General features: G+C 53.2%; 1 protein-coding gene across 6 annotated transcripts; it reads left to right on the top strand.

Annotated features, from left to right (window-relative positions):
• The first annotated feature begins 412 nt into the window (after positions 1 to 412).
• LOC116956533 (BAR/IMD domain-containing adapter protein 2-like) lies at positions 413 to 59,052 on the top strand. 6 transcript variants are annotated; one of them, XM_032978240.2, is made up of 15 exons: positions 413 to 803; positions 13,500 to 13,575; positions 18,216 to 18,302; positions 29,232 to 29,293; positions 29,912 to 29,983; positions 30,735 to 30,872; positions 35,347 to 35,499; positions 36,058 to 36,303; positions 36,734 to 36,917; positions 38,303 to 38,525; positions 40,109 to 40,174; positions 41,767 to 41,941; positions 48,598 to 48,647; positions 49,485 to 49,548; positions 52,602 to 59,052. In XM_032978240.2, the coding sequence occupies exons 1-14, from the start codon at positions 753 to 755 to the stop codon at positions 49,522 to 49,524; spliced, it is 1,623 nt and encodes a 540-aa protein (XP_032834131.2). In that variant the 5' UTR covers positions 413 to 752; the 3' UTR covers positions 49,525 to 49,548; positions 52,602 to 59,052. The 6 variants fall into 6 exon arrangements, with proteins under 6 accessions (XP_032834131.2, XP_032834124.2, XP_032834138.2 ...); XM_032978233.2 differs by lacking the exon at positions 49,485 to 49,548 and having other exon boundaries at positions 38,306 to 38,525; XM_032978247.2 differs by lacking the exon at positions 41,767 to 41,941.
• Positions 59,053 to 60,948: the final 1,896 nt, after the last annotated feature.

Here is a 60,948-nt window from a genome sequence, read left to right as displayed (position 1 = left end):
CTGAGCCCCCCCCTCGTCTTAACCAATCCCCTCCCCCCGTCTTAACTAACCCCCCCCCCCCGGTCTTTACTAGCCCCCCCCGTCTTAACTAACCTCCCGTCTTAGCTAAGCCTCTCCCCCCCGTCTTAACCAATCCCCTCCCCCCGTCTTAACTAAGCCCCCCCCCCGTCTTAACTAACCCCCCCGTCTTAACTAAGCCCCTCCCCCCGTCTTAACTAAGCCCCTACCCCCCGTCTCACCCCCCCCCCCCTTCTTAACTAAGCTCCTCCTCTCTTAACCAAACCGCTCTTACTTTTAATATAATTCCCCGCCCCCTTATCTACACCAAACTCCTCCCCCCGCACCTCCGAGCCTCCGATGTCTATAAAAGGGGGAGGGCGTCAAGTCGCCCGGTGCCAGTCGCTGCTGTGGCTCGCGGCAGTGGGGAGTGGTGGGATTCGTGCTCTGTGATCGGGGGTGGGGGGGGACGAGCTACGCCTCGACGATTCTCTCTCTCTCTCTCTGTCTCATAGTTTAATTTGTCCCGTGTCCTTGCCTCCTCTGTGTGTGTTGTGTGTGTGTCTCTCTCCTCGGTTAGCCGCTGGTCTTGTCGGCTGTGTCTGCGCACGCGTGCGTGTGTTGCGTGTGTTTGTGTGCTCTTAAGTCTGCCACCCACCGTCTCTCGTCTCCGGGAGTAACTCCACCACCACCACCACCGCCGCCGCCTGTCCCGAGTCCCGAGTCTGTCTCTGTACCCCGGTGTCTCATCCGGCATGGCGCGGCCGGACGAGGAGGTGAACCGCCTGACGGAGAACGCCTACAAGGTGAGAGACACACCCCACACACCCCACACACACCCCACACACACACACCCCACACACACACACACCCCCCACACACACACACCCACCCCACACACACACACCCCCACACACACACCCCCCCACACACATACCCCCCCACACACACACCCCCCCACACACACACCCCACACACACACACACCCCACACACACACACACCCCCCACACACACACACCCCCCACACACACACACCCCGCACCGTGTGTACACAACCCTCGTTGTACAACAGCAACACAAACTACACCCTGAACTACATCAGCACACCGAGCTACAAGACCTCAACCGCCAATCTCTTTTGAGTCGCACCCCCGAACTACTGTACAACATTCTGAAGTGAGTGTACACACACCGACAATTACAGTACACCGTTGAGCCGCCAACAATAGGAACTACACCGAGAATCACACCCTGAACTACAGCACACTGAACTACACCCCCGAATGTACACCCTGTGAGCTACAACACACTGATCTACACCCCGAATGTACACCCTGAACTACAGCACACTGATCTACACCCCGCATGTACACCCTGTGAGCTACAACACACTGATCTACACCCCGAATGTACACCCTGAACTACAGCACACTGATCTCCACCCCGAATGTACACCCTGAACTACACCACACTGATCTACACCCCGAATGTACACCCTGAACTACAGCACACTGATCTACACCCCCGAATGTACACCCTGAACTACACCACACTGATCTACACCCCGAATGTACACCCTGAACTACAGCACACTGAACTACACCCCGAATGTACACCCTGAACTACAGCACACTGAACTACACCCCCGAATGTACACCCTGAACTACACCACACTGAACTACACCCCAAATGTACACCCTGAACTACAGCACACTGATCTACACCCCGAATGTACACCCTGAACTACAGCACACTGATCTACACCCCGAATGTACACCCTGAACTACAGCACACTGATCTACACCCCGAATGTACACCCTGAACTACACCACACTGATCTACACCGAGAATCACAACCTGAACTACAGCACACTGATCTACACCGAGAATCACACCTTGAACTACACCACACTGATCTACACCCCCGAATGTACACCCTGAACTACACCACAGTGATCTACACCCCCGAATGTACACCCTGAACTACACCACACTGATCTACACCCCGAATGTACACCCTGAACTACAGCACACTGAACTACACCCCGAATGTACACCCTGAACTACAGCACACTGATCTACACCCCGAATGTACACCCTGAACTACAGCACACTGATCTACACCCCGAATGTACACCCTGAACTACAGCACACTGATCTACACCCCGAATGTACACCCTGAACTACAGCACACTGAACTACACCCCGAATGTACACCCTGAACTACAGCACACTGAACTACACCCCGAATGTACACCCTGCGAGCTACAACACTCTCGTCTACAACAGTGCGGACTACACCCTGAACTGCAACTGTGATCTTCGCAAACAAAACTACTGTACACCCCAACTTGTACAGCCCCACACGCTACAGCACCCCGAGGCACACCGTGCGGGTGGACTAAAACATCCTGAACCGCACCCTACACTAACAATACAATAATACACCCTTCATAACAACGCTCATCCATGCCGTAATCTTAGAATATTAACTACACCCAATGCACCTCGACTATCTCTCTTTCTCTCGGGTTCATCTCAAGGCGCTCGCAGATTTGTGTCCAACAGCTTAATAAGTCTTTCACTCGGGGTCCTCCCTCGTAGGTAGCCCCCCTCCCATCCCTACCAGGCCCCCCACCACCCCTTCCAGCCCCCCTACCAGCCCCCCATCCCTACCAGCCCCCCCCCCATCCCTACCAGCCCCCCTACCAGCCCCCCATCCCTACCAGCCCCCCCCATCCCTACCAGCCCTCCCCCCATCCCTACCAGCCCCCCATCCCTTCCAGCCCCCCTACCAGCCCCCCCCATCCCTACCAGCCCCCCTATCCCTACCAGGCCCCCCATCCCTACCAGCCCCCCCCATCCCTACCAGCCCCCCCTTCCCTACCAGCCCCCCCCATCCCTACCAGCCCCCCCATCCCTACCAGCCCCCCCCCCCATCCCTACCAGCCCCCGCCCCTACCATGCACCCCCCCCCCCCCCCCCCATCTCTCCATCCCTCTCAATTCCCCCCAAGATGTGTGTAGGTACACACCGAGAGAATCGAGGCGCTTTATGTTATTGTATGTTGAACTTCTTTCGCACCGTACGTGGCCAACCGCGCGAATCGGAGGTGCCCTTGTTAGGGAAATGTAACCTCAAAGATTGAGGAACTTGGGAGGCGTGCGGGCGGATGTGGATGGAATGTTGTCCGTGGTTGGGGTTGGTTTGGTCGTTTTCCACGAGTGTGTTGTGGTCACACAGATGTGCGGTCAGTCACAGGTGCAGCAGCAGCAGACACGTGTGCCGTCAGATGGGTTCAGAGACAAACGGGTGTCATCATGAATATAAAAGTGTGTGTGTGTGTGGGCATGCAGCTGTTTGGGTTCTTAGACAATGAATGAGCAAATAGGAGTCGTCAGATTTTCTGTTGTCCAGAGTTACGGTCTTACGTGTGTGCGGTCACACTCACACACACACAGATGTGCAAGTAAGATGGACTACGTGTGCCGTCAGAGGTATGGTGACGAAAGGTGGTGAGAGGACAAAACAGATGTTGCTGGCTGATAGACAGACCAGGTGTGGCTGGATCCCGTCTCGCCCACCAACCCTTTGTCATGCGCCCTGCCGGCTTTCATCGTCCGTGTAAATCCCAATCCAGGTGACGGTCAACAGATTCCCGTGTCCTCTGGCAAGGGGGAAGAGAGACCTGGTTTCCTGCCGTCCTTGCTCTCGGGGTACTTTGATGTGTGAGAGTTTTACATTTGGGGGGGGGCGGGGGGGGGGGAGTAGTGACGCAATAGTTAGCGCACTGAGCTAGGAATCCGGCGACATGGCCATCCGTCAAGTTGTGACGAGCGGTCCCAGGGCCCTCCCCGCGCCGTGCGTAAAACGTCGGCACTTGGGGGAGACAAAGGCGCGCGGGCCGACCTTGCCGGATAGGCGCTCGCTATTATGTGCAGCAGCACCCTTTGCCCCAACGACACGGGGTTGAGAGGGTGAGCGGAGAGGCCCGTTTGTTGTGTCCCTTGCGATTTTAATTTTGAAAATAGAAACGTTCCCATCCGTGCATTTTACGCCGTGGAACGCAGTGGCCTAAATTGGCGACGCTGACGACGCCACGGGGCAATTAACAAGCGGCGTTATAGAGCAATGCAATAATCCCTTGGGAGTAATTGCTGTAATAATTACCCAATTTATCAACATGGCTTGCAACCCTGTTCGTCTGCAGCGGTGCACGTGGTCCGGGTGTATTCACTTGTATGGGCGTCATCACCTGCACACGTGACCACGTGTTCACTTGTATCTGTGTTCAGGTGTGAATATCACCTCGACGCCTGTACAATTCGTTTGTTTCTCAGTCCGCTTGTCCTGGTGAGGGTCGCGGCGACAGCGTGTTGAGTAGTGGCGGTCCACACCTCCCTCTCCCTGGCGACAGCACTACATTACTATACACTACTACACTATACACTACTACACTATACACTACTACACTACACTACTACACTACACACTACTACACTACATTACTACACACTACTACACTATACACTCCTCTACACTACATTACTATACACTACTACACTATACACTCCTCTACACTACATTACTATACACTACTACACTATACACTACTCTGCACTACATTACTATACACTACTACACTATACACTACATTTCTACACACTACTACACTATACGACCCTCTACACTACATTACTATACACTACATTACTACACACTACTACACTATACACTCCTCTACACTACATTACTACACACTACTACACTATACACTTCTCTACACTACATTACTATACACTACTACACTATACACTACTACACTACATTACTACACACTACTACACTATACACTCCTCTACACTACATTACTATACACTACTACACTATACACTCCTCTACACTACATTACTATACACTACTACACTACATTACTATACACTACTACACTATACACTACTACACTATACACTCCTCTACACTACATTACTATACACTACTACACTATATACTCCTCCACTACATTACTATACACTATACACTCCTCTACACTACATTACTACACACTACTACACTATACACTCCTACACTATAAACTACTATACACTCCTACACTATAAATTACTATACACTATATTCTTGGGTCTTTCGTAAAGTCACGTAAACTACTATACACTACTATTCACTTACTACAATATGAACTACTGTACACTATAAACTACTATGCACTACTACACTATAAACTACTACACTATGAACTACTATACACTACTACACTATAAACTACTACACTATGAACTACTATACACTACTACACTATACACTACTACACTATGAACTACTATACACTACACTACTATTCACTTACTACAATATGAACTACTGTACACTATAAACTGCTGTACATTACTATAGACTACTATACACTACTAAACTATAAACTAATATACACTATAAACTACTATACACTACTACACTATAAACTACTATACACTACTACACTATAAACTACTATACACTACTACACTATAAACTACTATACACTACTACACTATAAACTACTATACACTATTACACTATAAACTACTATACACTGCACTACTATACACAGACTCGAACTCTTCCTCGGGAATTCCCAGGCGTTCCCAGGCCAGCCGAGCGACACCGCCAGCAGCAGCAGCAGCAGAGTAGTCCTGGGCCGGCCCCGGGGTCTTAGCCCAGCGGGACGTTGCTGCTGCCCGGTAGAGATTCAGGGGGAGTCTCCCGGGGGGGGGGGCATCCTTACCGGGTGCCAGAACCACCTCAAATGACCCCTCTCGATCCGGAGGAGCAGCGCCTTGACTCCGAGGCTCTCCCAGATTGCTGAGCTCCTCACCCCATCACGGAGAGTGGTGAGCCCGGCAGCCCTGCGGAGAAATACCTAATTTCGGCCCCGTGTACCTGCGATCTCATCCTTTCGGTCATTCCCCAAAGCTCGTGACCATCGGTGAGGGTGGGAACGTAGATCGACCTGTAAACCGCGAGCTTTGTTCGAGAACTCGGCTCCCGCTTCACTACTACGGAACGGTACAGCCTATACAATGATACACCTGAACTCCTATACAGGTGCGCATGTGATCAGGTGCACACCTGTGGAGGTCATCACCTGCACACCTGAACTCCTATACAGGTGTGCATGTGATCAGGTGCACAGCTGTGAAGGTCATCACCTGCACACCTGAACTCCTATACAGGTGTGCATGTGATCAGGTGCACAGCTGTGAAGATCATCACCTGCACACCTGAACTCTTATACAGGTGTGCATGTGATCAGGTGCACAGCTGTGAAGGTCATCACCTGCACACCTGAACTCCTATACAGGTGTGAATGTTGATTTAAAGCTTTCGTGACTGCAGTAATTCATATTCTAAGAATATAGGTGTGCATGTGATCAGGTGCACACCTGTGAAGGTCATCACCTGCACACCTGAACTCCTGTACAGGTGTGCATGTGATCAGGTGCACACCTGTGGAGGTCATCACCTGCACACCTGAACACCTGAACTCCTATACAGGTGTTTATGTGATCAGGTGCACAGCTGTGAAGGTCATCACCTGCACACCTGAACTCTTATACAGGTGTGCATGTGATCAGGTGCACACCTGTGAAGGTCATCACCTGCACACTTGACCTGCTATACAGGAGGAGTTCGAGATCTCTGCTTCCGCTTCACTGCCACGCAACGGTTACAATCCTCGCCTATTATTTGCAGTTTCGGTGTAGAGGGTATGGCGGCGTTCACATCAGATGTGCACACCTCCAGGAATGGCCGAAGCACGTGGAATGCGATCAGTCTCGGGCACCTTCACTGTGTGTGTGTATAACTGTGAGATTGTGAAGGCGGTGTCTGTGTGTGTGTACAGTACTGTGTATAAGTGACGATCCGAACCGATCCTGGGCCTCCCCTAGGTTGACTCGGCATACAATGAGTACCTGGTAACAAAGGCGGCCGGGCGTGGTGCTGGCCACCCACCCCCCTCGTGCGCTATTCTGGCTCGCTAACAGCACTTGCCCCAGCAGTCTATTAAGCCTATACTGGAGGGGGTGGGGAATCTTTGTCTTTGTTTCTACACCGCATATAAAATGGAAGTATTTACCGTGCAGGCATTTACAGTTTGCTGTGAATGTCAACAACGTCGGTGGATCTTATGCTAACTTTATCCCGCGGCCTGAACTGTGGGCCCTCGCTGGAACACAAACACACACTCACACAAAGCACGACTTGAGCTCACGCCACGTGTGACCCCGTGCGATCGCCACACACTCTCGCCTAGCTGCTGCATGCAGACACTCGTGCTATGCGGTATGAAGGACGGAGGCTCTAAGGGGCCGTCCATAAATGACGTCACGCAGCTGGTGGGGGGGGGGGTGTCAGACATTTGTGACGATGTGTGACGAGGGGGGGGGGTGTTTGAGAAATGTGACGTCACGTAAAACGCGCAACTTTAAATAAATATATAATTTTGATTTAAAGCTTTCGTGACTGCGGTAATTCATATTCTTATTTCTTTCGGTAAAGTCACGTTGAAAGGAAACAACAAAAGAATAGAATATATATAAAACAATAAAAATTCTCACGACGTTTCGACCATAACACAAACGGTCGTCTTCAGGTGTGTCGGTTTGCGACAATTATTATTTTGTTGTTTCCTTTCAACATGACTTTACCGAAAGAACTAAGAATATGAAATATATAATTGTTATAACAACACAGATTGTTATAACAGCACTCCTACAACGTCGGAGTGCAGCGCCACATTAAATACGCACTACAATGACAAAAGTTTAAAGCGATTTGAAGCATGTTTTATTTTCAAAATGGAAATATGGTTTTGGGGGGGGCGGGGCAGAGCTTCGTGACGTCATATTTGAGGGGGGGGTGGGGTCTGACTTTTTGTGACGTCGTGTGACGAGGTGGGGGATCAAAAGTCGCGTGACGTCATTTATGGACGGCCCCTAACACGAACACAGTGCAGCAACTTCGTGTGGTCTTTACTTAATGCGCCAATATCACAAGTATGAAAAATAAAGAATCAGGCGTTTACTCCTTTATGGCAATAAATACAGCGGTTGTGCTAAGATGTTCAAACATCAAATCGACTGAACCTTTGTTGTTGTTGTTGCAAGGAAATCAACTCGCTGCCGTTAACCACGTGCACGGTGCCTCGTGTTGAACGTGCAAAAACAAACATGCTCCTGAGTCCTGATGATATAATTGTATGACGCATTAACTTTGAAACTGATTGGCCTACACCAGAGAGAGGCAGCCTTATTTATTTCTTTATGGCCTTGTCTCACCAATGTCAGACCAGAGAAGGCAAAAATGCGTACAGTACAGTTGCAAAATGTATGTGTTTGGTGTTTTGACATCTTAACACTGTATATTCTTGGTTCTTTCGGTAAAGTCACGTCGAATTTTATTGTTTTATATTTTTATTATTTTATTGTTTCCCTTCTACGTGGTGACTTTACCGAAATAACCAAGAATATGAATCTCTGCAGTCACGAAAGCTTTACATCAAAATCTTAACACTGGTTTTATTGCCAGAAAGGGTAAAATCTGTTATTGTTTTTCATACAGTGCAGTCATTGTATCTTATTCTTGGTTCTTTCGGTAAAGTCACGTAGAAGGGAAACAATGAAATAATAAAAATATAAAACAATAAAATTCGCACGACGTTTCGACTGCAACACAAGCAATCATCATCAAGTGTGAAAACCACAAGAAAATTTGAAAAAAGTGACGGTTTTTTTACGTTTTCACACCTGATGAAACGTCGTGAGAATTTTATTGTTTTATATTTTTATTATTTTATTGTTTCCCTTCTACGTGGTGACTTTACCGAAAGAACCAAGAATATGAGTCACTGCAGTTACGAAAGCTTTAAATCAAAATTTAATTGTATCTTATTACTCCGATCTTAAACCCATAACTCTGTGCCCGATGCAAAACACGAGTTTTCTAACACCTTTTAATAATTCGCACCGTAATGATAGTTTCCCACGATGCTACTTGGTACTAAAACTATCTCTACTAACCATGAGCCTATCTCTAGCGTTAACACTATCGCTATCTCTATCCCATACTAACCCTGGCTCTACGACTGTGTAAGCCGAATCTTGTCACCTAAGGGGGAGCACAAACTCTCGCCTGAACGTTCACACGTCCACCATCACCAGTACTCGCCCCAAACCCTTGCCCGTCATCGCAGCTGAATCGTCAACGCCAGTCACCAAATCCCTAGTCTCCATCACACTCGCCTTACCTTTCTATCAGCATAATCAGCCAGGGTCAATCCACTGCTGGATTAAGGCCTTTCCCACTTGCGCACAAACTGATTTTCATCACGGCGTCATCTTGTGTGGGCGCGTCCCCATTCCTTGGCTGCTCCCACTCCCCCTTATTCGTCTTGACCCTAACACTTAGAAGCTCTGTCGATGATACTGTAGGCCCCCAACCATAGCTATGGTCTCCAATACTAGACCAGAAACCAGCCCAAAACAGCCATCCAATCGTTCAATGGAACCCAGTCTTTTTTTAGACTTCAGTACCATTGCCAGGGCTGGCGAGTTGCCATAGGAGGGCCAAAAGTTGACTTTGAAACATATTGTGGGTCAATCCACGCAACTGTATTATTTTGTGCTTGTGTGCAGTAACTGTGTCATAGGCTATGGACTGCTTGCTTAATGACAATTTGACTGTTTTTACGATTTGTTTTATTGGACGAGGTAAGGCCCACTCAACGAAGTGGCTTATCACGTGGACATTTATAGCAGCCAAATTGTCTAAACGCACGTTGATTCTAAATGTGGAGGGGGGAAAAAACCGATAGACCTGGAGAAAAATCCACGCAAACTCCGAATATATAACAGACGTCAGTGTCGGGATCGAACCCACGACCTCCTGTACACCAGGCGAGGTAGTTAACACCTTGTTACCGTGGTGCCAAATTATTATTTTCTGGTACAGTATTGTTTATTAGGGTGGTCTTTTCCATTGTTTGTTTATGATTTGAGTTGGAGCCGATTGAGGACTGATTCGCTTGGTGATGATGATGATGCTGCTGCTAGCTGCTTTGGCACAGCCAGTAAAATACAAATACGTGCATCAATAGCAACACCGTGTGGCCTTGTAATCATAAATCACATACGAGGTGATGTTTCATGAAGGTTAAATGCCCCTCATTCGTATTCGGTGTATGCTATGAAGAAGGGCCATCGCCCGAAACGTCGCTTATTATTGTTTGCTCCTTTTTAAAACCACGCACACACTGTTATTGACGAATGTGTGGAATTTTTCCCGATATAGAGTAGTACAGTATTTGGTACACGTACAGTATATTTTTGTATCTTGAATCCAAGGCCCCTTGAGATTTCCTTTCACGTGTACAGTACGTGAAATTGATCCCCTCCGCCTTGCAGACTTTTAAGTTTGTAAATGTGTGTGTTTTTTTAAAAACATTCTTACCAACCTGCTGCTTCGCATCCCCGATGCTTTGTGTGTGCGGCGCATTCCACTGGCCCTGTCGTACCCTTTGTGCCGGTTGTGTACCCTGGTAAATATGTGCAGTAACGTCCTTGCCGTTCGGAACTTGAGCACGTAACAATTATAGGAATCACTGCAGTCACGAAATCTTTAAATCAAACATTTTTTCACGTAATTCTTTTTGTTTGATGGTGGTGGGGTTTTTTTTTGTCGTCGCTGTCATGAACCAGGCTTCTAATCGTGTAACCAGGTCCCCATCGAAGGTGCGCAATTTATTGCCCGATGGGATTTTTACTTTTGCCAAATAAAAATGCAATATATGCTCGTCGAGCTGCTTAAGATCCCTGAAGCTTTTGCTTATTCCTGGCACCGCCACTGCTCCGATTGACGACAATGACGATGGCGAAGGCGAGGAGGAGGAGGATGTCTCGAACGCAGGGGGTTAAGTTTTTCATCCCCTTCTCAGAGCCGTGGCCATGGTTAAGTGCGGGTTTTATGACAGCCGCACTTCAGGCCCATCAGAGCACAAAGAGGAACTGTCACCCTCAAGTCCTCTCCGTGTTGTGCGAGTGTTTGTGCGGAGCGGTGGCGTGGCGGTCGGCGCCCTGCGCTGCGAACCCGGCGCCTCAAGAGTTCGATTCCAGCTCGGGGCCACCAACACCAGTGAAGATTGTCTGGACCGATCCTGGCGCCTCCCCTAGGTCGACTCAGCCTTAAATGAGTACCTGGTGGCGGTGTGTGAACATCGCCACTAAAGGAGACAAAGATGGCCGGGCGTGCTGCCGGCCACCCACCCCCTCGTGTGCCGTGCCGGCCTTCATAGGTGCTCACTAACAGCACTTGCCCCAACAGTCTGTTACAGGATATACGGGGTATCTTTGTCTTTTATGTGGATGGATGTGTACATAGTCATGCGTCAGAATCACAATCTTGATTTGTAAGTGGTGTATGGGTGCACAGGGTTTGTGATTCTGTAAAAGTCGGGGTGCTATTGTGAGTACGGGTGAGCATTGCTGGCATGTATGGGTGTGTCATTGCGTACGTGTGTACTTTGGTGTGTACAGCTAGATTCGTGTGTGTGTGTAGACTCTGAGCACGTGTCACTGCGATGACAGCTTGTGTGAGCCTCATTTCAGAATTCCGCCGGCTCTTGTGAATTCCCATCTGTTGGTTTTCGCTCGGCGATGTTTAAGAGCATCAGAGCCACTGCGGGGCAATGGCTGTCTCCTACACACAGCTCCCGCATTACACAAACACACACGCACATCTCTACGTATCCATGTGCGTGTAAAACTATGCATAGCTGCGTGTGTGCGCATGCGGGCGTGCGTGGGAGCGCCGGTATATTGGGTAACGCAACTATGCAAGTCCCACCCAGACTGGTTGCATGCCTGGCCCTGACTATGCACACCCCATCCCCAGTGGCACATGGTATCCGAACCTGGCTCGGGCCTCCTGTAGGTCAACTCGGCCATAAATCCGTGCCCGATGTGGTGTGTGGACATCAACAGCGGGAGACGTCACCATCGTCTCGTGCACTGCCTTATTAACTCCTTCCCGTTCTGATGACGTACGTGTATGCCATCAGTTTTTGTTCCGGTTACGTTCCTATATCATGATCGGAATGGATTTGGTTCCGAACGGAATCGAATAAGTTTCCGAACAGAATCTGAAGTTAAAGGCCATGCGGAGGAGGGCGTGTGGCACAGCTTGCCAACGGCTATCGTAGAGTGTGCGGTTGTGTCACTACACTTCTCTGTGGTGAGTACAGTACGACGTCTTTTAAAAACCGGAGCGCTACTCCGCAAATAAAACTAACGCCGAACCGCTCGCGTTTTCGGAGATTCGGCGGTGAACGCGACCCACCCCTGCAACTCGCAGACGTCTCTGAAGGGGAAAGGGTTTCCAAAGCTCCTAACGGCACTCGCCCCCCCCCCCCCCCGCAGTGTTCAAGGCCGATCATTGTAGAATCCTTGATTCAGATCTTCATCGAAAAAGAGGATCGCTGGCACCCGATGGGTGTTTTTAAATTAGAACGTAACTTGCAGCCGTTTTGTAAATCCGCCGCTTGGTCGAAGGCCTCTTCCCCCCCCCCCCCATGCCGTGCTGTTCGCGGGCTGTTTTGACAACGCTTACCCTTGCTGGTCGGCGTGGGTTGGTGAAGGCATGGGTGGGTCACCTGGACCGGTTGCAGACGTCACTCAGCCATGGCTAACAGCCGTGGCTGAGAATCGAATTCCGGTTTCTGAGTTCACAGTGCATCGCTATTACCGCTGAGCCACCATTCCCCCCAACCCATGTGTGTTTAGCTGCTCATAATCTTCATACAGGTAAACTACAAAATAGACGAGCTTGGGGCCGGACACGTGGCTCGAAGGGATTGATGACCGATGGTCAAGAATGCTAACAGAGTGGCAGCCAAGGAATGGCATGTGACCAGGAGGACATCTCACGGAGGAGATGGAGCGTTGAAATTAGTTTGCACGAAGTTGCTTGGTGGATTTATTGCATCGCTAGACCTTGAAGTTGGATGCGGTTTGTTATAGGCCTTCATCCAGCAGGGGATTGACCATGGATGATGATCATGATGAAAGGTTGTCGTCGATGTTTGTCTCTCTCTGTGTGTGTGCGCGTGCATGGGGGTGGTGGTGTAGCGGTTCGCGCGCTGCACCATGAACCCGTACACCCGAGTTGGATTCCTGCTCACGGCCAACACCAGTGACGTTTATTTGAAACGGTCCTGGGTCTCCCCTAGGTCGACTCGGCCTCAAATGAGTACCTGGTGTGGCGTGTAAGCATTGCCACTAGGGAGACAAAGGCGGTCGGGCGTGGTGCTGGCCATCCATCCCCTCGTGTACCGTTCTGGCCTTCGTAGGTACTCGCTAACAGCACTTGCCCCAGCGGTCTGAGGCTATGCGTGTAATATCCGTCTGCATCTTTTGTGCGCTGCCATGACCCCCCCCCACCTCGCAGGCCATCTCGGACCAGTTCAACCCAAGCCTGAGGAACCTCATCACAACAGGGAAAAACTACGAAAAGTCTCTGTCCAGTGAGTACGGGGCCGGGCCCGCATAGACTCATGTTATCCAGCAGCAGTGTTTGAATAAAAACTTCTAGTAATAGTAAGTACCGTAGGTTCATAATGCGTCTCGCAATCATTTAGGCAGCCACTGACAAAGTTGGAAGGCAGCAGCCCAGGCGGTGAACCGACGCCACAAAAAATGGGCCAAGCTCTGCAGTCCTCTATCTAGATTTGTTTTCCTTCAGCGGCCAATTAATGAGCGTATACTGCGCTGAAGGGAGAGTCCTTCTTCGCTGTAGCGTCGGGCAGCCCTGCGGCAATTGTTAGAGGCCAACAAGGGTGCTGACGAGACCCAAAAGCAAGGTTATGGAATGATTTGCAATTTTACTGCATGTTCGCACCGTAAAACAGACCTTTGTCTATTATGTAATTTTACAACTCCCAGTTTACCAAAACAGCATAATAAATAAAATAAAATCGCAGCACACCTCTCTTTTACTTCCAAGTTTAAATCCGCCTTGTATATACTGTACTAGCTGGACTACCCGGCTTCGCCCAGGACTTGGATTCACTACGCCCAGCCGCCTTTGTCCCCCCAGTGGCGATGTTGACACACCACAGCAGTTATTCGTTTTGAGGCTGAGTCGACCTAGGGGAGGCCCAGGACCAGTTGTAATAATCGTCACCGGTGTTGGCCGTGAGTGGGAATCGAACTCGGGTTGCCGGGTTCATAGCGCAGCGTAGCGCTAACCACTACACTACCGCTCCCCCCACACAAAGCCAAAGATCCCCCGTATAGACTGTAGGGGCAAGTGCTGTTAGCGAGGACCTATGAAGGCCGGAACGGTATCCGAGGGGGGTGGGTGGCTAGCACCACGCCTGACCGCCTTTGTCTCCCCAGTGGCGATGTTCACACACCACACTACTTACTCGTTTGAGGCTGAGTCGACCTAGGGGAGGCCTAGGAGCGGTTAAAATAATCATCACCGGTGGTGGCAGCGGGAATCGAACTCGATTCGTCTGGTTCGTAACGCTGGGCGCTAACCACTACACTACAATGCGTTTCGCTTCCACATGCGAGGGTCACGTGACAGATTTGACGTCACAGCTCACTTGCCGTGCAAAAAAAAACAAAAGTATATTTTTATAATTTTTGCATGGTGTACAGTCTGGAAAGTACCCACATGGCCAATTTCCAGTTTGTTGCATGTCGGGAAGTAGGCTAAACATTTTGAACAGACACACATTCACAACTTTGCCTTTTATGTATATGGAGATATGCATTCGAAGGCCACAATGAAAGTAATCTTTTACTATAATGTGATTATGTTGATTCAACTTCTTTGGTTCTTTCGGTAAAGTCACGTAGAATGAGAATGAAATAATAAATTAATAAAATAACACAATAAAATTCTCACGACGTTTCGGCCACAACACAAGTGGCCTTCATCAGGTGAAGGGACGAGACTGTCTGGAGGACAATAAAAATGTATTATTTTATTCTCATTCTATGTGACTTTACCGAAAGAACCAAAGAAGATGAATCCTTGCAGTCACGAAAGCTTTAAATCGAAATTTACGTTGATTCAGGTTCCGGAGATGCTCGTGAATAGCAAATTTTGCGGCTCGTGTTATTGGCCTACGAATAACCTTCAACAAATACGTAATTAAATATACGAAAATGATCTCGTCACTCTATCTCTCGTCATGATGCGATTCGTGGACAGCCAAAATCACGGAGAGGCAATCTTGCGAACAATGAGGGAATTACCGTAATGGGTAAATCGGAGAGCGATTCTTTTTTTAGCGAGTCATTCTGCAGCAGACCACTGATCGCCGACCCCGCCCGGCTCTTGACGGTCCAAACGGCACTAGCGTCACGGACCGGTTCACACTTTGCACCCCCGCCCCCACCAAGTTACGATAGCCAAAAGATCCCACGGCGGTCAAGGGTCAGAAGTCAAAGGCGTTCCTCCCTGGCCGAGCCCTGGGCCCTGTGGGGGGATAGTCCGCATGCCTACGGCAAGGCACAGCATTGCATGCTGTGCAAGTAGTGCTGTGGGATGAGAGTAAATATTGACTTGGCCGCCTTTGGTGTGTGCCCGGACGTTGGACGACGGCGACGGCCTGCGCCCAAATAATGTGGAACGCGCGCCCCCCGTTCCCGCGAGGGCCCCCCCCCCGCCCCCGATCCCGCGAGAGCACCCCCCCCCCCCCCCCCGATCCCGTGAGATCTCGAGGTTAAGCCTGGACTGTGGCGTGGATGGGTGGCCACCAAACGAAGACAAAGACCCGCGAATGGATGATTGGTTAGGACCGCCGATCCATTGTGATTGGCCAATGTTTAAATGTCAGCACTGGAGATGGCACCACCACTGTAGGGGGGGGTATACAAAGACAGAGCCCTTGTGTAGCCTTAACAGACTGTTGGGGCAAGTGCTGTTAGTGAGCACCTATGAAGGCCGGCACGGTACACAAAAGGGGTGGTTTGGCCAACACCATGCCCGGCCGCCTTTGTCTCCCCAGTGGCGATGTTTACACACCACAGCATGTACTCATTTGAGGCGGAGACGACCTAGGGGAGGCCCCGGACCGGTTCAGATAATCGTCACTGGTGTTGGCTGTAAGCGGGAATCGAACCCGGGTCACCGGATTCATAGAGCAGCGCGCTAACCACGACACTACCACTAATAAGGGTGACCACCATGCACACACACACACACTGGTTGCCATAGGGATTTCAGGTATGCAGTGAGGGAAAAAAGTATTTGGTCCCCTGCTGAGTTTGTACGTTTGCCCACTTACAAAGAAATGATCAGTCTATAATTTTAATGGTAGGTTTATTTGAACAGTGAGAGACAGAATAACAACAACAAAATCCAGAAAAACGCATGTCAAAAATGTTATAACTTGATTTTCATTTTAATGAGGGAAATAAGTATTTGACCCCCTCTCAATCAGATTTCTGGCTCCCAGGTGTCTTTTATACACGTAACGAGCTGAGATTAGGAGCACACTTAAAGGGAGTGCTTCTAATCTCAGCTTGTTACCTGTATAAAAGACACCTGTCCACAGAAGCAATCAATCAATCAGATTCCAAACTCTCCACCATGGCCAAGACCAAAGAGCTATCCAAAGATATCAGGGACAAGATTGTAGACCTACACAATGCTGAAATGGGCTACAAGACCATTGCCAAGCAGCTTGGTGAGAAGGTGACAACAGTTGCTGCGATTATTCGCAAATGGAAGAAACACAAAAGAACTGTCAGTCTCCCTCGGCCTGGGGCTCCATGCAAGATCTCACCTCGTGGAGTTGCAATGATCATGAGAACGGTGAGGAATCAGCCCAGAACTACACGGGAGGATCTTGTCAATGATGTCAAGGCAGCTGGGACCATAGTCACCAAGAAAACAATTGGTAACACTACGCCGTGAAGGACTGAAATCCTGCAGCACCCGCAAGGTCCCCTGCTCAAGAAAGCACATATACATGCCCGTCTGAGGTTTGCCAATGAACATCTGAATGATTCAGAGGACAACTGGATGAAAGTGTTGTGGTCAGATGAGACCAAAATGGAGCTCTTTGGCATCAACTTAACTCGCCGTGTTTGGATGAGGAGGAATGCTGCCTATGACCCCAAGAACACCATCTCCATCGTCAAACATGGAGGTGGAAACATTATGCTTTGGGGATGTTTTTCTGCTAAGGGGACAGGACAACTTCACCGCATCAAAGGGACGATGGACAGGGCCATGTACCGTCAAATCTTGGGTGAGAACCTCCTTCCCTCAGCCAGGGCATTGAAAATGGGTCGTGGATGGGTATTCCAGCATGACAATGACCCAAAACACACGGCCAAGGCAACAAAGGAGTGGCTCAAGAAGAAGCACATTAAGGTCCTGGAGTCGCCTAGCCAGTCCCCAGACCTTAATCCCACCCATAGAAAATCTGTGGAGGGAGCTGAAGGTTCGAGTTGCCAAATGTCAGCCTCGAAACCTTAATGACTTGGAGAAGATCTGCAAAGAGGAGTGGGACAAAATCCCTCCTGAGATGTGTGCAAACCTGGTGGCCAACTACAAGAAACATCTGACCAGCCTCGAAACCTTAATGAATGGGAGAAGATCTGCAAAGAGGAGTGGGACAAAATCCCTCCTGAGATGTGTGCAAACCTGGTGGCGAACTACAAGAAACGTCTGACCTCAGTGATTGCCAACAAGGGTTTTGCCACCAAGTACTAAGTCATGTTTTGCAGAGGGGTCAAATACTTATTTCCCTCATTAAAATGAAAATCAATTTATACCATTTTGACATGCGTTTTTCTGGATTTTTTTGTTGCTATTCTGTGTCTCACTGTTCAAATAAACCTACCATTAAAATTATAGACTGATCATTTCTTTGTCAGTGGGCAAACGTACAAAATCAGCAGGGGATGAAATACTTTTTTCCCTCACTGTACGTGGTGGGCAGAGCAACAAATATATGTTGTTGCATTGTACTTTTATATTTCCATAACGATGCCCCGCACCCCACCATCACCAAGCCGCATTGATCCAGTGTGGTGACGTATGATCATGTATCCACCAAGTGATAACCTACGGTGGCGGTTATAAGAACGGTGATTGTAACAACGATAATGATGGCACCGATGATGGTGACGCTCACAGGTGTCACGAACTCTGCCAAGAGTTACTTTGAAGCGCTGATGAAGATGGGGGAACTCGCAGGGTCCAGCCACGCGTCCAAGGGCATGAGTGAGTACCGCAAGACACCGCACCACTCGTCACGGTGCTCCCCACACACTGCACCACCTGTTGCCGCAGGGCACTCCCCACACACTGCACAGGACCACCACCCGTACTGGGCGATTGGGTCGTCACCCCTACGCTTGGTGCGCTAAAATGGCCATCGCCGAGCGAGACCCGTGCAATCATTCTCCCCACCACACCGCTCCTCCCCAACCACCACCGCGAATCGCCAGAATGTGCCGGGACTCGTTGTGCACGGAGTTGCCCTGTGGGGCGTGTGGCCCAGCAAGTTAGGTCATTTTTCCCGGCCCGGAGAGTGGACGCTGGATTTGCGGTTTGCGGTTGGCATTTGACGCGGTTGGCAAGGCGGGGTTTGTGAAACACGAGGGGTTTTAATTTCGCCTGGGTTTTAAGCCTGGGTGGGCGAGCCAGGAATATTTTTTTCCGTTCCCCCGGCACGCCACGTCCAGTACCGTGCGTCTCGCCGAGGCCGTGGCTGCCACTGTTCGCTTGCTAACCGGCGATTTCCCCCCTCCCCACCCTTCACCTGAATATATTCGGTAGGAAACGACGCTACGGTCGACAACATCTAGGGCCCCGCGCTCGCTCACTGCGGGTCAGGGCTGTGTTGAGATGTGAAGAGCAACGTTGTCAGACAAGGCACGGGCGCGTGCCCGCGCAGACACCAAGATAGGCGGTGGTGACCTTTTTGAAGTTTATTTATGATTGTCTCCGAGGTCCCTTTGAGGCCAGGAGTGTTGTCGTGTTCAAGGGAGGCTCGGTGGGAATAGATTGACAGTTGTTTATATTACACATCACGGTGGGGGGCTGGTGGGAGGGGGGGGCTGGTGAGAGGGGGGGGCTGGTGGGAGGGGGGGGCTGGTGGGAGGGGGGGGCTGGTGGGAGGGGGGGGCTGGTGGGAGGGGGGGGGCTGGTGGGAGGGGGAGGCTGGTGGGAGGGGGGGGCTGGTGGGAGGGGGGGGGCTGGTGGGAGGGGGGGGGCTGGTGGGAGGGGGTGGCTGGTGATGGATAGAGGGACGCAGAGACGGATGTGACCTTTGTAACTAGGTAAGGACCCGTTGACACCAGGAAGCTGTCTTTCTTTTAAAAGGAAGAACTGTGTTTTAGTTTAGCACAGTAAAACGCAGCTTCCTATGGAGACTAATATGTTTAAATAGATAACCCCTCCCTCGATTTGCAAAATGACCCATGTAGACTAAATGCACAGACTTGCATTGGATCAAGCTGTAGCCCAGTGGTGAACAATACGGCCTCATGAACCTGCAAAATTAAGTTTGATTCCCGGCCATGGCTAACATCAGTGGCGAGCGATGTCCGAAATAGCCGGTCCTGGGTGACCTCTCCCCATCTTCCCACCTCTCCACCCCCTCGCCAACGGGCACTAACCAGCGTGGTGAAGTATGGTCACAACCTCGCTGCGATCGGCACGGCGTGGGGAGGCCCTCATCCAGCAGTGGATTGCAAAGGGTTGTAAGTCTTGATGGTTAATTTCATATAATATACCGGTTCGCCTTATAAGTGGCTTTGAAATCATAAAATCGCCGAACAATGTGACCTTAACGGCAAACGTAAATTTCGGCTCATAATTGATTTTTGGGTTGGGCCACGATCGGATTATTAATGGGGCCTAACCCAAAACTAATTTGGGAGTGGTGAGATGTTAACTACTTCGCCTGGTATACAGGAGGTGGTCGGTTCGATCCCAACCCTTGACTCCTGTATATTTGTCTTTCCCAGTGGTTGCGTGGATTTTTCTCCGGGTTTTCCCTCCACATTTAGAATCAACATGCATTTAGAGTATTTTAGCTAAAATACATTTCCACGTGATAAGCCGCTTCGTTGAGCTATCGTTTGTGGCTAGGTCTTACCTGGTAAAATAAAAACAGTTTATAGTTTTGTCTCAAAGGAGTGTGGGCGCAATACCTTCCCGTGCGAGGGTTGTTATGTGTGCGTACGTACGTTGAACTTCTTTCGCACCCTACGTAGCCAGCCATGAAAGTCGGAGGTTGCGGGGGAAGGGACAACATCTAAACGCAAAAAGCAGCTCAAAGCGAAATGAGTTTTAAATCTAGATTTAAAAGTGCATGACTCCATTGGCTTCTGGATATCGGAAGGTAGATCCTAAGAGGGGGGGTATATTTAGCCATATCTTAGTGCCGACGTATGCATGAGTGTGCCATACAATTTTATTTATTTTCCCTCCCCCTGCTATAAAGTAAAGTGGACATCGACGAAAAGAGATGGAACGAGAAGCGGTGCGCTAAGTAGCGTGGTGAGAATCGGAAGTTTTTTTTTCTTCCACCGAGTAAAACCCCATTCGAGCTTAGAAGAAGGTCTTTGTACAAGGGTGACCTTCGGGCCGGCAGACAACCTAGGAGTAGGAGGCGTAAGCGTGCGTGGAGTTACTCCGGCAGACAAACGGTGGAACACGCTGACCGGAGGACGTCCAAACGTCGGCGAGCGAAGACGACGCCAAGTGAACCGTTGAGAGAATCCCAGTTTAGTGGCCTTGGGCCATGGGTGCCGCCATCGCGGGAAGGCAGCGGCCCTGCGGGGGGGGTAAGCGGGGGGGGTGGCGGGGGGGGCGGCACTCGCGCCAGAGAGGCGGCAGCCAAATTCGGGGGAAACGTGCCACAAGATTACGTCCAGAATGGGAATAGGATTTATTAACTTATTTATCCTGGAGGAATCCGAAGAGCTTATTAAGCTATACAGTATATATATTCTTTAAAGGGTGTCCAGGATTTTCACCGATGTCCAGTACCGTGGAGGTGGCGCGGCTTCAAATCGATGGATTTTCGCGTCATTGCGGGTTCGCGAGAGATGGCAACAGCGGCTTGTGGAGGCGGTGGGGTGGGGGAGACGGAGACGTTCATCCAGCAGTGGATTGATAATCGCTGCTGCTGATGCTGATGATGAAATTGTGGCGCACAGTTGTACGTTTCGATCTCACGAGTCCACACGGGGGACGCCGCCCCCTGCACGTGTCCAGACAGGCGCGGGGTGGAGGGAGATAGCAGGAATACCGCCTTGCTCTGCCTCTCCACCGCCACCCGTGCCCCCCCCCTCCCCCTCCCGTCCTCTCCACCCCCCCGCCTCTATCCCCGGGTTTATTTTTCCGGACTCGATGTGCCGTACTGTACGTCAAGTTGTCGCAATGGTGCCAAAAGCGATGGTTAAAATGCTATGACGTTGTTTGTATTGGAAACACACACCGCACCACAGCTGTGCAGAACAGGGAGGACGGGAAGATACGCTAATGGCAGTCAGATGATCGTAATCAATCGGTCACATTCGATCCTGAGTGATCATGAGCGTCATCATCGCCACGTACTTCATAGTCATCATCGCCGTCGTCAATTTCCCAGTGGTTGTGGAAAGTCGTGAAGCGAGTGTTGATGGAACAGACTGTGGCCAGCTCTCCCACCATAGGAACGTGAAATTTCCCCTGCCGGCTCAGGGCCCGAGATGAGACACGGGAATGCGCTCGGGACGAGAGCCGGCTGACTCGTTTGACTTTGGCTCCTGTTTAGTTAATTTGTACGGAAGCGCACGCGCAAGTATTGACAAACCCGGCTGGGAATTATACAGTAGCCATGATGTCAACCTCGCCTCGAGATCACCACTCGCTATGGTAACAGCCACCGTGACCTGGAGCTATCCTCCAGCCTCGTGTACAAAGGAAAAGATCCCCCGTGTAGCCGTCAGCAAACAGTTGGGATAAGTGTTGTTGACGAGTAGCACCTGAGAAGTCCGGCATGGCACCCGAGGTGTTGGTGTTGGCAGCACCACGCCGTGCCGCCTTTGTCTTCCCAGTGGTGATGTTTACACATAGCACCAGAGTGTTGACAGTTGGGGAGAGGCGCAGGACCTGTTCAAATATTCGTCGCCGCTGTTGGCCGTCAGTGGGAATCAAACTCGGATTGCCGGCTTTGTAGGGTAGTGCGCTAGCCATTGTGCCACCGGTCCCAAGTACACAAGACAAATATCCCCCGTATAGCCTCGGCATACATTTGGGGCAAGTGCTGTTAGCGAGCACCTATGAAAGCCAGCACGGCACACGAGGTGGTGGGTGGCCAATACTGTGCCCGGCCGCCTTTGTCTCTCCAGTGCCGATGTTTACACACCGGGTACTCATTTGAGGCGGACGCTGAGGACCGGCTCAAATTATCGTCATCGGTGTTGGTGTCCGTGAACGGGAATCGAACTCGGGTTCGCCAGACTCGTAGCTCAGCGCGCTTGCCACTGCGCCACCACTCCCCACAAATACACTCGCACCACGCATGCACCGGTGCGCTCTCACGGGCGCGCACCGTCCTGGCAAGGTCATTGTCGGTTCCGGTGCAGATTGTGCAAAAGGATGCCCCGGTGAAGCGCGCGCGTCACGGTGTGAGAATGTGGCCGCCTCTGTCCCCCTCGGCGAGTCTCTCACGTGCCCCCCCCCACCCCTCACCGTGCCTCCTCGCTCGCGATGCCCAGTTCTTTATGGGGTCGATCCACCTTCATTAGAAAGGGCCGTGTGTGTGGGTGTGCGCGCCCGGAGCGTGTGTGTGAGTGTGTGTGTGCGAGTGTGTGTGAGTGTGTGTGTGTGTGCAGTGTGGGTGTGAGTGTGTGTGAGTGTGAGCGTGTGTGAGTGAGTGAGTGTGAGTGTGTGAGTGTTTGTCTTTGAGGGGGAGCAGAGGCGCAGTTGCTAGTAAGAACCCGGCGACCCGAGTTCGATTCGCACTCGTGGCTAACAGCTGTGACGATTATCTGAACCGGTCCTTGGCCTCCCCTAGGTTGACTCGGCCTCAAGTGAGTACCTGGTGCGGTGTGTAGTGAACACCGCCACTGGGGAGACAAAGACGGTCGGGCGTGCCGCCGGCCACCCACCCCCTCGTGTGCCGTTCCGACCTTCATAGGTGCTCGCTAACAGCACTTTGCTCCAACAGTCTGTTAAAGGCTACATGGAGGGTCTTTGTGGCTTTGTTTTCGCATATATATAGGTGTGTGTGTGTGAGTCATATCAGTCGGTTATCTCGTAACACCTCGGTCTGTTCCGTGACCTTCTGCCAGCAGTGAGCGTTCGTCACTTCACACAATGGCCTCCGAGTACACCTAGCCTGGCACGAGCACCGTGGCGACGCCACCGCCACTTAGTGCTCGATGGTGGCGGTTGTTGCTGTTGCCGCCTTTTGTATGGGTGCGTGCGAGCGGTGGCACGGCGATTTGCACGCTCTGCTACGAAAGCGGCTGCCCACCTCGGTTCGATTCCCTGTCGTGTTTAGCTTCATCGGAGGGTGGAATCTGCCTAAGGTCTTTGGGACACTCCCCAAGGTTGACTCGACCCAACGCTCGAGCACGAGGTGTGAAACCGTTTAGCGCTGGGGAGACAAAGGCGGCCGGGCGTGGCGATGACCGCACGGCTCCCTTCGTGCGCCGTGCCGCCCCTCGCTCACAACACTTGCCCCCCTCCCCCCCCCCCCCCCCCCCGACGGCCTGCGTAGGCTCCACGGGGGGGGAGGGGGGGGGTATTTTATGTTTGGGTCATGCGTTGTGGTTGCCGTTGCGTCCGGCAGTCCCAGAGTCCGTCCCCTCGCCGTGCCGTCTCCGTGACCTTGGGTATGAGTTATGAGGCCCACGCGAACGCATCCACGCGAGACAGACACAGCCATCCTGCCTGGCCGGTTTCCACCCACCCACCCACCCACCACCCCTTCCCTTTCAACCCCCCCACCTCTACCTCCCGAGCAATTACCAAGCCCACCTGAGCCCCTCCCCACCCTGCCCCCCAACCCATTCCCCACGTCATCATCACCACCACCCTTCCTAACCCCCCCCCACCCACTACTCCACCGCCATCACCCCACTCAACTTCTACTCCATCATCCCTCTTTCGCTCACCCTCTCCACTAGTCTCCAAGTCAATCCGCACTCGTCCCCGCGAGCGCACGCGTGTCAGCATGCCCTGGTCACGGTATCCGTGGGGGCGAGCGTGTGTGCGTGTGTGTGTAAAGGGAGCGGTGGCACAGCGGTTGGCCCACTGCGTCTACGAACCCGCCGACATGAGTTCGATTTCACGCTCACGGCGGCCATCACCAGTGGCGATTACCTGAAGCCGGTCATGGGCCTCCCTTAGGTCGACTCGGCCTCAAATGAGTACCTGGCGCGGTGTGTAAACATCGACCACTGGGGAGACAAAGGCGGCCGGGCATGGTGCTGTGGCCACCCACCCCACCCCCCCTCGTGTGCCTTGCCAGCCTTCATAGGTGCTCGGTAACAGCACTTGGCCAAGCAGTCTGTTGAAGGCTATACGGGGGATCTTTGTCTCTGTATGCGGTGTGGATTGTGCTGGGCTTGCCCGTGGGGTTGGCAGCTTACCGTTTACTCTCTAAGCCGATGGGTGTGGAGAATTTTCAGCGTTGCAGGCCAAATAGGATTTTCGAACGTCTCTCTCCGAGACACTGATCACGCTCGGGCTGCCCAGCACCGATCGCCGCGCGCTCGAAGGAACTTGAAAGGCGACCAGTTGGACCCGCCGGCACTCAACTCGGTCAGCGCTGTTGCTTGCAGGGTCATCAAAAAATTGTTGCCCGCGGGTACCCGATTAGCCGCGGCCCTTAGATGCTTGTGCGGTGACACGGATTAACGTGGTTATTTTAGCGGGCGCCATTTCAAAGTGGCGGCATTCTCGTGCGACTGGGGGCCCTATGAAATGAGGTAATGGGTCCATATCCGGGCTGTGGGGGGCTCTTGGGTTCTACACCCAGGGACCTACGCCCAAAGGGGTGGGAGGTGCTGCCTCTGATACATAGTCTACCAACGCGCGCCAGTGGGCTTGCCCAAACGCGCTATGACACATTTGCAGGTGGATATATATAATGTACGGATAAAAAAAACGTGCAGTAATTAAGAAATGTAAATAGCAGCCGTTTTGTAAATCCGCTGCTGGATGTTGAAGGCATCCCCCCCCCCTCCCCCAAGGCGTTGTCGGTCGTGGCGGCTGTTTGGACACGCTTGATCATACGCCACTTCGCTGGCCCGGCCCGATTAAGATCTCGGTCGTTGCCAGGAATACAACTTTGTGTCCCTAAGTTCATGGTGCAGTGCGCTAACCGCTGTACCACTACTCCACCCTATTAGAAAAAAAACTGTAGCCATGGCAGGGACTTTGTTCTGATGGCTTGATTTTGTTCTGATTTCTATTTGCTTCACTGCTTGTACCCTATTCTTAGTTTTTTCGGTAAAGTCACGTTTTATTGTTTTATATATATTTTATTATTTTGTTGTTTCTCTTCAACGTGACTTTACAGAAAAAAAAAACTAAGAATATGAATTACTGCAGTCACGAAAGCTTTAAATCAAAATTTAATTGCTTGTACCCTATTATATTTTCTTGCTTTTGTCGTATATTGGTGGCCCATGTCACTCTTGGAAATGAAACTCGATCCTGGTCTCTTTGAGTTTGCGCCTCCCTTTGTGAAATAAAATGAACGTTCTTGGCCTGCGCTCGTACATCCTCCGTGTGCAGGATGAATGCCCCCACCCCCCACCGTAGATATCCACAACCTCTCCGTTAGAACCCCACACACGGCGGTCAGGGTTTAACGGATGACAACTGCCGCCGCCACTTTCAAAGGAACCTGGTCTAATTATTAATTACGAACGCAGCGGGGGTGGGGGGGTCCTGAAAAGTTAAATTCAAATCCTTGACCTTTGACCCGTCAGACGAGTACCCCCCCCCCTCCTCCCAGTGGTTAGGCCAAGGGACCGCTTTGTTTGGGGAGGGTGGCGGTTTATTCCTACGATGCCCAGGAAAGTGTTCAATCTACCCGTCCGTCTGTCCGTCCTCCCACGCAAAGGACTCCGTCACTTGCGTGGTCAGAGCGAGAGCTTGACGCGACGTATCGTCGGCTGTGACCGCGTCGGCCGGAATGCGTCCCCTCCCGTTCGACCTCGGGTCCTCGGCACGGTTGTGGAGGCCCGGGAGATCATGTTCTTGGGTGGGCGATGGCACAAAAGGTGTCGCGGCCTGCGGGTCCGCGCGGTTGGCAACGGACGGCGCTGCAGCCGAAACCGTCGCGTGGTGCACAGATGGACTCTTGTGAGATGAACCGCAGACAGGTGGACAGAGATGGACATTTGGTCTGCACGTTCACTGACAGACTGAGATTAGACACGCCCACAGGCTAGCCGCAGACTATAGACACAGGCGACACAAACTCCACACACACTGATAATGGGCACAAGCAAACTAGATACAGATACTCACGTAGACACTACGTACACACAGGCTATGGACACTTGCACACTGTAGCCACGACAAAGATCCCCCTTAACAGACTGTTGGGGCAAGTGCTTTTGGCGAGCACCTATGAAGGCCGCCGGCACGGCACACGAGATTGTGGGTGGCCAACACCGCACCCGGCCGCCTTTGTCTCTCCAGTGGCGATGTTTACACACCACAGCATGTACTCATTTGAGGCTGAGTCGACCTAGGGGCGACCCAGGACCGGTTCAGATAATCGTCACCGGTGTTGGTGGTCGTGAAACGCGAAATCTAACTCGGGTTCATGGCGTGGCGGGCAATCCCCACACTCTACGCACAGTCTATAGACACAGACTGCACACACACAGGATATAGACGTACACTCAAGTAAAGTTGTAAATAAGAAGCCGCTAAGCGACAGCCCCCACTCATGACAGCTGACTCCCCCTCTCGTTCGTGTGACCCTTGGGGAGACTCTGCGGGGGCCTTCTCGCGTTATCCAGGCGCTCGTTTGCACGCGAGAGAGTCTCGTGACTTTCATTCGGTGAGCGTCTCGTCGTTGCCCAACGCGTGACCCGATACACCCCCCCCCCCTCGCAGACAAAGACCCCCCCCCCCCCCCCCGTATAGCCTAAACGGACTTTTTGGGGCAAGTGCCCCAAAAGTCTGGCGATGTCTCCCGTTGTTCATGTCCACGCACACCACATCGGGTACGGATTTATGGCCGAGTTGACCTACAGTAGGCCCGAGCCAGATTTCGATACCATGTGCCACTGGGAATGGGGAGTGCATCACTAGGGCCAGGCATGGAGCCTGTGTTGGTGGGACTTGCGGTACCCAATATACCGCCGCTTCCGCACGTGCGTGCGCACACACACACAGCTATGCATGGTTTTACACACACGTGGATAATCATATGTAGAGATGTGCGTGTGTGTTTGTGTAATGCGGGAGCTGTGTATAGGAGACAGCCATTGCCCCGCAGTGGCTCTGATGCTCTTAAAACATCGCCGAGCGAAAACCGGCAGATGGGAATTCACAAGAGCCCGCGGAATTCTGAAATGAGGCTCGCACAAGTTGTCATCGCAGTGACACGTGCTCGCACTGTCTGCAGCCACACTAAGACAAAGATCCCCCGAATAACCTCACTGTTGGGGAAAGTGCTGCTAGCGAACAGCGCCATGCCCCTTGACAGCCTTTGTCTCCCCAGTGCTGTTGTTTTTTTTCTTCCCACAATGCACCAGGTCCTCATTTGAGGCTGAGGTGTCACAGGGGTAGATCCAGTACAAGTTGATATATTCGCCACTGATGTTGATCGTGAGTTGTAATTTGAACTCGGGTCACCAGGTTCGAAGCACAGCGCGCTGATCGCTGCACTACACACATAAACACACGCGGGTTAAAAAACAGGGAGACAAAGGCGGCCGGGGGGGGGGGTGCTGGTTACCCACCCCCTCGTGTGCCGTGCCGACCTTCATAGGTGCCGCTACTCGCTTCCAGCACTTGTCCCAACAGACTGTTAAGGCTATACGGTGGGGGGGGGGGGGTCTTTGTTCATGTGTTCGAGTGCATGTGTGTGTGGAAGGCTGTTTATGTTCACAACATCGAGCGGAGCGTCGCGCGGATGGCACTGAAATTTGGCACAGCGTGGGGGGTAGCGTGGCGGTTACAGGTGGTGCGTCTGCCAGCCATCTTAGTCGGTCAAACCCATGGCACCTGGGTCTGTCCCGTGACCTCCTGCCAGCAGAGAGAGCCCGCCACGCTTCACCTGATAGCCCTAAAGTGCACATGGCCTCGCGCAAGCACAGTGGGGGGAGGGGGGGTGTGACATCATCGCCACTTAGTGGGGAATGGCGGTGGTCGTTGTAGTGTTGTGGGTGTGGACCGTGCTGGCATTCAAGGGATGCACGCTAACACCACGTGCCCGGTATTGTCCGTGAGGCTGGGGGGGGGCATCTTTGTGTTTGCGTGTCCATTGTCTGTCCGGTTTTATAAGCATCTCAGAATAGCAGCTGCTTCAACAGTCTATTCGCCTAAATTGTGCGCAATATAGGAGGCCCATTGCGAAAACGTCGCCTATTATACGGTAATCTCACCGCGGTGGCGCGGCGGTAACTACCTCGCCTGGTATACAGGAAGTCGTGGGTTCGACCCCGACACCTGCTGCTGTATATTTAGAGTTTTCGTGAAATCGAACTCGGATTGTTGGGCTCGTAGCGCAGCGCGCTAACCGCTACACTACCACTCCCCACCACACACACACACACAAAGTATTTGGCTGCTATAAATTTTCGCACAATAAGCCACTTCATTGAGCTATCATTTGTGGCCAGGTTGCTTCTGAAACAGCTATATAGCTCAGTGGGCCTTGGTTAACTTCACTGTATTCCTTTTGAAGGCTACAGTATTGTTGACAGATGTGAGTTGTTATTTGGCTGCGAGTGAGATTGGTGAGTTGTGAGTTGAGTGGTGGTGTTTGCCAGTCAGTCAACCCAATAAGACCTGGGTCTGTCCGTTGACCGCCTTCTAGCGAGTCTTTGATACCTCCACATGGCCTCGGAGTGCACCTAGTCTGGCACGAGAACCGTGGTGAGTGGAGCGACTGCAGTTGTGGCTGCGGGATGATTGTAACTCCCCCCCCCCCGTGTTGCCATTTCTTCTCCGCAGGCGACACGATCACGCAGATGGCATTGACTCAAAAGCAGATCCTGCATTTGTTGGAGGAAACGGTGAGAAGGAGAGATCTGGGGAGATCTGGGAAAGTCCTGGGGAGATTCTGGGCGAAAGGGGAAAATGAAACGATCCATTTGCTTCCTCCCGAGTGTATGACCCCAGTTGGGCTGTCTAGACGCTCATTGTTATGAGACGATGACATTGTGTTTAGTTTTATGTACTTTCCCCTCGCCTCCGATTCGCACGACGGTTGGCTACGTACGGTGCGAAAGAGAGTTCAACATGCATACAGCAAGCAGCGTTAATGTCAATGATGACCGATTGTGACAGTGATCGAGATGATTGTGCCAGTAGTTGATTTAAGATGATGGCAGTGATTACGATGCTTAATACCGATAATTACGATGATGACAACGATTGTGAAGATGATCAGTCTCATGGCGATGATGGTGACAATGATGATATAACTGATGACAACGGTGATCAATGATTGGGGTTGATCAACATCCCTGTTCACAAGGAGTCTTAGAACTTGGTGAAGCTTACCGGGATATAATAAAAGCCATTGCCATCGGACGATGATCATGACAAGACGATGACCATGATTATGGTAATGATGACATTGACAATGTTGACGATGGTGTTGGTGATGATGATCTGGTTGTCCTGTCCAGCTCAAGTCATTCCGGACAGACATTCTCTCCGACATGGAGCAGAAGCTCGAGTCTGACATCAAATTTTTGCCGGTCAGTATTGCCCTTACGACCTCCCGTTACCTCGTGACCCACCTTGCTCACATGTTGACCCGTGCAGCCGTTTACTTGGCCCCCCAGCTCGCCCTCACACCTTTTTGCCCGCCCACCCACTTGCTCGCTCACCGACTCACTCGCTTGCCCACCAGTTATTTCCTTCAGCCACTCGCTCGCACACCTAATCGAATGTTTCCCCAAACTGCTCGCCTGGTCACTCGCAATATTTCTGTTAGTCGTGCGCTCACATAATACATTCCCTTGCCCACCCACCCACTCACCGAAAGACAAAGCTCCCCGTTTCACCTTAACAGACTGTTTGGCCAAGTGCTGTTAGCGAGCACGGCACAAGAGTCGGTGGGTGGCCAGCACCACGCTCGGCCACCTTTGTCTCCCCAGTGGCGATGTTTACACACCGCACCAGGTACTTATTTGAGGCTGAGTCGACCTAGGGGAGGCCCAGAACCGATTCAGATAATCGTCACTGGTGTTTGGCTTTGAGCGGGAATCTAACTCGTGTAGATGGGTTTGTAGTGCAGGGTGCCCCACCGCTCCCCATCCACTCACTTGCTCATCCACCTGGTTATCTCCCCACTGTTGATCACTTGATTTGCTCGCCCAGCTTTTCATACGCTCGCACACTCGCTCGTCCATTCGCCCATCCGTTCCAACGCTCGCCCACTCGTCGCTCCTCCACCCGCCCGTCCGTTAAAACAGCCCGCGTGCCCCGCTCCCTCTCGCCCTGCAGTCGGCCCTGCGCAAGTACCAGGGGGAGCACAAGGCGAAGTGTGACGTCCTCGACAGGAACACGACGGAGCTGAAGAAGCTGCGCAGGAAGAGCCAGGGCTCCAAGAACCCGGGCAAGTACAACGAGAAGGAGGCGCAGGTGAGCGGGGGCCGGAGGAGCGAGCGAACGACCCCCACCCTACCCCCACCCTCTTCCTGACTCCTAACCCCGCGGGCTGTGTAATCCCCATATTTGATAATAAAAAAACCTTCTTGTAAGTGGCCCGGCAATGGGAAGTGGGAGCAGCGTCAAGGATGTTACGAATGGGAAACGGAGAACGGAATGGGGAAGGGATGCCGGGACAGAAGTCCCCTTTTTTTTTACAAACCAGCTAAGGCCTCGCTGAGCTGCATAGCTCTTTTTCAGAAGCGACCTGGTCATCACAAATGATAGCTCAGCGAAACGGCTTATCGTGCGGCAATGCACAGCAGCCAAATACTCTGAACGCGTGATGATTTTTAAATGTGGATGGGAAAAATGGGAGGACCCGGAGAAAAATCCACTCGACCACGGAGCGAGAGAGACACGCAAACTATTTATTAGAAAACGTCTCGCCTCTCCTCCCACGTGTGCCGCTGGACGGGAAGTGACGGGCAGGGCTTTGCGACGTCGTCTGGCGTCGTCGGCAACCTCGTGACTGGTAGCTGCGGGGGGGGCGGGGGGGGAGGTTTGCAGGGGATTTGTCTGGGGGGGGCTTTCCCGCCTTCGGGGCGACAGGATGGGGAGGCAGGCGGCTGCCGTTTTTATAGGGGCCCAATTAATCGACCGCGGAATAAAAATTGGTCTTTTCATTGATTATGAGATTGTTAATGAACCTAGACGACTCGTGTCCCCTTACTTATTAGGACGACCACTGTCGATGTCCCGACAAGGTGTGTTTCGTCTACACCTGACTGAAAGGGGCTGGGTTGGTGGGCAGTGTGGGGGGGACTGGCAGGGAGGGGTACGGGGCGGTTGTGGGGGGGGGGGTGGGCAGCGTGTGGGGGAAGCGGTGGGGAGGGGGGGGTGGCGGCAAGAAGGCTGGCGGCGAGTTGAGTTGAATTATTAATCGAGTGACAGGGCCGAGCCTCCACAGCCCACGGGTTCACGCTGCTGCTGCTGCTGCTGCTCACGTGGGTTGTGAGCTGGCGGGGAGACGGACAGTAGCAGCGGCGGTAGCGGTAGTAATCAAGATTCCACTGCTGGTTGAGGCCTTCATTCAGCAGTGGATCGATCACGGCGAAGATGATGATGCTGCATGCATGCCGTTGAAATTCTTTCACACCGTACGTAGCCAATCGCGCTAATCGGAGGTGCGGCGGAAGGACGACAAACTAAACACCAAAACGGTTCGAAAGAAGTGACTTTTCAACCTAGATGATTCCTAATATCGGAATGGAGTGTTCCAGACGGCCGCAGAAGCACATCTGAAAGCGTGCGACGCGGTGACCGACTTCGTTTCGATGGCCAACCAAAAGCCGACGCGAGGATGACCGGAGTCCGCATGATGATTTAATAATTATGACGATGACGATGACGACGACGACGACGTTTAAGGTGTGTCCCTGGAGTGGTTGAAGTGGCCGCACACTAGGTGCGGTCCTGCGACACCGTCTTGTGTGCACAGGGGTGGTGCGCCGCTAGCTGCGGATGTCCGAAGTAAAAAATGTTTTCCCATTATCTCGCGACGGGCGTGGCGCTCAAGATGGGCGCTCGCTCCAGTGGGAGGGCCTTCTACCAGCAGTGGCGAGAGCCAGGCAATTGCGGGGGCCGCGCCTTTACCCACCACCCCTTTTACCCACGGCAGTCGTTCTTCACCGATTTTCAGAGGGGGAGCATCGGGTGAAAGTGACCCGATGAAACATCATCGGTGTGTGTGAGGGCCGCCACACGTTTTAAACCATTGGGGGTTTGACAGCACGACAATGGGGTTAGTATCGTTGGGGGGGGCACACTAAAGGCCAGCAGGGGGCCGCCAGTAACCCCATGCGCGCAGGCTTTGCAATGAAGGACACTGAACCTAATGGCGTGATGCAAGTAGCAATTGGTTGACATTGGCAAGAAGTGCAGAAAAGAACGAGTCTTTAAACCTCCCCGTAGAAACCCAAAGGGAGTTGGGTGATCTGCTGCACCTTTGTCAGTTGAAAGGATGGGGGGGGCGGCGTGAGGGACAGTGGAGGGGGAGGGTGAGGGACAGTGGAGGGGGGGGGCAAGGGCCTGTTACCCGTGTTGGGGTTCCACCCTTTGCACAGTGCTTACGCAGGGGGGACCGTGCTTGAGACACCGTGGGTGTGCTTTCTGAATGATGGTGGTGGAGTGGTTTTTGGCCGTACAGACAAACCCCTTGAACTTTTATTGTCCGTGTGGAGGTGACGAATTAGCCCCCGTACGGGCTCACGGTGGTGGTGGTGACGACGACGATGACTCGGGGTTTGCTGTTTGACCCTAGCGATGATGTGGGCAGCGTGGGTTTGTATGGCCGCGAAAAACAAACGTTCCTTCATGGGCAGGGAATCCGTGGGGGGAATCCGTGGGTGGAACCCTCCACTCTCAGCGCTAATGGTAAAGGTGCAGCCCTAGTTCTCACCCCCCCCATCCCCCCCACTGGACTAAAACTATGAACTATTTTTTATTTTACCCAGGTAAGGCACGGACTGAGTTACGTAGCTCTTTTTCAGAAGTGAACCCGGCCACACAAGATGGCTCAACGAACATGGCTTATCATCATGTGGAAATTTATTGCAGCCAAATGATCTAAACGCGTGACGTTGATTCCAAATGTGGAGGGAAAAACTGGAGGACCTGGAGAAGAATCCACGCGACCACGGGGAGGGAGAAATCGCAAACTCCGAATATACAGCAGCAGGTGTCGGGGTTGGGATCGAACCCATGACCACCTACATAACCAGGCGAGGTGGCTCACGTCTTGCCACAGTGGCGGAAGGTGCCTTGCGACTAGGCGGAAGCTGTAGCGAAGCTTCCCCCTCCCTAGAGGGAATTTTTGGCCTCCTCTTCCATGCTGGCCTGACGTTTTGGAAGAGGCGGGGGGGGGTGAGTAACCCATGCTTTACCCCACCGCACACGTGGCAACTTCCGGTCGACTTCACCGCGGTGAACCTGTTTCAACTGCCGGGTGGACAGAGGCGGGGGAGGGGGCAGGTAGTTGGGCGCGGTTTAAGAAACGTGCCCGCAGGCCGCCTGAACAATCTGTGGTTGTGACTCCGGATATGTATCTCTGTACACGACAATGACAGTACTCTCCTTTCGAATTTTTTTTTAAAATCCGTTTATTTATTACTCATAATCCTCGATGCCGGCACGTAGCGAGCGTGTTTAATCTGGTATCACTGGAGGAAACCCCCCCCCCCCCCCGCTCCTGGCTGAGGCGTGCCGGTGGGGCGCGCTGCGTCGCCGTTCTATTGTCTCGGCAATCGCCGATCGCTTTCCAACGCTAAATATTTCCTGGCGGTGCCATCGCCTCCTCTTACTCGCCGGCAATGGGGGCGCGCTAATCCAGCCTTTGTGTGCCTGGGGCTGAGACAAGGAGCCACGTGGACGTGCGGGCGCGCCTAAGCATGCGTTCTCGTGCCAACGTGGCGCTGGCTAGAGAAGAGATGGGACTTGCCAATGACTGCTACCGGCGGTGTCAAGATTGGCCTCCTTGGAGGAGGCTCGTGAAGGATGCTAACTGGGTGGTTCTATGTTGAACTTCTTTCGCAGCGTACGAAGCCAACCGTGCTAATCGGAGGTGCAGGGGGGAAGGACAACAAACTCAACACAAAAAGAAAGTTATTAAGAAGTTAGCTATAGGAATAGGTTTTACCCTTTTAACTGGCACAAAAACTGACACCTTTATTCAAGGCATCATGTTTGCAATAACCACAATACAAGCAGTCAAAATGCAAACAAAAAAGACAACTCTGATAATAATATGCACTGTCCTTGAATTTGATTGGTCCACACCCGAGACAGCTTTTCTTAGAGCCTAGTCTCCATTGGTGTTGGACCAGAAGACGCCAAAAGGCGTACAACTCAAAAACAGCGCACTATCAGAGTATTGAGGGCTCGGAGTGAGCATTAACATTATGAGACCTCCTTTGCCAGAAACAGGATATAGGAATAGGTTTTACCCTTTTAACTGCCACAAAAACTGACACCTTTATTCAAGGCATCATGTTTGCAATAAACACAACACAAGCAGTCAAAATGCAAACAAAAAAGACAACTCTGATAATAATATGCACTGTCCTTGAATTTGATTGGTTCACACCCGAGACAGCTTTTCTTAGAACCTAGTCTCCATTGGTGTTGGACCAGAAGACGCCAAAAGGCATACAACTCAGAAGTTAGCTTTCAGCAAAGGCGGAGGGCGGAGGAGCGACGCTCGCAGCAACGAGCGAAGCGCCGGGCGGCTAAGACGCAGTGAGTTGGCACGGTGGGGAGCGCAAGTGGTGCAAATCCGCCAGTCATCTCGGTTGGTCAACCCCCCCCCATGGCACCTGGGTCTGTCCCGTTGACCTGCGGGCAGCGAGCCTTTGCCACTTCAGCCGATGGCCTCAAAGCGGGGGGGGGGGCTTTGCCTCTTTGCGCACAGGTGGCGGACCTGGTGGCGGCAAAGCAGCAGGAGGTCAACAGCCTCGTGGCGGACGGCTACCGCTCCGTGCTGCTGGAGGAGCGGCGCCGCTACTCCTACTTTATCGAGCGCCAATGCCTCATGGCACAAGCGCTCACCACCTACCACAGCAAGGTGCCCGCTAGGCTTTTGTTCGTTCTCACGCTCGCTCGCTCGTTTCATTCACTCGGTCGCCTGTTTCACTCGGTCATTTGAGCATTCAGTCACTGCTTCATTCAATGATTTCCCCACATGCATTCGCCGATTCACCCTTTTCGGTTATTTGCACACTCACCGACTTAACTCATTCACACAGCCATCCACTTCCTTATCCACACGCAAAGACAAAGACCCCCCCCCCTGTATAGCCTCAACAGACTGTTGGGGCGAGTGCTGTTCGCGAGCACCTCGTGAAGGCCAGCACGGTACATGGTATCTACACTCCCTTGCACTCACTGCTGTGCATCTCCTTTTGACATCATGGTGTGCCTCTCCTCGCGATGACTTTCTCCATCTCACCAGAACATTCTGCACAGGCACATCGTGACGGTGTGCCTGTGCTGATGTCACCTCTTCGTCACCCCTTTGCCCCTTAATCCCCTTGTGTCCCCCGTGCCCACGTGTCTCCGTGCCAACGTGTACCCCGTGTCCCCATCTCCCCCCCGCCCCCGTGCCTCCCGTCTCCCCGCGCAGGCGTCCGATCTGATCTCGCAGAAGCTGCCGATGTGGCTGGAGGTGGGCAGTGACGTGATGCTGATCCCCGACGCGGCGCTGGCGCCGGTCTCCGCGCTGGACGCCAGCGCCCTGCGCGCCGGCGGCCTCGGCGGCGGCGGCGGTGGAAACGACTACATCTCCAACCCCGTGCCCACACAGAACACCCTGCACATCCCCCCCGAGCTCGCGGCGCTCAAGGGCATCGGCCGATCACAGCATGAGGTGGTGAGCGTGCGTGTGGTGTGCGTGCGTGTGGTGTAAGAGGGTGGTGAGCGTGCGTGGTGTAAGAGGGTGGTGAGCGTGCGTGGTGAGCGTGCGTGGTGAGCGTGCGTGGTGAGCGTGCGTGGTGAGCGTGCGTGGTGAGCGTGCGTGGTGAGCGTGCGTGGTGAGCGTGCGTGGTGAGCAAGGCATCTTGCCATCAGTGAGCCGTCGACACGTCACGTGACAGCCTCAAAGTTCACCTATCCTGGCACAAGCGCCGTGGAGTGCCGAACGGTGGCTGTTGTTGTTGTAGTGTGAGGTGAGTGTAGTCGAACGGAAGTGTCGTGGTTAACGCGCTGCGTGACGAACCCGGCAATCCGAGATCGATTCCCGCTCGCGACCAGCACTCGCCCCAACAGTCATCCTCCTTGTCCTCCTGCCTGTGCCGCATCAGATAAAGCTAGAGCCGCTAAAACTGGACGGGCCGGGCGGTCCGGCGCCATTCGGCGGCGATGGTGGATTCTACGGCACGGAGCAAAAACCCCGCTCGCCGCTCAGCAAACCGCCGCCCGACTTCTACGCCAACACTCTCCCGTCGCGCAAGAACGTCACTGAGCGCCCCAGCGTGCTCACCACTGGTGAGGAGGGGTGGGGAGTGGGGATGAGGGGGCGAGGGGGTGATTGAGTGAAGAGAGTGAGCTTTGTGGGATAGTGAAGCTTTGATTGACCTTGAGGCGGTTACTTCTGCTGAAGATGAAAGTTGTCGTCTGTGCTGTGGTTGAGTGGTGAGTTTGTGAATGGGTGGGTTGGTGCGTGAGTGAATACTTACTGGGGTTGTTGTATGAGCGACTGAGTGAGTGGGTGCGTGGGTTGTTTGGCGAGTGCTTTGGTTCCGGAATGATTGAGTGGTTCCGTGGCTGCATTTGTGAGTGGGTGAGTGGATCGGTGTGGGTGAGTGCTTGGGTTACCGAGTGAGTGAGCAGGTTGGTGGTTTACCGAGTGGTGGGTGAGGTGGGTTTTTGGGTTACTGAGTGGGTTGGTGGGTGAAGTGAGTGGTTGAGTGGGTTGGTGGGGGAGGTGCGTGGGTGCGCTGTGTGTGTAAGTGGGTACATCTAATCGGCTTAAAAATCCACACAAATCAAAATTAATAAGGAGAGCAGCTCTGAGCCCCTCCCTGCGGCCTGTGTCAATAACGTGTTTAATTATCAGCTCTCGGTGGAGCCCTCGTAACTCAAGACTCATTAAAATATCCTCCCTCCCACTGAATCCTTCCCTCCCTCCTTCTGAATCCTTCCCTTCCCCACTGACGCCCATCTCACTTATTGCTTGCACCCCTCCCTCCTGTTAATTCCTTCCTCACTGCCTCCAATTCACTCACCGCTTCTTTCTTTCGACTTTCTCCATTCTTTAATCTCTTCCTTGAATTCTCCTCCCCCTTCTTTCCTTCCATTCATTTAATTCATCCCCTATTCATTCATCACTCCTCTTTCCTCATTCATTTATCCCTCCCTCAATTACTTGATTCCTTCCTTCCATTGAGTCATTCACGCCCGCATTCAAACATGTTTCTTGTTCATGTTTTTGTTTGTTGCGGTTGCACCCGAGTCAAGAGCCGCATGGCTCACAGGGTTATCTATATATATAAAAGGGAAATTTGTGAATGTGTGTCTGTTCGAAATGTTTAGCATACTTCCCAACAGGCAACAAGCTTGAAATTTGGCATGTGGGTAGCTTCCAGACTGTGCACAATGCACAAAGTATAAAAAAATACACTTTTGTATTTATAATGGATATATATTTTGCACGGCAAGTGAGCGGTGACGTCACGTCCGTGATGTCACCCGCATGCGGGGCAGCGTCACGCGGTGTGCCGCCGTGTATTCATCCAAGACAAGAATCCAAGTCTCGGGCGACGCCGGGCCGGGTAGTAAAGCTTGCACCTAATAAACGTAACTGAAATTAAAAAACTTAAACCAAGTACGTATCCATTCCTCCCCACTTCTCCCCCCCCTCCCCCCCCCAGCAGACCCTTCGTCGGGTCCGTTCCCACGCACGACGTCCATGTCGACGGGGCTGAACCGCGTGACGGCGGCGCCGGGACAGCGCCCGCGCGTCGTGGCGGCGTTTGCGCACGACTCCCGGGGCGACGCCTCGCTGCTCTCGTTCCAAGCGGGCGACAACATCGCGCTGCTGGTGCCCGCGGCGCGCGACGGCTGGCACTACGGCGTCAACGAGCGCACGGCACAGTGAGAGACGCGCGCACGCACGCACGCACGCACGCACAAATGCAAAGTTCCCCCGTGTGGCTTTAACAGGCCGTCGGGGCAAGTGCTTTTAGCGAGCAGCACCTACGGAGGCCGGCACGGCGCACGAAGGGGGTGGGTGGCCGGCACCACGCCCGGCCGCCTTTGTCTCCCCAGTGGCGATGTTTACCCTACTCCGCTCCAGGTCCTCATTTTGAGGTGACCTCGGGGAGGCCGGGATCGCAGCGCACACACACATACACGCACGTACACACACATACAAACACGCGCGTACACGCGCGTAAACATACATATATATGCCCTAGTGGAATAATGGGCCGAGCCGAACCTTGACCCGGACTTGAAACTCGCGCGTTCCAAGTCAAGCGGCCGGCCTAATGACAGCGTCACCGGGCCTGACGGCCTATTAATCACCAGCTGGCGTTGCAACTGAAGTACGTGCCCAAAAACCATCAGTGTTAGGCCGTGATGAGCGTCGGAATCTGCATCAAATTGTTGTGCCAGGGTTGGCTGTGGCTTTGCAATGGTTTTTTTTTTATGGCTACACCGTGGTTTATTGCTTAGCAATGAGATTATTGTTTGGGTGGGTGGAGGGGTGGTGGGCAATGTGTGTTGGGGGCTCTTCAAAGTTTGGAGATGGATTAGGACAAAAATCCCCCGTATAGCCTTATCAAGGCAGTCCGTGGCAAGTGCTGTTAGCGAGCATAAATGACCGCGCAGACGCCAGCACCGTGCCCAACCACTTTTTTGCCTCCAGTGGCGATGTTTATGCTCGTTACTAGGTACTAATTTGAGGCCGAGTCGACCTAGCGGAGGATCGGTACCGGTGCAGATATTTGTCGTTGGCCGTGAGTGGGAATCGATCTCTGGTCGCCGGGTTCGTAGCGCAGCGCGCTAGCCACTGCACCACTGTTTCCCACTCGCATGCACCGACGCACGCACACACACAAACGTTCACATACCTGTATACGGACACACAGACACACACACAGGCGCCACACCTTGCGCTGGAGGCTGTGTGAGTGGCGTGGTGGTTGTGGGTTTATCTCAGGGTCGCCCTCTCCCTAGTAACGTTCACAAACAGCACCACGCACACAAACATGCGCGTCACAGGCTCGTGTGCAAAAGACAAAGTTAACCCATGTAGCCTCTGCAGACTGCTGGGGCAGGTGCCGTGAGCGAGCCTGACCGCCTTTGGTCTCCCCAGTGTTGATGTGCCATGCACCGCACGAGTTACTCATTTAAGGCTGAGTCGACCTCGGGGGAGGCCCAGTAGACAGGGAGATTTGGGCGAGTGGTTTGGGATGGGCTGGTGAGTCATAACGGTGACAGATGCAGCGTGGGGTATCGTCTCCTGGAGTGTTGAGAGGCAAAGGGAATCTCCTGTCTGTTGGCCAGCACCGCTAACGTGCGTCTCCCCATGTTTCTGTTCTCTGCGTCTGTCCGTGTCTCCGTCTACTCGTGTCTCTCTGTTTCCCTGTGTCTCTGTTTCTCCCTGTGTGTCCCCCCCCACACCCTCCCCATGTTTCTCTATCTATGTGTCCCCTCCCCCCGTGACTCTGCAGGAAGGGCTGGTTCCCCTACTCCTACACTCGCGCCATGGAGAGCTCCACGGAGGACGACAAGCAGAGGTGAGGGGGGGGGGGGGGACGGCTTGGATCCTGCGGCGCGATTTCCGGACGCGGCGCCGCGTGGGTCTCCTCACGACGACCGTTAAATGACGGCCGGGCGACCGCTGGGGCGGTTGTCAGAAGCGGCCGCCAGCTCGGAACGTCCGGATCCAATCCGGTGACCGATTCCGCTGGGATTTCGGTGACGAAGGGGGGGGGGGGGGGCCCATTGGTGCACACGCACACACACACACGTGCACGTGCGCGCGCGGGCGTACAAACATCACCGTGTGCTTGCGACGACGCGCCCTCGTTTCTCAGTGAAACGTGGCCCAGGCGCAGCCCTGCAACCGCTTGCTTGCTCGCTTGCTCGCTCGCTCGCTCGCTGGCTGGCACCGTTGCTGGAGGGAGGTCAAGAACGTCGGATTTGGTCTCTTCAGACATTTTAATTTATACTTGGGGGCTTAACCGGTTTTTACCGGTTTCTTTTTCATCGCGTTTAGCGGTAACCGATTTGAACGAGCGTAAATTTACACGCCCCGAATTCAACCGCATCTCAAGATGCTGCTGCTGTCCTAATTATTAGGGGGGAGCGGGGGACACAGGCAGGCGCTTGTAGATCTCTATGCTAGTCTGTGGCTCTTTTATACGAGTGTGGGATAGAGACAGACAGTCGTAGGTCTCTGTGCGAGCCCATGGGTCTCTGGTCTAGTGTACGAGAGAGGGGCAGTCAGGTCACAATCAGTAAAGAGCAGGTGGCTCCCGAGCCTGGATTTGAACGGTGGCAGGGAGTCGACGGCACGGATGGCTGGGGTGGGCGGGGGGTGGGGGAAGGAAGTTGATCGCGGCCTCCGTCGGGCTTCCACGAGCCGGTTCGGAACCGCCGCAGCCCAGCGGGCACGCCACCTCGTGCGAAGAGCACGCGCGGGGCAAGGTGTGACTCACTAGGTGACCGCACTGCAGCGAGACCGGTTGGTCCGCCCCTAGTCGGGGACGGCACCGTCTGTACCGCTCGGCGCTGAGCGTGTCCGCGGCGCGCCCGCCAAACCGATTGTGTGGATTCTCGGAGAGCTGGAATTTCGCCAAACTCGGCCAAAAGTTGGTGCGAGCCTCTCCTCGAGCGAGCCATCGGCTCTCGTGATGCCGCTCGTCGCCATCGCGAGCAGCGGAGACTCTCGTCCGAACCCAGAGTCCCAGCAGTGCCCGGCCGGCTCTGTGCGTGTCCGACACGGCCATTGTGAACATTATGAATCGGCCCCCTGAGCGAGATCCCCTTGGGGTTAGGGGAAGTGGGGGGTGGATCCTGGGTGAAGGGGGGGGGGGGGTCGTCTTGCTCTCCCACCCCCTGCTGACATCGCTCCCTTGCGCCCCCCCCCTGCACCTCCTGCATGCCGGCCGTGCCCCCCCCCTACAATAACCCCCTCGTGACCCCCCCCCCCTCCGTATCCCCCGCATGCTCTCCCGTGCCCCCCCAACATCCCTCGCACGTTCCCACGTCGTGTACCCCGCATGCCGCCCGTGCCCCCCCCCCCATGTCCCCCCGCATGCTCCCCGCCCGTACCTCTTGCATGGCCACCCCCCCTGCCTCCCCCAACACCCCCCGTGCCCCCCAGCTCTCGCCTGGTGCGCAGCGTGAGCATGGGGAATCTGCTGGAGAAGGAGGGGGGGGCGGGCCTCGTGCTGCCGCCCCCCGACTACGACTCGGTGTACTCGCACCCGGACGGGAGGGCCGCCCTCCCCCCGCCCCCCATGCACGTCTCCCAGCCCCCGACTCCCGACTACGGGCAGGTGGGAGTTGCGTTCGCGTGTGGGTGTGGGTGTGTGTGTGCGTGTCTGTACGTGTGTGTACGTGTGTGTACGTGTGTGTATGTGTGTGTGTATGTGTGTGTGTATGTGTGTGTGTATGTGTGTGTGTATGTGTGTGTGTATGTGTGTGTGTGTGGCGTTCCTCGCTAACGGCGCTTGTAGAGGTTTGCGCGCTGCACTCTGAACACCGGCGACCCGAGTTCGATGCCCGCTCACGGCCAACACCCAGTGATGATTATCGAACAGGTCCTCGGACTCCCCTTGGTCAACTCGGCCTCAAATGAGTACCTGATGCGGTGTTTAAACATCGCCACTGGGGATACAAAGGTCACCTGCCACCTCGTGCGCCGTGCCCGCCGTCATAGGTGCTCGCTAACAGCACTTGCTCCAAAAGTCTGTTAGGACTATATCGGTTATCGTGCTGTGCTATGAACCAGGACGATTTGAGTTCGATTCCCGCTCATCGTCGTTGGTGATTATCTTGAACCAGTACTGGGCCTCTCTTAGGTCGACTTGAGTCGCTGGTGCGGTGTGTCGGGATCACCACTGGGGAGACAAAGGCGGCCGGGCGTGGTGCTGGCCACCCACCCCCTCGTGTGCCGTGCCGGCCTTATTTATTCACGATGTACTTACAAAAAAATCCGCAGACTACCTGCTGGATCTCCTCTCTGTTTCAAAGAACAAATTTGACCTCAAGTCTTCGCTCATTTATCAGCTTCACATTCCCTATTGCCGTACAAAAACTGGAGGAAGGGCCTTTGCTATTGATGCCCCCAGGGTCTGGAATGCTATTGCCAATAAACTGCAACTTGAATCGCTAGCAAAGAGATCTTCTCTCAAAACTGCCCTAGAGGAGTTGTACACCCCTAGCTGCCACTGCTATTTATTGGTGTAAATTAAAATAAAATGTTTTGTTCCGGATGACGCTGCAAAGTATTATCTGTATTTTGATTTAGCGTGCTGATCTTAGAGGTGCATTGAAAAATGTTATACTCCGACTGATGCTTCTGTTGTTGTGGAGTAACTCATGCAGCCAGCTATGGCTCTAGGATTTGGTATTACATGTTATTTATGTAGTTTATTGTAAAAATTCGGTCACAGTCCCTGTGTTCACTGTTATGGCTTTATTTTTTGGTGATTTCGAAAAGTTTTTTTGGTTTGGACATGTTTGTTTTGTTGTAGTACGGAGTTAGACTGATGGCCTTAATCTAAGTTTTCTTGTGGTTGTTGTTGTTTGACTTGCATCCCACTGGGATTTTTTTGCACACAGCGTTGGTGTACGGTGCTTTTTTCAGGAATATTTAGCTGTTTTTTTCATGGATTTTTTGTTTGCACAGTCACATAGTCACTTTAAGATGTTTTTCTTGTTCGTGTTTTTGTTTTTTTGTTTGTTGTGGTTGCACCCGATTCAAGAGCCGGATGGCTCACAGGGCTATACCAAAATAAATAAACTGAAACTGAAAACTGAAACTGAAGATAACAGCACTCTCCCCAACAGCCTGTTAAGGCTATACGGCGCATCTTTGTCTTTGTGCCACTGGATTGAGATCATCTACATCCTCCAGGAGAGAACCCAGGTCAATCATAGGGCGACTGAAATCTTGGTTTTATCGCAGGATCTGAGCGGTGCCAGTGTACCGTAGTCATTCCGATGGCCACTGTGCGTCCCCTGAGTCATCCGGCCACTATCATATTGGTTGAGTGGATGGGTGATTGAATTTTGAGTGAGTGATCGAGTGCATGAGAAGGGTAATTTAATTAATTGAGTGGTTTAGTGACTTGAGCGTATGGGTGAGCGAGCAAGTGAGTGGTTAAACGATTTGGTGAGTGGGTGTGCGAGCGATCGGGTAGATGGTAAGTCAAGTTGGTGTTTAAATAAACGCACAAGCGGGTGAGTGAATGAGCAGATAGTTGAGTAGTGGTTTAGTAAGTGAGTAGGTGCGGCATGAGTGGGAGAGTGAGGTGGTCTAAGTCGGCGGGCGAGTGAGTTGGTGAATGAGCGAGCGAATTGTTGAGTCGGTGAGTGAATTGTTAAATTGATGGGCGAGTGTGTGACTCGGTTAATAAGTGAGTGAATTGTTGAGTTGGTGGGCGAGCGAGTGAGTGAGTGAACGGGCGGGCGAGCAAGCTGGGCGTGTCTGGAGCTCTGGGCGACCTTGATCTGGTTATTTCTGCCTAAAATTGAAGGTAGCCGCCCGTGCTTTGTTCCGTTTGTGTTTTGTCGATTGTTTACGTCTCCTTGTTGTGGCTGCTTCCTGCTTGTGCTGCCTCCCCATCCCCGCTTCCCCTCCACGCCCTCGCTGGGAATCGTGTGGACGCACGCACGCACTGCGCCATACATACACGCTAACCCCACGATGCACACACACGCCGCACCACACATCCACGCTAACCCCACGATGCACACACACGTTGCACCATACATCCACGCTAACTCCACGATACACACGCACACACATGCTGCACCATACATAAACGCTAACCCCACGATGCACACGCACGCATGCACTGCGACATACATACACGCTAACCCCACGATGCACACACGCCGCACCACGCATCCACGCTAACCCCACGATACACACGCACACACACGCTGCACCATACATAAACGCTAACCCCACGATGCACACGCACACACACGCACTGCGCCATACATCCACGCTAACCCCACAATATACACGCACACACACGCTACACCATACATACATACACACTAACCTCACTTTCCACACACACACTTGCATGCACACTCATTCTCGTACACGTCCGTACGCACACATCCCCATGCACACACGCGCGCCCCTGTACGCGCACGTGACCCCGTCCGGTGCGGACAGCCGATGTCGTTCATCTCGTTCACCTCGGCGCTGGTTTGCGCCCCGGCGTTCTGGTGGCTGCGGGAGGATTCCAGCACTTAGCGTCACCACCGCGCTCGCTCGCGGCTCCCAGTAAACGCTCGCCATGCACTGCCACACGCGCGGCCGCACACGGACTCGGCCGCAGCCTCGCGCAGCCACACGCAACCCGGGCGCAACCACATGCACAGCCTGCATACAGCCACACGCATAGACGAGCGCAGCCGCACACAGCCGCACACAGCCGCACACAGCCGCACACAGCCGCACACAGCCACACTCACAGCTGCACACAGCCACACGCACAGCCCGCGTGTGGCACCCCACGTGCCCGCCGTGCCTCTTGCTGCTGCAGCTGCACACTTGCCACTGCTGTTTTCTTCTGCGGGCGCACTTCTGACGGTCGCTTTGGCAAAAACAATTCACGATTGGAGCTTCTCGTGTGCAGTGTCCCCTTGTGCAGTGTCCCGTCCTCCCACTTGCAGTGTCTCGCTTGCAGTGTCCTGTGTGCGTTTGCAGTGTCCTGTGTCCCACGTGCAGTGCCCCGTGTGCCGTTTCCTACGTCCCATGTCCTATGTCTCGCTTGCAGTGTTCCGTGTGAACCCTTTGCTCACGAGGACGCGGTGGTTATTGACGAGGCCTGCCGTGTGTTGCACGATCCTGGACTGGATGTACACCAGCGTGCGTGCGCGTCTTTGTGCGTGCGTGCGTTTCAAAGGTGTCCGCTCACCGCATTTGCTCCTAAACAGCCTGTGTAGGCTGTACGAGGCATCTTTGCGTGTTATTTTGGCGTGCCCTCCGGAGTGCCGTGCTGTGCCAGACGGGCAGTGACTCCTCCGTGGAGGCTGCTTACCGTAATGCTTCGTTATCGTAAGCAGTGTGGTGTAGACTGGGTACGGCCAGTGGCGTCGTAACGACATCATCAGCTCGGGGGAGGGGGGGGGGGGTGTGGCAATGGGTCAGGTGGGGCCCCCAATATTTGATTCGTATCGCAAGGTCGCACCTCGGCTATTACATATTGCGGCTGCTCTTGCTTGATCACATAATTACGTAAGTGTTTTGTTCTTTTACAATGTTGTTCAAAACATGCCTCATGGTGGTTGCCAAGGGGGGCCCCCCCAACTCGTAGCTTTGGCTACCGGGACAGGGGGGGTGGGGGCAAGGAACCTCCTGCCCCCACGCTAGTTAATGCAACTGTTTAGAGCCAGGGCTATGATTATAGCTCGGGGTAGGCTTGGGGAGCTTTAGAGGCAGAGTTAGGGGGTTATGGTCAGGGTTCTAGTAAGGGGGTGTAGGCGTAGAGCGATGATCAGAGCCAGAGCTCTGGTTAGGTTCTGCAGTTATGGTTAGAGTTGGGGTTAGGCTGAGAGCTAAGGCTTATGGGTTGGGGTTTATGGGTAGAGTTTGGGTTCCGGTGATTTTAAAACTGCGGGTTATAACTGTGCATTGTAGGCCTTGGGTTAACACTGAGGCTAATGCTCAGGTGACAGTCAGAGCCAATGTTACGGACGAACTTTTAAAGTTGGGATCAGAGCTTAAGGTCAGGGATAGCGGTTCTTTCGGACTAATAATTAGCTCCGTTGAACGGTGGCCGTTCTGCGGATAGTCCGGATCACCCCTCCACGGTAATGTGGAATGTCCACCGCTTGGCCTGTGGCCGGCAATGGAGAGCAGCGGTATGCTACCTTTGGCGGGGAAACGGCCTCGCGCGGACGCTGTGCCAACTGCGACCCATCGTGCAATGGTGAGGGGAAGGGGTGGGGGGGTGGGGGGTGGGGTGGGGATGACTCCATAGCCACGTGCCACTTGTCCCACGGTGCATCCTTTGCCGTCATGTGCAATGTCTACGACCTTCGACCCCCCCCCCCCAACGCTCCATTTAACACGGAGCTGCGGATCTGGTCTGCGTTGGTTGTTGGTGGCGCCCCCCCGTGTTACGGGTCGCCTTGAGCCACACGGGGTTGGTGGGGCTGGTGGGATTGGGGCACGTGGACCGGTTTGTGCCGGACCCGCTCCGTCACACGGAAGGTGACATTGAAGCGTACACATTCGAGGTAATAACTAAAAAAAGCTCTGATCGCACGTGCAATTTCCCCACACAGACCGGGGCACCGTCCCTAGGGAATGAACCGGCCCACCGGGCATGTGCCCTACGAACTGCCCGTGGCCTATGGCCAGTCCGGGCCTGGCCGTGCGCACAGCCCTAAGGCCCTGTGACAACAGTCGACGAACCCTCAACTTAGCAGGGAACATGACGCATAACTAAGTTGAGGCATGCAAAATATAACAATAGGGTTTTATCCTTCGTGGCAATAAAACAGTTTGCGTAACGATGTTCAAGCACCAAATAGATTCATTTTGCAAGGAATTGAGTACCGCAAGGAATCGAGTACCGCATTAAACCACGCAGTGAAACTGTTGGACTACACCTGAGACGGCAGCCGCCTTCTTTGCAGCCCCGGTCTCGCCAGTGTCGGACCAGAGAACGACGCCAAAAAGCGAAACGGCACGAAGGCGTGACAGTACAGAATCCTTGCGAGAGGGGTATCCGTTTGGTGTTTGATCATCTTAACGCACACTGTTGTTATTGCCAAAAAAAAGGGGGTTGAAAACGTGCTCTTTACTTTTGCATCACTTTTGATGCTGGCAAAAATGGTTCCATTGACGAGGTCTGGGAGAAACCTGCTTGCTGTACTGCCTCCTGCCGGCAGCCCGGCAGTACCGTACGGGGAGTGTTGGCCGCTCGTGTCGCGGTTGCCGTGCGTAGCTAATGATAATCATAATGACATCGCGATTTAGTAATAGGTTTTACCCTTTTAACTGGCACAAAAACTGACACCTTTATTCAAGGCGTCATGTTTGCAATAACCACAACACAAGCATTTTGACTGCTTGTGTTGTGGTTATTGCAAACATGATGCCTTGAATAAATGCGTCAGTTTTTGTGCCAGTTAAAAGGGTAAAACCTATTACTATATCTTGTTACTGGCAAAGGAGGTCTCATAATGACATCGCGATTTTTTAATACGTAATCTCTTTCTCACGAGTTAATAATAGGGTTGATGTCCAAAAGTCTAAATTGTCTCCCGGCTTAAAGGACGAGCATCAGGGGACGACACTCGTCTCGATTTGGGACCCCCCCCCCCTTCACATTCCTCTGACGGGGGGGGGGGGGGGGTTGGGGGCAGTCATGCCATAGGCCAACAACCTTGTCACTGTGTCACGCTGTTGTTGTTGTGGTTGTTGTGGTTGTTGTGGTTGTTGGAGTTGCGGTGCTTTGTGCTGTGTTCGCGTGTGCCTGACACTACAACCCTCGTAATGTAGCGGTTAGCGTGCGCTGCGCTACGGACCTGGCTACCCGAGTTCGATTCCGGCTCACGGTCCACCACCAGTGACGGTCATCTCGTCGGGTCCTCAGCCTCCCCTAGGTCGACTCGGCCTCAAAAACGAGTACCTGGTGCGGTGTGTAGTAAACAGCGCCACTGGGGAGACGAAGGCGGTCGGGCGTGGTGCTGGCCACCCGCCCCCTCGTGTGCCGTTCCGGCCTTCATAGGTGCTCGCTAACAGCACTTGCCCCAACGGTCTGTTAAAGGCTACACGGGGGATCTTTGTCTTTGTGCCCGACCATCGGTTATTTGGGTTTAACGAGCGACGTGGAACGACGCACATCGATGTTTTTCGTTTCACGTCCTCGTCGGCGACACGCGGGAGATCATTTAGTTCCTTGCCTGTCTTGAAGAAGTTCCTTACCTGTCTTTTGTGGGTGTTTTTTCATCGCAGAATAACAACACAGTCCGGAACAGCAACGGCATGGCTCTCATCCTCAGCAGGTACGGTGATCGCACGGCCGCAAACGCACGTCCCCCGTGCAGTATTCGCCGACCCTATAACTGCAATCGGCGGTAGTGCAAGGGCTGCCCATTACCTTAATCCCCCCTCGCCGCGGAGCGACGGTTCACAGCTGACCGGGAGGGCGGTGGCGCGGACCGCAGGCGGCAAGTAGGCCGCTCGTTGCGGAGGTTTGTCCTTTGGAGATGTATGCGTTCACACGTTCGCACGTGCACAAAAACGCGTGTGCACACGTGTATGCTAGCCACACTGACTTCCCAAGTACAAGCTCGTGCGCGTGCATACGCACACAACGGGGCACACGCACGCACGCACACACGCACACACGCACACACGCACACTTGCGCCCCCGTGGTGGGGCCGTTGAGTTGTGTAAGAAAAACTTTTGTGTAAACCATTGAACTAAACCTTTTATTTTACCAGGTATAAAGCCACACACTGATATTTTTCTGAAGCGACCTGGCCACAAATGATAGCGCAACCAAGTGGCCTATCGCGTGGGAATTTGTTGCGGCCAAACACTCTGAACGCGTGACGTTGATTCTGAATGTGGAGGGAAAAACCGGGGGTACCCGGAGAAAAATCCACGCGACCACGCGGGGACAGACAACATGCAAATTCCAAATATACAGTAGGCTTCATGGTCGGGATCAAACCCACGAACTCTTGTATACCAGGCGTGGCGGTTCACATCTCGCCTGCGTGCGAGAGACGAGAGATAATGAATGAAGGCGTCTTTGTCCGCTCATCTATTTTGTAGCATCACCACGTGTCTCCCATCCCCTCCCTCCCTCCTTATCCCTCCCCCACCCCTCCAGCCCCCTTGCCGATGTCGATTTACCCACAGCCAGGTTTTGATAAGAGTTCCGCAGGCGTGTGAGGGTAGGTTCCCCGGCTCGCTGAGCACATGTCGGACCGGGCCGCGTGGCCGCGGTTGGAGGTTAGGGGGGGCGACGGGCAGGTCCACCCCGATTAACATCCACGCTTCGGCAGGGTACACCGCGTTGCGGAAACCGTGCGGGCACCGGTCAGAGGGCCCGGGGTCTGGGTTTGAATCCCTGTACCCCCCCCCCCCACCACCACCACTCCCCCTCCCGGGGGAACCCACCGCGAGGTTGTTAGCCAGAGTGTTGGCGAATTTGGTGACGGGACCGCGCCGTGCCAGAAAATAAGTAAGCGTCAAATTACATTTGCGTTTCTTTTCGCCTCAATTTTCCTTTGGCCTCCTTGCGAGAGTGGTCCTTAGCGAGATGGCGGTCACGTGGCAAAGGGTCGTGGATGGGAAGGAGCAACGTTTGGTGTCCCTTGTAGGAGACCGGTAAATGTTGGAACTACATTCGGCCTTATTTGGGCCAGCGGTTCCGACGACCATGCCAACGTTGGGCCATCGTTATAATCATCTTCATTATTATCATGGACATGGCCGTCATCCTTGTGATCATCGTGCGGTGGTGAAGTCGCCTCGTGGCACGAGTGAGGGGGGGGGGCATCTGTGGTCTCGAGTGAGAGAGCCATTGGGTGGGCACCGCGAGCTCCTCCCCGGGGTTATCAATCGTCGCCATCGTCATGAGATTCACCGTCGCGTCGTCGTCATCCTCGTTTTCATTGCCGTCATTATCGCCACAGTTGCCAGTCGGCGTCAAGCGCCTCCATCATGATCATCGCCGTCGGCATCATCATCGCGACTCTAGTCGTCGCCTTCGATTAGCACGGTTGGCTACTTGCGGTGCCAAAGAAGTTCAACATACGTACATAAATTATCACCACAATCGTCATCGTCGTTATCTGAGATCGCTCCCCGCTGGGGTTGGTAGAGGGAGGGAATGGGGGGAGGGGGGATGATGGGGGGGGAGGCTTTGTGTAGGGGACCCCCTCTTTGCCACGTGAGCCGACTCCGCTAGCACGACCGGAGCCAGTCGCACCCAGCGACGAGGTGCACACTACGTACGACCCGAAAACCAAACATCGGTGAAAGCGATGCCCGTGGCGATGCTGCGATCCACGTGGTGACGGTGACGGTGGTGGTGGGTGTGTGGGTCTTCGGGTTTCCACGGCGACTATCTTCGCACTAACCGGGCCAAACCACAGGACACGGAGTACTCGCACAACCGCACTGCACCGCGCACTGCAAGTTGAGGCCTCGGAACCACCGTGCTGCATTTTGCATCCCGAAGAGGGTTTTCCCTGATGGTGCTGCTGCTGCTGATGATAGTGATGCTCTGGCGAAAAGTGTCAGGATGTGGAACATGTGGCGGCAAGAGCGGCGGAGGGCAGCTCCGGTCTGTCCTGGAATGTTGAGGCGTTTGATCATGTGACTGCGAGCTGCCAATCAGGTGTATGCCGAGGTGAATGCAAATGCAGCCTGGATTTAAAATCTCTGGTGTCGTCAACAAAGCAAAACAAAATAAAACAGCTTCCAGCACCCAAATTGATTCTTTGGAGGCCATTTTTTTAAATTCTAGGGTGCAGCAGAGGAAACAGGATTCTGGCTGCAAACGTATGCCAGTGTGCCGGGGTCCGTAGGGACGCATGCGGCTTTGCATCCAGAAGGATGTTTCCCTGCAGCTTGCTGATGCTTTTGTGGAGTCGGAGCAGAATTTTGCATTTTTGGATGATCTTGTTTTCATAAAGTGAGGTTTTGAAATCCAGGCGTTGTTTTCTGATTGGCTATTCTCTTGGTCACATTATCATGCACCTACATCTCCTGATCTGATATTGACCGCTTACATTTTCCTTTGTTTTGAGCAAATGAGTGGCCCCTCTTGAATTAATTGGCTAAGCAGTAAATTGGCCAATTAATCAATTATTTAATCTGCTGCCTGCTCTGGCCGTAGCCTTGTCGCTTTTGTTGTTGTTGCTACTCAGCTGCAGAACAACGCGCTTCCAGATGCAAATAGCGTGCAGTGCGGTGTTGAGAGGTGCTGGACGCGACGCACAAGAGCACAGTCCCTTGCCTGTCTTCTCACCCCCCCCACCCCTCCTAACTAATGAATGGAATGGTCCAGGAGCCTGTACACACACAACTCCCCCACCCCCCTAACTAATGAATGGAATGTGCCAGTTGCCTGCATGTGCCAAGCTCTACTAACTGTGAACAATCCTGCACGGGTCTAAGACCGGCGCTGTTTGTCTTTTGTTTTTCATTTATTCCGCGTTGTTATAGTTGCTAATTGTTGGCCCAAATGCCTAAAAGTATACATTGTCCATTTTGACCTATTTTCTTTTTTTTAATGATCAGGCTCCTCCTTTTTTAAAAGTTAATGTTAATTAATACTGTATATATTTATCTTTTTTTTAAGTTTATTTATTAATCGGGAAAACCAGATTCTCAAGAGGCATATGCGGGAGGGTCACGCCATGGAATCTTTTTTGGTAAATTTTATCCGTGTATCAATGTGAGCTCAAACGAGTAAAATGGGGTTGACACCCATTGCTCACCGGTGGCTCTGAACCAGGAGTGGGGAAAATTACGCATATCCGTGGCAGGGTCACTATGCTAAATTGGATGTCTCGCTCGGCTGGCAATCCAGCCATCCGCGTCATTCTATGCATCTACGTTGAACTTCTTTCGCACCACCGTACGTACGCAACCGTGCTAATTGGAGGTGCAGGGGATGGAAATAAACAAAAAAGAGCATTTCTAAAGCAATGAGTTTATGATTTAAAAGTGCACAGCTCCAGTGGCTTCCTAATATCAGAAGGAAGAGCGTTCCAGACGGGCGCAGAAGCGCATCTGAAAGCGCGCGATGCGGTGACCGTCTTGTTCGATAGCCAGCCACGCTAGTTTTTGTTTGTTTGTTATTTTACGGACTGGAATGGCGTGCGCGCGCGTAGGGCATGTGGCGGTGATGGTGGTGTGATGGTGGTGTGATGGTGGTGTGATGTTGGTGTGATGTTGGTGTGACGCGCCGCCTCCTACTCCTCGTGCTTTGCAGCGGAAACCCATTTGCGAGCGTCAAGCTGAAACCCACGGTCACCAACGATCGCTCGGGACCCATGGTCAAGTGAGGCCGCCGATGACCCTGGGGCCCACGGACCTCCTCCCCAAGACCAAGACCACCTCGCGGAGCTCCGCCATGGTTCCTCGCACGCCCTCTACCCCCAATTTTTTTTTCTCAAACCCCTCGTTGGTTGGCTTCCTCTTCCTCGCCCGCCGGGCCCAGCTGGGCCCCACCGGGCCCCACCGGGCCCCACCGGGCCCCACCGGGCCCCACCGGGCCTCACCGGGCCCCACCGGGCCCCACCAGCCATTGTTGTCTGTCTGTAACGCCGCTGCGCTTGTTAGATGAATAATAATAACTTATCTTGATTTTTCGTTCATTTTTTCCCGACGTTTAAATTTCCCATCCCTCTGGGTGAGGGGCACACGCAGCAGTTCCTGGTCTCCTCCCGACTCCTACCTCCACGCTGGCGGGACTCGAACCCGGACTTTGCGCACGCGTGCGCGCATTAAATTCCGTGTCGGGTTTTTGATTTTTTTTGTTTACTTTGTTAAGCTTTTTTCAGTCATCGTTTATGGAATGTGCGCGAGTTTTTCTGGGTGTTTTTGTAATTACACACTACACCTGATTGCGTTGCTATTTTGTGGGGTGGGTGGCGGCACTGTCAACATCAACGTTCCCGCGATGTCGTCCGTGCGCGCGCAATAGCTGTCGGGCCCGCGTTCGACTCCCGGTCATGCGGGCGCAGAGATCCACCAATTAACTCGGCGTTAAATAAACGTGGGCTGCGTCCGGGCGGCGATAGCGCGGCCATCGCTCGGCTTCGAGTTTGAGATGACGACGGCGGTCGGGCTTGTGCGGGGCGCGTGGCGCCGGTACCGAACCGCCGCGACGTTGGCACATGGCACGTGCACCCACGCTGGTACCAACAGGTCCTCTCTTGCTGAAACTCGCCCAAGGCTGCCCCCCCCCCCCCCCCCGTGTCTTTGTACAAGCATAGGAGGAGGAGGAGGGGTGTGGCATCGTTAGCGTGTGGCGTCGGCTATGGCTTGGGATAGCGGTGGTGCGGTTAGACTCGACGGTAGGGTTGTGGTTGGCGCCACTGGCGGAGCCGGGGTGGCGGGGGGGGGGGGGATGGCAGTGCCCCCCCCCCAATGATCCGATCGAAATCCCTAATTTCGATCGGATCATTGGGTTTATTAGTAATAAATCGTTATTTTGCGACCCCCACTGCCACTGTGTAGCATATTATTATGTGCCAGGGACTCTATGAGATGATAGGACAATAGTCTGAGTCCATAATTGGCAATAAGTAACGGCAAAGCAGTTATAAGTGACTCACAGAATTGTGCGCAGTTGCGTATTCAGTACACGACTTCCCTGAAGGCATCAACACCTTCAGCGAGCGCGATGCCGATCACACAACGCGGTTCGAATTCGACCCTCGATCGATGGCTGCGCCATCGCCGCACACGCGTCGAATAAAAAGCAAGGGACAAGTCCTTACTTAGGAACAACTCCTCTATCATTTTTCATTGCTGGAGGGGTTGCCCCCCCCCCACCTGAAAAGCTTGGCTCTGCCATTGCTTGGCGCTTACGTTGGGGGTAAGGATGAGGTTTGGGGGGAAGGGTTAGGATTTCTACTCGGGATAGTACTATTATTGTTAGGGGGTAATGTTCAAGCATACTACTGGAGTTAAGCTGCGGTGGTGAGATGTTAACTGTCTCGCCTGGTATACAGGAGGCCGTGGGTTCTTCCCTGACCCTGACGCCTGTTGTATATTTCGAGTTTGCATGTGTCTCTCCCTGTGGTCGCGCAAATTTTTCTCTCTGGGCCCTCCGGCTTTTCCCTCTTTAGAATCACCGTGCGCTTAGAGTATTTGGCTACTGCTATCAATTTCCATGTGATGAGAAGCCACTTCGTTGAGCTATCATGTGTGACCAGGTCGCGTCTGAATAAGAGCTCAGTAGGCATTGCCTGGTTAAGTAAAAAATATATATTTAATAGTTTTAAGCCGAGTGCCCGAGTTTATGGGTTAGGGTATAGGATCTGGCTACGTTTTTGGGGATTTACGTTCAGGTTGGTGTTATGCTTGTGGTCAGGGTCAGAGTTGCAGCTCTACGGTTTGGGGTAAAAGCTGGACTTCTCTTTAGGAAACAGGCCTATGTTAGGGTGCTCGGGTTCGAGATGGACCATCCGCTTCATGAATCGTCGCTACACTTGCCATCGGTGAGTTGTGTCAAAACACCCCAAGTGCATTTCGTTTGTGTTCGCATACTCAGATCAATTTGCACGAAAAAATTTGGACGGGGGGGGGGGGGGGATGAGGGAGGGGGGGTGGGCAGGCTACCGGCACAGCTGTCGCGCACGCTGAGCGTCGCTTCGGAACGGACCGACGCGTCAACGGAATTGGATGATCATCCGGACAAAAAAAAAACGGGGACGGAAGTCACGTGCGTGCATCCCGACCAAATCGGGAAAAAATCGGAAAACACGGAACCAAGACACCCCGAACTGGGTTCGACACACTCGAGGTCGCGTGCAGTCATTCGGCTTCGTCCAGCTTGCATACAGACAGACAGACGCACGCACGTGCACATGCAGACACACGCATGTATACGCTTGCGTTCATGCGCGCAAATTTGCACAATGGCGCACGCACGTGTGTACCCGTGCGCAAGCAGATAGGCACACCGGCACGCGCGCACACCCAGGGGCACGCGTGCGTGCAAGCGCGCGCGCACGCACGCACGCACGGCAGCCGTGCACACTAAAGGTGACGAGTATATTTTTGCACTAGACATAGCAGGTTCTTTAGCAGCAGCTGACGGCGAGGATGATGACGACGATAACGACAACGACGGTTACTGCGCCTACGACTGTACAATTATTATTCACTGGCGCTCTGTGTGGGGGTGGCAATGGCTGCGTCTCCTAAGTCCCTCTGAGGCCATCTCGTGGTGTACAGTTACGTTCAAAGGCTTCTTCGCTTCGTGGTGAATGCGTATTTATGTGTTGGTGTGCGTGCGTTCGACATGTCTTTTTTTTGGTGCACGTGATGTGTGCGAGTGGGGGGGGGGTGTGGTGGTTGTTGTTGTGGTTAGCGCGCTGCTCTGCAAACCTGGCAGCCCAAGTTCCATTCCCACTCGCGGCCAACATCGGTGACGATTTATCTGAATCTGTCCCGGACATCCCCTAGGTCGACTCGGCCTTAAACGAGTCCCGAGTGCGGCGCGTAAAGCATCGGCATCGGTGAGACAAAGGCGGCCGAGCGTGGTGTTGGTGTTACTGGCCCCACCCTCCCCCCTCGCGTGCTTACCGGCCTGCATAGGGGCTCACAAACAGCACTTGCCCCCAACCGTCTGTGCTAAAGGCTTTGTGTGACTGTGTCCAGTTGTCAAAAGTCAACCGGGCGTGGTGCTAACCACCACCCCATCGTCACCAAATTCTGGGCTTGAATAATAGGTGCTCCTCTCGAAGAGCACTTGCCCCAAAAGTCTGTTCAGGCTATGTGGGGGGGGGGGGGGTGGGAATCTTTGTGTGTGTGTGGCCGTGCGTGCGTGTGAACGCGTCTGTGTCTGTGTGTGCGTGTGTCGTTAGTGTTATCGATTGCGAGACCGATCTCAAAAGTCCATCTCCGTGTTGTCTCTCCACGCGCGCTCATGACGATGTTTGTCTTATTAAACAAATCAAACGCCAGAGGCAGAGCGTGCGACGCGGGAGTTTTGCGGGCTCAAAGGTTTCCATTTGGGCAAAAGACGGGAAACCACGACGCTCCAACCGAGCGGCAGGAGAGGCTTCTCACTTTTCGCCATCCCGGTCTCGTGGTGGGAGATTCCACGTTCGTATGGCGGGGTCACGGTCTCGTTAACTTAAAAACCACCGCTTGCCACCCACCACCACCACCGTTGGTTTCTCAATAATTAGTGGCAATTCCACATTTCCTGTGGTAGGTACCGACCGCCTTGACGTAATTAATGAAACGGTCGCACGTCACTGACCGTCAACACATGGTACTCGTCATATTGCTGTCCGCCGGCGGTGTCACGATTGGTGGTGGCTATGATGTGACCAAGTTGGCCGGGACTTGAACCTGGCGATCATTTTAGACCAGGATTTTTGTTGTTGCTACCGTTGCTGCTTTTGACTGATTTTAAGGGTATATAATTTGTCGTCTTGCTGGTTAATTGCCCCCCCCCACCACACAAACAAACAACACACACTCTTATGTTGTATGAGCACAAATTATGACTTATGGTTTTTTTTACGCGTAAATTCTCGCCAGTGCGGCGTCCGTGCCTTAGTAGTCGTCGGGAGTTCAAACTCACGCGAAATGCTTTTCTCTTCTAATAAAAACGCACGCAGACCGTCTCACCGGGTAGCTTGAATCGGTAACCGAGGACAGTCAAAACGTTCTGAGAGCAATAATCTAAAACCATAATGCCCCCCCCCTCCCCCATCCCACCCCGGGGACTCGTCAACGCCGTGCATCGTCACAAGGGGGTCGCGCATCACGCCGGATTCCCCGGATTGTTAAAGACGCACTTTTCCCTTCCCCGACATCTCAAAGCGGTGCTCTCCGTTGCAAGGCCCACGGGCCACTGGTGGCCTTTAGTGTGGCCCCCTGACGTGCGTACACCCCCCCCACCTCCTCCACAATCTCCCATCATTGCCGTGCTGTCAAACCCCCGATGGGTTTCAAATGTGTGGCGGCTCTTGTCACATCTAATCATGTCTTATCGGCGAAAGTGGCCTCCTCCTCCTCCCCCCCGCCACCCCCCTCTGAAAGTGAGTGGATAAACTACTGTCGTCTTAAAGATGAGGCGAGGGTGGGGGAACGGTGCATCTTACAATCCGGTAGGTGTGTTGTGAGAGAGAGAGGAGACGCCGGACTTGTATAAATGTGTTGACACCGGGAATGCAACGTCTTGGGGGGAGGGGGGGAGGTGCGTCCTACTTTGTAAACGGAGCGGCCTTACAATCCGCCACTTGTCACGCACTCGTGTGGTGGTGGTGGTGGACTTGGAGTGAATTCCACATTCCCGTGACCAGTCCCATTTACGAGTTTTACTCACTGGTTGCAGGCGCCGCTGTTGCAGCGTCTTCTTCTCGACCAGGGTGGGGGTCGTCTCTGGAGCCGCATGCGGGAATGCTTCGTCACCGTCATGTCTACATATGGGTGTCTGTATTCGCACGCATCGGCGGCTCTTGAAAATTTGAGTTCTGTTACCGAATTGGGAACGAAACAAAAGGCTGCTCTTCTTGGTGTTTTGGTTTCCCACCCCTGGCTCGAGATGAAGCAATTATGACGACGACGATGATGATTTATGAAATGTGTTTTTCTAAGGCAACTCCATCGCTGTTGGGTCTAACTGCATGGGGGTTTGGACAAGATTAGCCAAAAATATATATTTTGCGTTTAAGCCGCGACGCAGTAAACGTGAAACTTTGGGGCCAGCGTTGCCACGTTTCGCCAGGAGGTCGCGACACTGTAAAACCTGGAACGTTGGGCCAACGTTTTCAACCTCCTGTCAAAATTGGCCCAAAGTTGCACGTTTCACCGTGGGGAGTGTTGTCATACAGCAAAAGGGAAGGTGGCTCGTTGTACATATATATTTTTGATTCACGGACGTCGGTATCCGTCGTTGTCGTATTTGTGTCCATTAAACACCCCCCACCGCCTGCCTCCCCAACGACGACATGTGCGTCTCGAGGGGAAGAGGCTTCGTCACGACGCGCGTCTGCAACCGCCTCCGACCCGACCCGCGTGTGACTTTCCGTCGTCCTCCCCCGCTCGGACGCGCAGCGTTGGCCACGTGCGCTGGCCCAGCGTTGGTCACGTGCGCTGGACCAGCGTTGGTCACGTGCGCTGGACCAGCGTTGGTCACGTGCGCTGGACCAGCGTTGGTCACGTGCGCTGGACCAGCATTGGCCACGTGCGCTGGACCAGCGTTGGTTCGGCTCCTCAACGATCGATCACGTGTTTTTTTTTTGCCGCCCGCCTGTCACCTCGCCAACACCGTGATGGTGTAGCACTTCGATTTGTGGGGCGGGTGGTGGTAGTGTAGCGGTTAGCGCGCTGCGCTACGAACCAGGCGACCCGGGTTCGATTCCCACTCACGGCCCAACACCCAGCGACGAATATCTGCACCGGTCCTGGGCTTCCCCTAGGTCGACTCAGCCGCAAATGAGTACCCGGTGAAATTTGTAAAACGTCGCCACTGGGGAGACCAAGGCGGCCGGGCGTGGTGCTGGCCACCCACCCACCTTGTGTACCGCGCCGGCCTTCATAGGTGCTCGCAAACAGGACTTGCCCCAACAGTCTGTTAAGGCTACACGGGGGATCTTTTTATTTGGGGTTTTTATTTGGTGGTGTTGGTGTTGATGATGATGGGGTGGCGTACGCCGACCCAGTCTTCCAATAAAACCCGACTTCTCACGAGACCGGCCGCCTCGCTCTGTGACCTGGTTGTTGTTTATCGACTGTGCAGGGTTGGGGGAAGAGTCGGGGTTGAGGACTTGGGTCAGGGCTAGGGTTAGAAGATAGTGTGGTTGTGTGTGCGAGGTGAAGGGGGCAGTGTTTACCGTTGGTGTTAGGTAACCAGCAATTGGCCCGACAGTCTGTTAAGGCCATACGGGGTTCTTTGTCTTCCGTTGTGTGTGTTTTGTAAATGATGATTCGGCCTCAAATGGGTTACATGGTGCGGTGTGTAAACATCGCCAACTAGGGAGACAGGCGGCCGGGCGTGCTACAGTATTGGTCACACCCCCCCCCCCCACCTTGTGTACCGTCCCAGCCTTCAGAGGTGCTCGCAAACAGCACTTACCCCAAAAGTCTGTTAAGGCTATAAAAAAGTGTGCACGAATGTGTGAATGTGTAAACGTATGTCTGCGTGTGTACAAATGTTTGCTGACCCTGGGCCTCCCCTGGATCGACTCGGCCTTCAAATGAGTACAGTACCCGGTGTGGTGGGTCAACATCTGTACGAGTACAGGAATCCACTTGCTGTGTACAGACTTCATTGCACGTCATCGCCACTCCTTAGCGTTAAAACACATTATTTTTGTGGCACTACGTCGTTTGGTAGTCTTGGCACATTCGTCAAGACTATGGGTTGCCGTATTCGGAATGGTATATAATAGCCAACGTTTTGGGCAACGGCCCTTCATAGCAATGAAGGGCCAGTGCCTGAATCGTCCCCGGTTACATACTTTTTCTTTTAAGCCGATGTTGTTGATGAATGCGATTTTTCTTCTTTGGTTCTTTCGGTAAGGTCACGTAGAATGAGAATAAAATAAAATAACACGATAAAATTCTCACGACGTTTCGGCCACAACGGGCGCTTGCGTTGTGGCCGAAACGTCGTGAGAATTTTATTGTTATTTTATTATTTTATTCTCATTCTACGTGACCTTACCGAAAGTACCAAAGAAGATGAATCCTTGCAGTCACGAAAGCTTTAAATCGGAATGCGATTTTATATAGATATAAAAAATTGATTAGTATCCCCATCTGTTTGTGATCCACCAACCCCATTCTCACCACGAAGTCACTTTGTCCAGAGTGCGTTTTTCGCCAGGGATTGCCGAAGTCTGTTCACGTGACGACTCCACGTTCACCAACCGTCAGGTGTTGCAATGCATCACCTGACGCTAATTGGGGTTCGGCGTTTTTGCACTTAAATCCCAATGGATTTCCTCAGCCACCAGCCAGGTGTGCAGGACCTGATGCTAATTTGAATTTAGGTGTAAAAACGCTGAACCACAACGGAATTCTTCTGCTACCATCCAGGTGTGCATGACCTCATGCTATTTCGGGTTCAGTGTTTTTACACTTGCATCCAAATGGAATTCTTCCGCTACCATCCAGGTGTGCATGACCTCATGCTATTTCGGGTTATGTTTTTACATCCAAATGGATTTCCTCAGCCACGATCTATCAGCCGCTGGATCACGGCCTCTCGCAATCAGCCAAAAATATGCCGGAATCTCGCGCAGTCTCGCAAGGCAACAACAACCGCCATTCGCCAACTCAGTGGCGGTAAGGTCACCATGGCGCTTGTGCCAGGCTATGTGCACCTCAAGGCCACGTGAAGTGTCGAACGCCCGCTGGCAGGTCACGGGACAGACCCAGGCGCCATAGGCCGACTGAGATGAGCCTGGCCGATGCACCACCTGCGCCACCTGCTGTGCCAACTTGCTGCGTTTTATCCGCCCCGCGCTCCGCTCGTTATTGTGAGCGTTGCTCCTCTGCCCTCCGTTGTTGCTGGAGGGCGATTGCCTCCAACTGCCCAGTAGCAAGCAGCAGCAGCGTCCTTCACGAGCCTCCTCCACAGAGGC

This window comes from Petromyzon marinus, chromosome 3, assembly GCF_048934315.1.
Source record: "Petromyzon marinus isolate PM22_M1 ecotype Great Lakes invasive population chromosome 3, UKy_Petmar_22M1.pri1.0, whole genome shotgun sequence".
NCBI lineage: Eukaryota > Metazoa > Chordata > Hyperoartia > Petromyzontiformes > Petromyzontidae > Petromyzon > Petromyzon marinus.
This window is presented reverse-complemented; position numbering and strand designations above follow the sequence as displayed.

Bases quoted from the DNA above. Each gene is read 5' to 3' on its own strand.
- LOC116956533 (XM_032978218.2), top strand. From the start codon at position 753: ATGGCGCGGCCGGACGAGGAGGTGAACCGCCTGACGGAGAACGCCTAC. The intron at 36,918-38,302 runs GTGAGGAGGGGT...TCCCCCCCCCAG, and splicing joins CCCCAGCGTGCTCACCACTG to CAGACCCTTCGTCGGGTCCG. The intron at 48,648-52,601 runs GTACGGTGATCG...CGTGCTTTGCAG, and splicing joins ATGGCTCTCATCCTCAGCAG to CGGAAACCCATTTGCGAGCG.